The following is a 72,089-nucleotide window of genomic DNA, read 5'->3' on the forward strand; positions in this document are numbered from 1 at the left end:
CTGAGGAAGGCTTTCTTATCTCTTCTTGCTATTCTTTGGAACTCTGCATTCAGATGCTTATATCTTTCCTTTTCTCCTTTGCTTTTCGCTTCTCTTCTTTTCACAGCTATTTGTAAGGCCTCCCCAGACACCCATTTTGCTTTTTTGCATTTCTTTTCCATGGGGATGGTCTTGATCCCTGTCTCCTCTACAATGTCATGAACCTCATTCCATAGTTCATCAGGTACTCTAACTATCAGATCTAGGCCCTTAAATCTATTTCTCACTTCCACTGTATAATCATAAGGAATTTGATTTAGGTCATACCTGAATGATCTAGTGGTTTTCCATACTTTCTTCAATTTAAGTCTGAATTTGGCAATAAGGAGTTCATGATTGGAGCCACAGTCAGCTCCTGGTCTTGTTTTTGTTGACTGTATAGAGCTTCTCCATCTTTGGTTGCAAAGAATACAATCAATCTGATTTCGGTGTTGACCATCTGGTGATGTCCATGTGTAGAGTCGTCTCTTGTGTTGTTGGAAGACGGTGTTTGCTATGACCAGTGCATTTTCTTGGCAAAACTCTATTAGTCTTTGCCCTGCTTCATTCCATATTCCAAGGCCAAATTTGCCTGTTACCCCAGGTGTTTCTTGATTCCTACTTTTGCATTCCAGTCCCCTATAATGAAAAGGACATCTTTTTTGGGTGTTAGTTCTAAAAGGTCTTGTAGGTCTTCATAGAACCATTCAACTTCAGCTTCTTCAGCATTACTGGTTGGGGCATAGACTTGGATTACTGTGATATTGAATGGTTTGCCTTGGAAATGAAGAGAGATCATTCTGTCATTTTTGAGACTGCATCCAAGTACTGCATTTCAGACTCTTTCATTGACCATGATGGCTACTCCATTTCTTCTGAGAGATTCCTGCCCGCAGTAGTAGATATAATGGTCTGCTGCTACTGCTAAGTCACTTCAGTCATGTATGACTCTGTGCGACCCCATAGATGGCAGCCCACTAGGCTCCCCTGTCCCTGGGATTCTCCAGGTAAGAATACTGGAGTGGGTTGCCATTTCCTTCTCCAATGCATGAAAGTTAAAGTGAAAATGAAGTCTCTCAGTCATCCCCGACTCTTAGTGACACCAAGGACTGCAGCCTACCAGGCTCCTCCATCCATGGGATTTTCCAGGCAAGAGTACTGGAGTGGCGTGCCATTGCCTTCTCCAATATAATGGTCATCTGAGTTAAATTCACCCATTCCAGTCCATTTGAGTTTGCTGATTCCTCGAATGTCGGCATTCACTCTTGCCATCTCTTGTTTGACCACTTCCAATTTGCCTTGATTCATGGACCTGACATTCCAGGTTCCTATGCAATATTGCTCTTTACAGCATCAGAACTTGCTTCTATCACCAGTCACATCCACAGCTGAGTATTGTTTTTGCTTTGGCTCCATCCCTTCATTCTTTCTGGAGTTATTTCTCCACTGATCTCCAGTAGCATATTGGGCACCTACTGACCTGGGAGGCTTACATAGTGTCAAAGAAACATGTCATAGTGTCATAGATCCTCAGGGATGGGAGCGATCACAGTGTCATCTGTCCATGAAGTATCTGCGCACATGGGCATCACCTGTCCATGATGCCCTGATTCCAGAGTCCATGATCTCTGACATGATGCCATCCTATCTCCCCATTCAGTGGTCCAGCCTGGTATTTCTTAACCTTCATTCTTATCTGTGAAGCACCCTTTAGGTCCACTGGCTTTCTCTGTTTACTTTGTTTTCACCCTTGAATGCAAAGGAAACTTTCTGGGGATCCTAAGCCAGCCCAGAGGGAAGAAATGATCCCCACTGCCTGAGCATACTATTTATTTTTTCTGTAGGGCTTTGGTGCCTCCCTAGAACTAGGCTCTGACTATCTTTTGGATCAATCTTTCAGTTTTAAAGGAGAGATAGAGGTATACTTCACAACTTTCTGTCCCAATATTTTGTTTATGCCATAAGTGCTTTGAATTTTCCTAAAGACATAAATATTTGAAATTCAAAATCCAGGCAGAATTTTCTTTCTGTTGTCCTATGCTTTCCCTGAAACCTAGATAACACATTGACCTAGATGAAAGGGGGAAAATGAAATATTAGAGAGAAAAACAAAGCAAAACATTGGTTACTATTTCAAGAAAGTTACCTTGCTACATGTGTATTCACTCAATAGACCCTTACTTTCTTATTGAACCTCTATTTTATGCCAGGCAATAGGCTGGACTCCAGACTGTCATGATAAATGAGCTGCAGTCCTCAGCACACAAGAAAGAAGCAATTTCAAGATTTCTGGTTAAAATACGGCAGAGTAAACACATGTTTTCTCTGTCCCCAAATTACATAAAATTAATGGTAAAGAACTTTTTCTTTATTAATAAAAGCCATGAACTTATGAAGGCAAAAAATGAAATAGTTGTAAACAGAGGATATGACAGCAATGGAATGTTGGAAACTAAAGTAGGTGGACTAGTGGGAAAACTGACTTAACAATTGAACCAAAGCTGGCAGTAAGGAAAGCTAACAAGGCTGATTTGAACTACAGAATCCCCGAAATACTTAGAACTATTAGAATAAGGGTGCAGGACGTGATGACAATAGGAGGATTAGTTGCAGGCAGGTCTGTAAAAGAAATTAATTAGCAGCCAAACTTTCACTTTCTTGGTGACAGTGTGGTTGAGTCCCCTGTGGGAAGCCAGATGAAAATAAAAGCAAAGAAACAGTGAAAAGGTGGGAGGTGGGAAGGAGGTTCAAGAGGGAAGGGAAATATATATACACCTATGACTGATTCATGTTGTTGTATGTCAGAAACCAACACAACACTGTAAGGAAATTATCCTGCAATTAATCATAAATAAATTTTTTAAAAATTAAAAAATAAATAAAAGAAACAATGAAAAACCAAATCAGATTGCCATACAGGTATGGATAGTCTATTCCAGGCAGTTTTTAAAAATTGTTTTATTTTTAAATATGAGAGACGGCAGTGTTGCTCAAAATTCTCCAAGCCAGGCTTCAATAGTACATGAACCGTGAACTTCTAGCTGTTCAAGCTGGTTTTAGAAAAGGCAGAGGAACCAGAGATCAAATTGCTAACACCTTCTAAATTATTGAAAAAGCAAGAGAGTTCCAGAAAAACTTCTACTTCTACTTTACTGACTATGCCAAAGCCTTTGACGGTGTGGATCACAACAAACTGTGGAAAATTCCTAAAGAGATGCGAATACCAGACCACCTGACCTGCCTCTTGAGAAACATGTATGCAGGTCAGGAAGCAACAGTTAGAACTGGACATGGAACAACAGACTGGTTCCAAATAGGAAAAGGAGTACGTCAAGGCTGTATATTGTCACCCTGCTTATTTAACTTATATGCAGAGTACACCATGAGAAACGCTGGGCTAGATGAAGCACAAGCTGGGATCAAGATTGCCGGGAGAAATATCAATAACCTCAGATATGCAGATGATACCACCCTTATGGCAGAAAGTGAAGAACTCAAGAGCCTCTTGATGAAAGTGAAAGAAGAGAGTAAAAAAGTTGGCTTAAAGCTCAATATTCAGAAAACTAAGATTGTGGCATCTGGTCCCATCATTTAATGGCAAATATATGGGAAAACAGTGTCAGACTTTATTTTGGGGGGCTCCAAAATCACTGCAGATGGTGAATGCAGCCATGAAATTAAAAGACGATTGCTCCTTAGAAGAAAAGCTATGACCAACCTAGACAGCATATTAAAAAGCAGAGACATTACTTTGCCAACAAAGGTCCGTCTAGTCAAGCCTATGGTTTTTCCTGTGGTCATGTATGGATGTGAGAGTTGGACTGTGAAGAAAGCTGAGTGCCAAAGAATTGATGCTTTTGAACTGTGGTGTTGGAGAAGACTCTTGAGGTCCCTTGGACTGCAAGGAGATCCAACCAGTCCATCGTAAAGGAGATCAGTCCTGGGTGCTCATTGAAAGGACTGATGTTGAAGCTGAAACTCCAATACTTTGGCCACCTAATGAGAAGAGCTGACTCACTGGAAAAGATCCTGATGCTGGGAAGGATTAAAGGTGGGAGGAGAAGGGGACAACAAAGCATGAGATAGTTGGATGGCATCACCAACTTGATGGACATGAGTTTGAGTAAGCTCCAGGAGTTGGTGATGAACAGGGAGGCCTGGCATGCTGCAGTCCATGGGGTTGCAAAGAGTTGGACATGACTGAGTGACTGAACTGAACTGAAGCAAGTTAGGGACATTTGTAGTATATGTGAAGGCTTCCCAGGTGGCGCTAATGGCAAAGAATCTGCCTACCAATGCAGGAGACATAAGAGATACCAGTTTAATCCATGGGTGGGGAAGATCTCCTGGGAAGGCATGGCAACCCACTCCAGTATTCTTGCCTGGAAAATCTCATGGACAGAGGAGCCTGGTGGATTACAGTTCTTGGGGTTGCAAGAGTCCAGACAGACTTAGGGAGAAAACCACCACCACGACCATCACCAGATTCTTTACAAAGGGGTTTTCCCATAACATGGTCCTTTTCTTCCTTGGCAAGCTTCCTGTTTTTGACTTTTCCTGCCTTCCAGCACAGAGCAGAGCGAGGTGCCCTTGTTCCTAATTGCTCCCCTGGAGGCCCAGCTCTCCCTAGTCTGGACTCAGCGTCCAGTGCTCAGTTCCTCTTCCATAGCCATCCCACCTGTCTCTCAGGCAGCCCCAGTCCGCAACTGTGAAGCCCTTGTCAATATATTTTCCTTCTTCGTCTCTTTTCTCTGCCCAAAGCCCTCCTCCTCCATCCTTGTGGGATTCCTGCATGCTGAGTCACACATGGCACCCTGCCCTCTACCCTAACTACTTTGCTCTGCCTCCAGTTTTTTTTCTGGGGTTTTCTGCTGCGTGGAGCATCCCTGTCTTGCAGAGTGCTATTAATATTTGGACAGAGCCTGTCCAAAGTGAAGAGAGTTGAATGCTGATTTCCCCACCCAACTCAGCTGAGAACCAGTGGGTATTTATCGTGGCTCAGGGGCTGGGGTTTCCTTTTCTCAAAGGTAGTATTTGGGAAAATATTTGGAAATATTTACTTTGTTCCACTTGCGTGATGTGAAAGCTCTTCGTATTTGCTTTCTGAATTCCCAGTTTTCTCCTTCTGAAAGAGAGGTTATCCTTTCAAAAGGGAAACATGATTTTGTTTTGGTGTTATGCACTATTTTTTTAACATCTATTTAAGATTGAGCTAAAAATGACATAGAGTACAATGAACATAAGTAAATTGTGATTTTTGATAAGTATTTGCACCCATGTAATTATAATCAAATCAAGATACAGCCACTATGGAGAACAGTGTGGAGATTCCTTAAAAAACTGGAAATAGAACTGCCTTATGACCCAGCAATCCCACTGCTGGGCATACACTGAGGAAACCAGAATTGAAAGAGACACGTGTACCCCACTGTTCATCACAGCACTGCTTATAATAGCCAGGACATGGAAGCAACCTAGATGTCCATCAGCAGATGAATGGATAAGAAAGCTGTGGTACATATACACAATGGACTATTACTCAGCCATTAAAAAGAATACATTTGAATCAGTTCTAATGAGGTGGATGAAACTGTAGCCTATTATACAGAGTGAAGTAAGCCAGAAAGAAAAAGACCAATACAGTATACTAATGCATATATATATGGAATTTAGAAAGATGGTAACAATAACCCTGTATACGAGACAGCAAAAGAGACACTGATGTATAGAACAGTCTTTTGGACTCGGTGGGAGAGGGAGAGGGTGGGATGATTTGGGAGTATGGCATTGAAACATGTATAATATCATGTATGAAACGAGTTGCCAGTCCAGGTTCGATGCACGATACTGGATGCTTGGGGCTGGTGTGCTGGGACGACCCAGAGGGATGGTATGGGGAGGGAGGAGGGAGGAGGGTTCAGGATGGGGAACACATGTATACCTGTGGCAGATTCACTGTGATATATGGCAAAACCAATACAATATTGTAAAGTTAAAAAATGAAATAAAATTTAAAAAAATTAATTAAAAAAAAAAAGATACAGAACCTTTCGGTCCTTTCCAGATTTTTTTTTTCCTCTTTCAGTTGTTAATAGCTTCAATCCTACAGAAAACTACTCTTGATTTCTATCACCTTAGCTTAGTTTTCATGTTCTCAAACTTCATATAAGTGGGATCAGATAGAATCTTTCTTTTGTTCTGCCTCTTTTTCTTTTGTTCAACACATATTTGAGACTATTCCCTGTTGTTGTGTTATTTTTTTACTGCTGAATACCATCCCATTATATGAATATACCACAGTTTATTTATCTATTCTCATTTTGATGATCATTTCAGTTGTTCCTACACACCAATTTTTAAAATGCAAACTAATTGTATAGAAAGAGTGTTACAGTGGAGTGTGTTCTTCATGAAATCAAAGTTACATCCCTAACTCAGAACAGACTGGTGGTGACCAATGACCAGAGGAAGTGGGAAAGGGCGAGCAGGGAGGGAATTAGAGATGCAAGCTATTGTGTGTAAAATAAGGGTGTATTATATAACATGTGGAATATAACCAATATATTATAGTAATTATACATGGAATATAACCCTTAAAAATGATGAATCACTATATTGTACACCAATATTGTATGCCAGTATTATACTGTACAGCACCTATATATCAATTTTTTAAAATTACATCCCTAGCTGATTATCTAAAATACGGGAATTAGATTCTTTGTATCCTATAGAATCTGATTACTGAAAACAATAGATGCTTGAATGTCAAACAAGAATGTCCTGGGAATTCCCTGCTGGTGTACAGGTTAGAACACTGCACTCTCACAGCCAACAGCCCGGGGTTCAATCCCTGGTGGAAGAACTAAGATCCTGCAAGCCAAGTGGTGTGGCCAAAAAAAAAAAGAAAAACAAAATATATTAATGTTCTCTTAATTTCCATCCTGAGTCTTTAAGGCCATATTAAATAATAATAATAGAATTCTGAGCTCTTACTTTGCATATTACTGATGAGCATTAAGTAGTTAATCCACTACTAACCCATAATTAGTTTTACTATGTTTCAAAAAGAAATTGGAGAAATAAGAGGCAGTTGGTTGGTATTGTTTAAAGACCCCTGAGGACTGAGTTAGGAAGACCGAGCCCCTGCACTTGAAACTTGGGTCTAGAATTTCATTCATGTCGACCTCTGCAAGTAAACTGTTCCAGTTGGTTTTCTATTGCTCTGTCACAAATTATCCCGAAACAACCTTGCTGGCTTGCAGCAGTAAATGCTTTTTATTTCCTCATTTCTGTTGGTCAGGGATTCAGGAGCAGCTTAGCCAGGCGAGGCTCAGTGTCTGTTGTGAGGTCCCCGTCAAGGTGTTGGGACACAGGGCCAGAGAAGTCTTTTATTTGTTTGTGGCTATACTGGGTCTTCGTCGCTGTGCTCGGGCTTTCTCTAGCTGTGGCCCGTTGAGGTGCGCTCTAGTCGTGGTGCACAGGCTTCTCACCGCGGTGGCTGCTCGTGCTGCCCAGCACAGACTCCAAGTGCACAGGTTTCAGTGGCTGTAGTGCGTGGGCTCAGCAGCTTCAGTTCCCGGCTCTGCAGCACAGGCTCAGTAGTTGTGGTCCACAGGCTTAGTTGGGCTTCCCTGATAGCTCAGTTGATAAAGAATCCACCGCAATGCAGGAGATCTTGGTTTGATTCCTGGGTTGGGAAGATCTGCTTGAGAAGGGATAGGCTACCCACTCTAGTATTTTGGAGCTTCCCTTGTGGCTCAGCTGGTAAAGAATCCGTCCACAATGCGGGAGACCTGGGTTCGATCCCTGGATTGGGAAGATCCCCTGGAGAAGAGAAAGACTACCCATTCCAGTATTCTGGCCTGGAGAATTCTATGGACTGTATAGTCCATGGGTTTACAAAGAGTCAGACTCAACTTTCACTTTCACAGACTTAGTTGCTCCGTGAAGTGTGGGGTCTTCCCTGATCAGAGATAGAACCCATCTCTCCTGATTGACAGGTGAATTCTTTACCACTGAGCCACCAGGGAAGCCCCTAAGAAGAGTCTTAGGAGAAAAAATTGAGAAGATGCTTAACAGTGGGCCCTGAGGAGGAACAGGAACTCACCAGGAGAGCTATGAGAATGTAAGGGAGTGTGTTTGAAGCAGGCAGAGGAGGTAAATGCAAAAGATGGAGTTTTAAGTAGTTCATTAGCAAAAAAAAAAAAAAAAAAAAAAAAAATAGAGAGTGTCAGTAAAGTTGGAGAAAAATTTCTGGAAGGCTTTTGTACTTCTTGCTAGAGAATTCGGAATATTTCCTACAAGGAATTTGGGTTTGCAAAGAATCTATTGATTTTAGGCCTGGAGTAACACAATCAGATTTGCATTTAGAAGACAAATTAGAGAGAAGAGAAACTAAGAGGTCAGTAGAAAATGACTGCTGTAGCAAATGAGTAGAAGTTAGCCAGGACGAGACAGGAAGGGCATTATTAGAATCTACCACCTTAAATGTGGTGGTGGCAGGGCTGGTAAGGGAAAGTGAAGAACCCAGAAGCATTGCCTGGATTCATCATGAGTGACTGGTTAACAGGGATTCTTTAACCAGAACAGGGAATATGAAAAAATCTGGTCTTGAAAAAAAAATGATGAATTTGGTTTGGATATGTTGGTTTTATCTATGGCCCATCCTGGCTGAAACATGAGAAGCAAGCAAGTAGCTATGTGAGCCTAGAGCACAGGAGAGAGGTCTGAGCTGCAGATGAAGATGTGGAAGTGTACTTTGGTATGGCTAGTATTCCTGACAGAGGAGCCTGGCGGGCTACAATCCATGGGATAGCAGAGTTGCCACTGAGCAGGCTCACACACACACACACACACACACACACACACGGAGCAAGTAAAGAGAACACCGGAAGATCTCTCCAAAGCAGCGAAGCAGTGTTTCCTTGAACAGCAAGATTTTAAGCTAAGGTTACATTCATAGTCATGAACGGGCTTGAGCAGAGGAGAATTCAGCATAGAATTGGGGCATAGGTCAACAGAGGCCAAGCTTTAGTAGATTGAAGTCAGCAAAGGAAGTCAGGAGCCTCCTTCTATCCTCCTCTTGGGTGGGGCTTTATTTCCTGCAGATCTCAAAGATATGTAGCAGATTGTTGTGTGTTCCTTGAGGAGGAGCTAGGGCTCTGTTTAATGCTGAACTATTATTTCTTGTAGCCATATTTTGCCACAAGAACAAAGCTGGTCTCTGAGACAGGAAAATGAAACAAAGAGAGCTAAGAATGTGTGATCAGTCATACTTTCCCTTTACTGATGTTTCTTCTTCATCTTTCTTTTTTTTTTCTGTTTTAACTTCTATGAAATTGATGTGGGAAGGAAGGAAGGATACTGATTCCATAAAGTTGAAACTTGCACTCACTTCCCAAAACCTTGAAGTATGACTGATGACAAATTCTTAGCTCTCTGCCTTTTTACCTAAACTAGCTTGAGTTGGACCCCACTCCAGTACTGTTGCCCGGAAAATCCCATGGATGGAGGAGCCTGGTAGGCTGCAGTCCATGCAGTCGCTAAGAGTCGGACACGACTGAGCGACTTCATTTTCACTTTCCACTTTCATGCATTGGAGAAGGAAATGGCAACCCACTCCAGTGTTCTTGCCTGGAGAATCCCATGGACGGAGAAGCCTGGTGGGCTGCTGTCTATGGGGTTGCACAGAGTCGGACACGACTGAGGCGACTTAGTAGTAATAGTAGTAGTGGCTTGACTTGGATTTCTGTCAATTGCAACTAAGAGAGTCCTGATTTAAACAGCTTTGTTAATTTAGCCTGAGAAGAAGCTAGTGAAAGGAAAAGATTTAAATATAGGTGGGAATAAGATCACAGTCCTGGAGAATGAACTTTAAATCTTAGAACAAATAGGAAGAGGGTCCTCTCACCCTCTGAATGAGGAGGTAAGAATGGCTATGGGCCAAGATGCGTTTGTAGGTGTAGGGTGAGAATTCAGGGCAAGTAGACTTGCAGAGTAGGAATTAAGATCATCTGCTGGGAGAAAGGGTGAGGGCGAGGGTATAAAGGAGAGCAGTGAAGATCAAATATGATTCGGGATGGTAAGAGAGAGGCCCAAGCGGGGACATGTTAAAGCTGAGGGCCCAGTTGAGACTGATGCCTCCAAACTGGTTTTTTCGTTGATCTATTGTGTGATTTTGTTGTGTCTAACTATGCTCAGCAGCATGCATATAGTGATACCCTGTGGGGCTCCTGGGCGGGGCCTTCGTGTCTCCCATTTCTTTGATTATAGGAAACAGCCTTCATGCAGTCTTCATGACCTTCCCTGAGTTCCAATGGGCAGATTCAAGCAGTTGTTCATTAGGGAAGGGAGAGAATGGGAGGGCAAGGAGAAACAGTCAAGAGCAACGGGGGCAAGGTCCTGTTTCCCCATCAGTGGAGACACACAGTATCTCTGAGCTATTTCGCAGATATTTAAACCCTCTCCAGGTAGGAGAAGTTAATGATTCATGATGCTATTCTGCCACAAGCATGTGAAACCCCAGACTAGTTGGACCTGAAGGTTGACGATGTGGACTCCTACTTACCACCTCATTCTTCTGAAGAATGTTCACATGGGCTTCCGTGGTGCTCTAGTGGTTAAGAATCTGCCTGCCAACTCACGGGACATGGGTTCCATCCCTGATCCTGGAAGACCGCACATACCACAGAGTGGCTAAGCCCCTACTCCACAACTACTGAGCCCACGCACCTAGAGCCTATGTCCCGCAACGGGAGGGGCAGCCATAATGGGAAGACTGCCCTCTGCAACTAGATGGTAGTCCCTGCTCACCGCAACTAGAGAAGACCCACAGGGAGCACTGAAGACCGAGCATAGCCATATATCAATACATTAAAAAAATTCCCATGAGCTGATCACTCTCTCTTTGAACAATTACTATAAAAGTTGGCACTATTTTCCCCAAACATATGGTTTTGAAGGCAGGAGTCTGCTATGTCCCCCTTTGCCTCGGGAGGCAATAGATCTATCTTTTTGTACTTCACCCAAAGGTCTGTCTAGTCAAAGCTATGGTTTTACCAGTAGTCATGTATGGATGTGAGAGTTGGACCATAAAGAAGGCTGAGTACCAAAGAATTGATGCTTTTGAACGGCGGTGTTGGAGAGGACTCTTGAGAGTCCCTTGGAAGAAGATCCAACCAGTCCATTCTAAAGGAAATCAGTCCTGAATATTCATAGGAAGGACTGATCCTGAAGCTGAAACTCCAATACTTTGGCCACCTGATGCAAAGAACTGACTCAGTGGAAAAGACCCTGATGCTGGGAAAGATTAAAGGTGGGAGGAGAAGGGGACAACAAAGGATGAGATGGTTGGATGGCATTACCGACTCGATGGACTTGGGTTTGGGTGGACTCCGGGACCTGGTGATGGACAGGGAGGCCTGGTGTGCTACAGTCTTTGGGGTTGCAAAGAGTCAGACACAACTGAGCGACTGAACTGAATTGAACTTCACCTAAAACTCTGTCTCTGAGATTTGATTTGGCACTGGTGTACAGAGAAGCTGAGCTTTCAGCGTCGATAGGGGCATATGATGGTGGGATAGTGGTCAGCAGGACGTGTGAAGAGAGTAGGCAGACTGAAGGAAAGTGACAAGATGTAGCGGGGGGCGCAGTCAACAGGCCGTAGGTAGGATGGAGAAGAAACAAAGCAGGAGAAAGGATGGACGGCAGCCTGGGTGGAAAGAGAGGCTAGCGGTGGGTGAAGCCTGAGAACACTAGCAGATTTATGATTGGAATGGTAAGAAAACGTGGAGGACAGGAGGGAGCCGCTGGGGGTGAGAAATAGTAAGTAAGGTATTAGAGGAGGAACCGTGGAGAGGATAGCAGTGTTCTGGGTGTGACACAGTGAGCCCTAATGCCCATCTCATTCAAATAGTCAGACTGCATGAAGGGGAAAGAAGGAACTCTGCTTCCATCCGTCAGTGCCTTGATATCTCTGTTAGGCTGACTTCTGGGAAGGACAACCCCCTCAACCCCCCAGTCACACAAACATACCCACCTTGCAAAGCTTTCCTTGTTTAAAGCCTACTTTCTTCTCTTGCCTCCTACCCTAAAGTTAACAAGATTCTGCTGTGTCATCTCCATTTAATGTTAGACGGAGCACTATAATTAGATTCTTTTTTTTTAATTACTGTATCCTTAGTGTCAATGACAGGATGTAACACACAATAAAGTCATTGAATGAATGAAGATACGGTTCAGATAAAGAAACCAGTGCTGAGAGGACTTAACACTGGCCCTAGAAGTGGGGGTGGGCTGGGTATAGGGGGCCAATGCTGAGAAGCTGTCTGTTGATGGGTAAAGCCTGCCTCAGTGGAGCAGTGGATTCATAGGGATTTAATTTGGGATTCTGAGGGAGACGGGTAGGGGCTGAATCATCAGCATGGAATAGATGAGGGTGGGGTTTAGTGGTAAGAGGTTTTGGAAGGAGGAAGAGTAATCAGAAGTTGAAACCAGCCCTCCTGCTATTTTTATACTTTAAACAAGTTAGCACATGTGATCCTAACCACCACTCCAAATTAGGGAAAATCAAACCATTGTCTGAAGCCACACATGAATAAGATCATGAAACAAAACTTCACCCACCCGGAGATGAGTCCTCTCCAGAATTCAGAATCCCAGTCTGACAATACATTTATTCCACTGGCAAAATTCTCACTTACAAGGTTTCCTTTAACTTTTTTCCTTGTTTTCCTCATCTTTCTGAATATCACCAGCTTGCAGTTAATAACCAACACCACAGTGGATTCATTCAGCCATTCACTCATTTATTCAAAACATTCACTAAACTGTCACTCAGTAGATACTAAGTGCTAAGGGCACTGTGCTAGGTGCTGGGGATTTAGCAATGAGCAAGAGGGACAGGATGCTTGTCCATTTATAAATATGCTGAGTACTTCTGTGGTTCGTTTTACTAATTTCTCTGAAGATTTAACCAGGCTTAATTAAACATTCTGCCTGAAAGATTCCTTTAAGAATCTTTTTTACATAAATATTTACCTAAGACCTACATTCCAGTCTCCTGCTAAGGAAATTGACTTAGCTTTTACTGAATAAACACAAATATTGTTTTGAATAAAAGCAGTGGAAGGACTTCTAAAGCTAAAAATCTCCCGAGGAGTCTCTGCTTTTAGTTTCTGGTGAGCATGTGGATCTCAATAAGGGGGAAATGAAGAAGTCTTCTAATAATTTCACATTGTTGGCTCAGGATGAGTTTCTCTGGACCTGTTTCCCCAGGAGACGTTACAACCACTTCAAATATAAAGAGAAAGGTTGGGGAGCCACTAGAATGCTGGCTATGTTCAGTATCACTTCTGGGAGAGAGAAGTGATGGTGAAAATAGATGGGGTAGAATCTGCAGAACAATGTGCCCTCCCCTCCCCTCTCACCCAGAAAGTTCAGGGATGGACAAGACGAGGCCAGGCAGGGGGCTTGAGTTCAGGTTGAGATGTTGCTTCTGATGCCTTTGGCCCCACACATGGGGACCGCGGGGGCCTGCATATTGAGAGGAGGGTAGAGCGTGGGAGTCTCCTTTAGCTGTATATGATGGAGGCCACTGATGGGAGACTCCAGTGCGAAAGGGTAGGAGGGAACCAGGAAGCATCAGCTTAGTCCTGGAGAGTTGGGGCCTGTCAGGTCTGAGGGATCGTCTGCCGATAGGATGGGTCATGCTGCAGGGGAGCAGTGGGACCATCAGAGATTGATTTGTTATAAATGTGAAGAGGGGCATCTGAATTATCAGGTTAGGGGCTGAGAATTACCCGGTTTTTCAAAGGAGGAACACCAATTCTCTTACCATTGCTAGGCATTTTTACAGATTCAGTTCAGTTCAGTTCAATTCAGTTGCTCAGTCGTGTCCGACTCTTTGCGACCCCATGAACTGCAGCATGCCAGGCCTCCCTGTCCATCACCAACTCCCAGAGCCTACCCAAACCCATGTCCATTGTGTCAGTGATGCCATCCAACCATCTCATCCTCTGTCGTCCCCTTCTCCTCCTGCCCTCAATTTTACCCAGCATCAGAGTCTTTTCAAATGAGTCAGCTCTTCCCATCAGGTGGCCAAAGTATTGCATTTTCAGCTTCAACATCAGTCCCTCCAATGAACACCCAGGACTGATCTCCTTTAGAATGGACTGGTTGGATCTCCTTGCAGTTCAAGGGACTCTCAAGAGTCTTCTCCAACACCACAGTTCAAAAGCATCAATTCTGTGGCACTCAACTTTATAGTTCAACTCTCACATCCATACATGACTACTGGAAAAACATAGGTTTGACTAGACGGACCTTTGTTGGCAAAGTAATGTCTTTGCTTTTTAATATGCTGTCTAGGTTGGTCATAACTTTTCTTCCAAGGAGTGTCTTTTAATTTCATGGCTGCAGTCACTATCTGCAGTGATTTTGGAGCCCCCCAAAAGAAAGTCAGCCACTGTTTCCACTGTTTCCCCATCTATTTGCCATGAAGTGATGGGACCGGATGCCATGATCTTAGTTTGAATGTTGAGCTTTAAGCCAACTTTTTCACTCTCCTCTTTCACTTTCATCAAGAGGCTTTTTTTAGTTCTTCTTCACTTTCTGTCATAAGGGTGGTGTCACCTGCATATCTGAGGTTATTGATATTTCTCCCAGCAATCTTGATTCTAGCTTGTACTTCTTCCAGCCCAGCATTTCTTATGATGTACTCTGCATAGAAGTTAAATAAGCAGGGTGACAATATACAGCCTTGATGTACTCCTTTCCCTGTTTGGAACTAGTCTGTTGTTCCATGTCCAGTTCTAAGTTCTAACTGTTGCTTCCTGACCTACATACAGATTTCTCAAGAGGCAGGTCAGGCGGTCTGGTATTCCCATCTCTTTCAGAATTTTCCACAGTTTGTGGTGATTCACATAGTCAAAGGCTTTGGCATAGTCAATAAAGCAGAAATAGATGTTCTTCTGGAAGTCTCTTGCTTTTTTGATAATAGAGCGGATGTTGGCAATTCGATCTTTGGTTCCTCTGCCTTTTCTAAAACCAGCTTGAACAGCTGGAAGTTCACAGTTCATGTACTGTTGAAGCCTGGTTTGGAGAATTTTGAGCATTACTTTGTTAGCGTGTGAGATGAGTGCAATTGTGCAATAGTTTGAGCTTTTACCACACAGAGTTGGACACGACTGAGTGACTGAACTGAACTTCTGACACCAACTGCATTTTGATTGTGCTTTATGTATCTCTTAAAATTTAGTTTGTTGTCCCATTGTAGTATCTGTATTCATGCTCTGTCTGTAATACTAAGGGCTAGACTCTTGTGTAGACCTTTTCCACAAATGCCTAGTAAATTGTTGTCAAATATAATTAAATGATATAAATCCAGGTTTCTTGTCAAGTCTCTCAGAAACTCCTCAGACCACCTTTGCAAAACAATACTCCCTTCAGCCTGATTCCCCAGCCCCACCTTATTTTCCTTATAGAAAACATCATACTGGACATAAGCATTATTTTATTGTCTGTCTTCTGCACAGAATGTATGACCTGTGAGGGCAGGCACTTTGTTTCATTTATTGCACCATCCTACCCCCAGTGCCTAGAACTATGCCTGATCCAGAGTAGGAGTTGAATAGATCCAAGTGACCGAAAGTGAAAGAAATACCAACTGAGTATATACATATCAAAATACTGTTTAATAATTAATTGACTCTATCATTATTTAGCTGCAGGACACAGAGCAAATTGTTAACCTACAATAGGCATCATTCTCCTATAAAATCAACAACATTGTTAAGAACAGAATCCCTGAGGTCTGGTGGCATTCCATTATTCTCAGAGTAGAAAGTGAGAAAGACCATGAAGAAAAGGACTTTAAATAAGTGAATGTGTGAGGAGAAGAGAATGCTGCAGGCCTCGCTGAAGGAGCTTCTCTTGGTGAAGTTCAGTAAAATGAAAAGCATTGCTGCTTTTCATTACTGCTCAACTTTATAGTCCAACTCTCACATCCACACATGACTACTGGAAAAACATAGGTTTGACTAGACGGACTTTTGTTGGCAAAATAATGTCTTTGCTTTTTAATATGCTATCTAGGTTGGTCATAACTTTTCTTCCAAGGAGTAAGCATCTTTTAATTTCATGGTTGCAGTCACCATCTACAGTGATTTTGGAGCCCCCCAAAAGAAAGTCAGCCATCTAGATGCTGAGCGCAGGGCTGCCTTCACACTCCTGTGCCTGTCTACAGTGCTGGGGGAGAGGTTCAAATTAGGCAGCGTGAGGCCACTGTAGAGACGCTGGGCTGCCTGAGAAGAGGCTTCCAGGGAAGAGGAAAGACAAGCTGAAAGAGGAGAGAGAGAGAGAGAGTGTGTGTGTGTGTGTGTGTGTGTGTGTGTGTGTGTGTGTGTGTGTGTCTTCCTGTGCAGCAAGCTCCACATACTTCGAAATTTTGCCTCCATTTCCAGAAAATAATCACTCTGTTGTGACTGTGTCAGGGCCTGATGAAGCATGTGGCTCATACGTGAATGAAAGAAGTTTTATCCATACAAAGAACCACATAGTTCTACATTTATTAATAATTTATGAGAAAAACCTCTTTATTCCCCAGACTAGCTTCTTACCTATCTTGTATCGCCACAGGACTTTGCTCTTCTGATCCTAGAATACATTACTGAGTCTAGAGTTGCAAGCTCTGTGCTCTTGCCTCCTGGAGCCCACTCCAGTGTCTCCCCTCCCCGAGGCCTGTGAGTCTGAGAAGGGCACGGTCTTTCTGTCTGCCTTCTCTGAATCAGCCTACTACAGTATCCTTTCGTGTCTGTGTCTTTGTCTCTGTCCACCCCCCCCCCCCAACAGATATTCATATATTTTACGTTTAATTAATAATAGGAAATGGCCCAAATTTAAGTTATTTGAAGGTTCTAGGCTGGTTCTCGAAGGCAATGGCACCCCACTCCAGTACTCTTGCCTGGAAAATCCCATGGGCGGAGGAGCCTGGTGGGCTGCAGTCCATAGGGGTCGCTAAGAGTCGGACAGGACTGAGCGACTTCACTTTCACTTTCATGCACTGTAGAAAGAAATGGCAACCCACTCCAGTGTTCTTGCCTGGAGAATCCCAGGGATGACGGAGCCTGGTGGGCTGCCGTCTGTGGGGTCGCACAGAGTCGGACTGAAGCGACTTAGTAGCAGCAGCAGGCTGGTTCTGAGTATAGAAACTGACCCCAGGCGGAGGTTTTGAAATTTCCCAAGTAAGACACCAAATAAAAGACATGGCTATCTAACAAGGAAACGGTGACACTTTTTTTTTTTTTTTAACAAAAATAAACTTAGGAATTTTAGACCGTGGTCAAAGACGCACTCTTCTAGACGGCAGTGACTGGTCTTCCAAAAAGATGCGCATGCACCGTGACGTCCGAGCACTGGGTGAGGCCCACGTTCCTGCGGCCACGGAGCGGAGGAACATCCCCCACGCCAAACTCGGAGTCCCACACTGTTCCCGACGGCCTCCTCGCTGCACGAAGGCCAGACTTTCCCAGGTGCCCTGCAGAGCCGAGCCCCCTCCGGGTTTCAAAGCAGCGGCGGCCGGGCTCCACCCAGGCTGTGAGGACTGGGAGCCCCCGCGCCCCACGCAGGCGCACTGAGGCCTGAGGCGGTCGGGGGCGCGCAGGGGCGGTGCGGGGAGCGCCCGGCAGGGCTGGCCTGGGCCGGGCTGGGCTGGGCCGGGCGGGGCCGGACCGAGCCGCTCTGTTTCCGTTGCCTGGAGCCGCCAGCAAGCAGCTGCCGCGGCGTCCTCCGCTCACCCTCGCCGGCTCTGCGCGCCCCGCAGCTCTCCGCGCAGTTCGGGTCTGGGTGAGTGAGTGCTTGCCGCGCCCGCAGAGGGAGCGGGGGCGCCGGGTGGGCGCGGCCGCTGGGCCGACAGCGGTCTCCGGTTGCGGGGAGGACGGGGCGCCGGGGGGCTGTCTGGGCGTCTCGTGGAGGTGTCTGGCCCACTGAAGCCGCGGTCTTTTTCTTCTGTTGCAGTCCTGTGTCGCTCAGCTTCTCCTGACCTGGGCAGGCGCCATGGCACAGGTAAGGCGGTGCGCCCCCGCGCAGCGTTCGGATTTACCTAACTTTGTAAACTGCTCAGGAGTTCCAGAATTTGTTGGAAAGTCAGAAAAGTTTAGGAGTAAACTGAATCTGCCTGCGGCAAATCTCCTATTCCCGTTTCGTTGCCCCTTTGCTCCCCTGACTGAGAAAAGTCCACCGGAACCTGCTCCCACCCGTCGCTGCAGCCCGCGGGCGCAGCCGCCGGTGACGTGGCCGGATTTTTGTGCGCTTTTTTTTCGGGAGTAAATGTGTGAAAGGGAGCCTTTCAGAAAGCCCAGAGTTGCTGAAGTTAGAACCACAGCAAATGCAGCTCACTGGTCATGTGATGCGAACGCATTTCTTTTTTCTTTTGACTTTATTTTCTGTAACTTTTTTGTACTTCAATACTAGGGGTGGGCGTTGGCTTTTTCTAGTAGAGTTGTAGTAGAGCTTTTTCCTATTGCTCAACCTAGCCTCACCCAAAGGAACTGATTCCACCCGGCCCCATGCCAAAAGATTAAACCAAAGAGCTGCTTTTCCTAAGTAACGAACTCGTGCAACGAGTTCTGAATTGAATCTGCCTTGGGACTGTTTCAGAATTTGATTACCTAATAATATTGCTTTCTTTGCTGTGCATACATTTATCAAAAGTGTAGGGAAGAGAAAGTCGTCTAAAGACTGTGTCATACAGTCTTCAATATACAGTGAATAAAAAAATCGATACTTAAGACAGCTTCACCCCGAAACTAATTTCACAGAGCTCATCGATCTAACTGGCTTGTTAGAGTCCAGAAACTTTTGTTTAAACAAGTGTTTAAACTGCTCAAACAATGCCCTCTTTCATATAGTTCACTTAAAAAAAAATCAGATTGACTTACCAAAATTGAAAAAGGTTTCATAGTCTTCTCCAAGAGAAAATGGGAGGATTAAGAGAAGTTAGTAATTTTATTAAATTTATACAGTACTTCCATTCTTCCTCTTTTGCACTTAAGAATTACAGCAAACCAATTCTCATATTACTTCAAGTGGAAACTTTGGTTTAGATTCTTAACCGTATAAAGGATACTTTTATATGGGATTAACTTCGCTGAGAATTGTTTTTCCTATCTTGATATGCTGGTGTTGATGTAAATGATGATTTCGCAAGCATCAGAGAATAATTCTCTTTATTCTAGCTCATTCGGCTGCTTCTCTTATCTCTTTTATAAGTTTACCCAGTGATTCCTGAAGTTTTCCAATCAATTCTTTAATTATGTAGACTCCTTACCCAAAATAGCATAAATGTTTTCCAAATGTGGATATTAATAATTGCAAAGAATATTATTGTAATTACATTAATTAAAAATAATGTAAAAATAATGTAAAAGCCTTTGTATATGCAAAACCTGGGAGATTGGTGACTTGTATTATAGAATTTTGTATGTGATCTCTATTACAATATAACAGGACTGTTTTCTAGCCAAGTCAGTTTTTAGTTATCATAAAAGTTACAAGTAATGTTAAGAAATACAGTGTTGAATTTTACAGTAACTTTGTTATTATCCTTGGAAACCATGGAAGTGAAATAGTTTGTTAAAATATTTAAGATGGGAATTTTGTTGGCTTTGTACTTAACATTTGATGGTGTGCAGAATGTGCACATTATGGAATTGCACTTTGCTGCTGCTGCTGCTGCTGCTAAGTCGCTTCAGTCGTTTCTGACTCTGTGCAACCCCATAGACGGCAGCCCACCAGGCTCCCCTGTCCCTGGGATTCTCTAGGCAAGAACACTGGAGTGGGTTGCCATTGCCTTCTCTGGGAATTGCACTTTAACTGTCTAAAATTTCCTTTGGGCTCTGACGTAATTGTAGGAAAGCTGAAGCACTTCAGTGTTAGGTTTCAAACAGTTTCCATGGTAGTTCCATTTGTTGATGTGTGGTTTGGGAACCAGAGGCCTCCACTCTGTGGCCATCTGTAGAGTAATGGAATCATGCCTGAGTTGAAGAGGTGCACATTCTGGCAATTTAAAATGTATTGTTAAATGTGAGTGTCTCTTATTTACTGAAAAATGAAAATTCATCCTCCCACAGTAGTAATGCTTCACAATTATGAACTAAATCTTCCATACCAATGGTTTTCTCTTTTTACTTAATATTGAGACCACCCTGCAGATAACAGCAGATACCCAGGAATCAGTTATCACATACATAGATGAATGTCATGACTGTTTTATTAAGAAAAACAGTATTGATAGATCTTTGACAGATAGTATTGATGAGTCTTTGACAGATACCCTGGAGTTTCTTTTTTTATGTAAACAAATACTAGGGATATTTTATACTCTTGTGTATATTTATATTAATAACATTAATATAATTCATATCAATGCCCCCTTTTTAGTTAAATTTTACCCTAATAATGTCAGTGTAGGGGGACAGAGCTGTAGCAAATGTTGGAAACTACTTAAAAAGTGACATGATATATACACAGTGGAATACTACTCAGCCATGAAAAGGAACACATTTGAGTCAGTTCTAATGAGGTGGATGAACCTAGAGCTTTATTATACAGAGTGAAGTAAATCAGAAAGAGAAAGATAAATATTGCATGCTAATACATATATATGGAATCTGGAAAGATGTCTAATGAGTTTATTTGCAGGGCAGCCGTGGAGACGCAGACATAGAGAATAGAGCTGTGGACACGGGGAGGGGAGGGGAGGGGAGGGTAAGATGTGTGGAGAGCGTCATGGAAGCTTACATTACCATGTGTAAAATAGGCAGCCAGTGGGAATTGCTGTATGGCTCTGTATCAACCTAAAGGGTGGGCTGATACAGAGCATATGTATACCTATGGCTGATTCATGCTGAGGTTTGACAGAAAACAACAAAAAGCAATTATCCTTCAATTAAAAAATAAGTAAAATTTTTAAAAAGTGACATGATGTTAGATAAATGCGTGTGGAGTTAGAGGCATTTGTGGGGCAGCTACTACTTGAGCTCTGACCTCTTTCTCATCCTAATCCTCGTCTGTTAGTATTGAAATATGTGAGATTCAGCCATTTAACTGTTACGGGAGAGAAGTGGTCTAACTTGAGGCTTCCCAGTTTTTCTCAAAGAGAGCACACTGGTTAACTGTAAACTTCTCACGACATACAAGACGAATACAAATTACAAATGTGCCTGTGTGTAAACAATACCTGGGTAATATTTACTTTTTTTTTTTATGTTTGAAACTATTCATTTGGATGGTTTTATATTTATAGGGTTTGAAACCACAGCATTCCTGTTATTTTCACATAAAGTGCCAAATGAATAATAAATTATTATGATTAGTGGATCAGTCACATAATCTACTATGTTAACTTTGCGTACAAGCTGGTTGAAGATATTTACTAAGGAATAACCAAAGAGCTGTTAAAATTGCCTGAATTACTATATATAGTAAATATTTTTAAATCTTTTCTCACCTTTTTTCCTCTCAACAATCAACTTCTGATTATAAATGTGAATTTTTCATTATGTTTTAGAGTCATCTCTTTAATCTGATATGCCATATTTTGGGTTGAATTTCTTAAATAGAGAATACCTATTTCTCTCCTCTGGCTTTACTTGCTTACACAGGTTTTTTTAAATCTCGGTATTTAGCTAGAACCAAATTCCTTCACAGATATTCTAATTTATTTAAGTACTTAAAAGTACATTGTGTACTTCTTTGTACTTTGGTTTGGAAAATCAAGAGTTGGCTCTATTTCATAGGCAAATGATCCATATAATACATTTTAATTCAACTTAAGGTTTTTATGTCGTTGAGCTATCTTTTAAGATAATGAAACTTTAAAAAGTTGGATTTTTGACTGTCTAAACTTAGTTTTACTTATAGTGTTGTTTACCAAGAGTTAATATCTTCAGGGCATTAGGAATGTCATGAAGCAAAAGGATACTGTATAATTTTTGGCTAGAAGCTTCATGAACATCATAGTTATCAGCCTGATTCATGTTTAAACACTCCAAGATTTGAAAAAGAAATTGTTTTGGTTGGCTTGACATCTATGCTCAATGATAGTTGACAAAGGCCCTGTGCAGAGCAAGCACTATCAATGGAAATGGAGAAATTTGAAATGACCTTCATTCCAGAGGAGCTGGCTAGATTTTGAGTGCCTTTTTTCATGCCATTTACTTTAAGGTCAAATCTCTCTGTAGTTACTCCCTTGGTGGTTCTTAGGTTAGCTTACCTGTTTACCCATAGCCTCTGCTGCTTTGGGTTAGTCTCTCTCAGTTCTAATTCCTTTGACTCTGGTCTTCATTTTGGATGCTGAGAAAGAACTCGATCCCAAGCTGTTTGACAGCTTTGCAAGCCACTAAGCAATTCATTTTTGTTGTTCAGTTGCTAAGTTATGTCCGACTCTTTGTGACCCTATGGACTGCAGCATACCAGGCCTCCCTGTCCTTCACTGTTTACTGGAGTTTGGTCAAACTCATGTCCATTGAGTTGGTGATGCCATCCAACCATCTCATTCTATGTCACCCCTTCTCCTGCCCTCAGTCTTTCCCAGCATCAAGGTCTTTTCCAGTGAGTCAGCTCTTCGCATCAGGTGGCCCAAGTATTGGAGCTTCAGCTTCTGTATCAGTCCTTCCAGTGTATATTCAGAGTTGATCTCCTTGAGGATTGACTGGTTTGATCTCCTTGCAGTCCAAGGGACTCTCAAGAGTCTTCTGTAGCACCTCAGTTCAAAAGCAGCACTTCTTCAGCACTCAGCCTTTTTTATGGTCCAACTCTCACATCCATACATGACCACTGGAAAAACCATAGCTTGACTATACCGACCTTTGTTGGCAAAGCAATTTGTTGTCTGTTGTTCAGTAAACCTAGTTCTCTTATGTTGAGCTAGTGTCCCTTTGACACAGGTGGCAAGTTAGAGGTCTGGTTCTGAAATAAAATTTATTCACATAACCTATATACTATTCTAAAACTTCACAAATATATCAGTTGATTTTTTTTTTAAACAAAAATTAGTGTTCCTAACACCTTTGCTTTGTGTTTTATGGACACGTCTATTGGTTTGTAGAATATGTAAATCTATAAGCAGTTGATTATTTGAAAGGAGTGCATATTCCAGTTGGTGTTGTTTTCTTTGGACTCCGGTTCCTAACTGTTGTTGTCTTTACTTTGCCATTCATGCATATATTTGTGAACATTTGAAGCTTTGGAGTTCCTCCTCTGTGCCAGTATTCTTAGAGGCGGGATATAAAAAGAATGGAACTGAGATTTATTGATACAAAGCTGCCATTGTCCTTTGTGTTTGGTGCTCACTGTACAGTTTTGGAAATAAGTATTACTGTTTCCGCTTCACAGAAGAGGAAACGGAGGTTCCTTAGCTGGTGTTAGTCATAGGGGACAAAAGAGGAAAGGCATGATACCTTGAGGCAGTAAGAGCAAAAGCACATGCTCAGGGCTGTAGAGGAGTTTGGGAGGCAGGGCCCAGCGCTGCAGGCAGTCTGGTTCTGCTGGATTGAAGGGGCTGGCAGGTGGGGTGATGGCGCCTGCCTTGGGAAAGGGTGCTGGAGAGGCTGTCCAGGAGCCAGAGTTAACACGGGCCATTCTGTAGGGAGTGGGGGCTACCGTAGAGTCAGAGGCTGGGCTGTGCCACGGTCAGGCTTGCATTAACGAAGATGGCCCCAGGGTCAGGCCGGATGGTGGTGTGGGAGTTGAGGAGGGGAGGGGAGGCTGGATGGCTACTTGGGAATCTCTTGCTGTAACCACTGTGAAATTTTAAGATCTTAACCTAGGCAGTAGCTGGGACTTTGGATAGGAGGGGACTGTAGGGGAGAGTGGGCAAATCAGATGCATGAATGAATGGGGATTAGTGAAGGGCCACCACCCTTCAAGATAAGTGGCTTGCTTGATGAAGTGGTAGATTGTGTTTTTCTTTTGAGAAAGGAATGCAGGTTTGAGGTGAGAGAAAAACAGTTCGTAGATTTGTTGACCTTGAGTTCTTTATAAAATATTTAGGTTGTATAGCGGTGATTGTGATTTTACCCTCTTTCATCTCTATAGGTCATCCATTTGTTTATGTATAAGGGCTTCCCTGATAGTTCATCTGATAAAGAATCCACCTGCAGTGCAGGAGACCCTGGTTTGATTCCTAAGTCAGGAAGATCTGCTGGAGAACGGATAGGCTACCCACTGTAGTATTTTTGGGCTTCCCTTGTGGCTCAGCTGGTAGAGAATCCCTCCTGCAATGTGGGAGACCTGGGTTCCGTCCCTGGGTTGGGAAGATCCCCTGGAGAAGAGAAAAACTACCCACTCAGTATTCTAGCCTGGAGAATTCCATGGACTATAATCTTTCATCTCTATAGGTCATCCCTTTGTTTATGTATTATTTATCTCTTCTTGCAACTAAAGATTTGAAGCTTATTTTCTACCTCTGTTTTCTGTCTCTTGTTTCAATGCAAAAGGAAGTTGTGAATCCATGTACACTCTTCTCTAATATGAGAAATCTATAAACTTAATTATTTTCTGAAGCTTTGGTGAGAAAGAATTGGTTAGTAAAATAGGTATTCATGTGCAGTGTGCAAAATGGCCCATTGAACAACTAGATATAATAGCCCCTTCATCAGAGATTAATGAATTTGCCCATTTAACTGATTCAAAAGTATCACCATTATTGATAGACAGTTAAACTTTCCATTTTATTAGTATTTGCCAAGGGAAGGCATTCTTATAATTAGCAAGGTGGTAGCCATAGGTGCATTAAAGAAATACAACAGAAGTCTGACTTATATTGACAAAATCTTTATTAAATTACTAAACCTTTTCTTCTCCTGTGTGTGCATGTGGGCCCAGTTGCTTCAGTCGTGCCTGACTCTTGGCAGTCCCATGGACTGTAGCCCGCCAGTATCCAGGCAAGAATACTGGGGTGGGTTGTCATGCCCGCCTCAGGGGTCTTCCCAACCCAGGTATCAAACCTGCATCTCCTCCATTGCAGGCAGATTCTTTACCGCTGAGTGTAAACTACTTTATAGAGATGCTTTTTTAACTTATACCTAACATTCAAAGGTCAAAGGTAGTTGAATAACTAGACAAAATGGAAGGAACCAAAAAGGAGCATGAAAGGGAAAGGAAGCTACATGAAACTTAACAATAGCGATAATTTGAATTTGAGACTTTGAATTGTAGTTTTTACCTGTTTTGGTGGCATTGCGCAATGGTGAAGATAAGGGCTTGATATCTTGTTTCTGAGCCCTCATGATAGGTGTTTGTCCTGTACCTCTCACTACTCTTGGAGATTCTGCTTTTTTCTGATATTAATTTACTTAGTGTCTCAAATCATGATCATGCTGCCGTGGCTTTTCCCTCTTTTCTTGCTTATCTTATTTCTTTCCCAGTACAGTAATTTTCAGTTTTTTTTTTCTCTGTTGATCTCTGAGTCCCATTATCACAGGAAATATTAATGGGCCTACTCTGTACTTTGTCCGTTAGATGAGACGTAAGCTGCTCTGACTCGAGAGGAAAGGCAGGAGTCTGCCCTTGGCCTTCCACCCTTGCCCCTTTCTTGGTGGCCTCCAGGAGGCTTTTTGCAAAACCTGAGCCTCAGAAGAACCATACTTAAAACCCACTGTACAGATGCTCAGCTACAGGGCTTTGCTTAATGATTTCTGGCTCAATTAATACTATGTGGAATGGTTGGTAGGTGTTTAGGTATTGATTTCATAGAACTAGATGACAGACTTGAAGAGAGTTTAGTTCTCCTCTGTGCCTTCAGTTTAAAGTGTTCCAGACCCAGCTGAATGTTTTCTCATCTTTAAATTTGAAGGGGTATTTCTGTATTATTTTCTTGTGTCTTAAATTCTAGGAAAGCAACCCTCCACTTGGGTTTAGGTTTAATTTTATTCATTTTATTTTGCATACCTACACTTTGAAGGTAAAGAACTTTTTCATTTAGAGCAAACAAACAAAGCCCACAGAATTATAGACCTAGGAGAATGGGTGATTTTGAAGTTGAGAGTGAGCAGAGTGAATTACATGTTTTGGCCACCTATCGTCTAAGCATATATGGTAATTCCCTTGGTTGTGGCACTGGTGGCCGAGAATCAGGGTAAATGAGGTGAACTGAGGACAGGTACAGGGAACAGCGGCTGCTTGCCCTTGGAATTCATCTGGGGAAGGTGTGCGTGTGGAACTTGAGGCTAGCAGCGACGCTAGGAAGCAGGGTAAGCCCTCTGTGAGTCACTCAGAGTCCCGTTGGCCCAACATAGACGGTTTGGTGTGGGCGAGGGTGGGGATGGAGCTGGTCACGACTGTCCAAGCAAGGCTTCTGTCTGTGTGACTCACGTCCTGTGATTCACAGCTGGCCCCTTACTACTGCTGCGTGGCTTTGCGAGCTTTCACGATGACTGATCGACTGGAATGTAGCAAGAGTGTTCCCCAGTTTCTAGAAAACTCTCAGAAATACCACCAGCAGTTATTTCTTCTTCACAGTAGCTAAGATGTGAGGAAACACCCCTGTGTCTTTTTTCCATTCTTCACCTCATTTTCTTCAGGATCAGGGGTCAAATGTCTCTCTTTTTTGAGGCAAACCCCTCCTGTCTCCTGTTCTTAATCTCTTCTGTATTTTTAACTTCTCTTTCTACTGGCAGCTTCTTCAGAGCCTGTAAACTGGATAAAGTACTTTTTAAAGTGTGTTTAAAAAAAAAAAAATATATATATATATATAAAAAAACCCCACCTGTTTGTAGGATGGGAGTTCACAGAGATGCTCTGCCTCTCAATTCAGTCGTCGGTGTCCTTCAGCCAGGCTTTGACCACCACCAGAGACCTCCTGGTTGCTAGACCCAGTGGACCCTTTCCTACCTTCTCTCTCATGTGGCTCACGCCCTGTGTACACACTGCCTTTTCTTCCTTTCCTTGCTTTGGCTTCTGTTCCATCACCTTTGGATTTTATGCCTTTGGGAGGCTGCGTAGCATCCTAGTCAAGAGCCCACAGTCCCGTGGCCTGTGTTCCGTCCCAGCTCTGCTGCTTGTTTGCTTGCTGGTCACTTGAGTGACCTGCCAAACCCTTCTAAGCCAGCATGTTTCTTCATATGTGAAATGGGGTTTCACTGAGAGGACCCCATGAAGCTCTGAGCTCATTGCCGCTCTTGCTGATATTATCTGCTCTTCTGATTGTTGATGACTTGCCCCTGTCCTCTGGCTCTTCTTTCCATTCCATTAGTATTGTCTTTGGTGACAGGCACCATGCACAGCTGCAGTTACTGCTGATGTGCCCCAGCAACTGACAAGCCTGCTGTTGGTTCAGTTTGTGGAGAAAGGCAGAACCAGCCATCCTCTTCCCTTTCCAAAAAGCAAGTCATCCCAAATGGTTTCCTTCTCCTTTTCCCTGGCCCAGCTGCCGTTTCCTTTCCATCTCCCCTGCTCCTGACTTCAATCAGGTCTGTTTAAGCTTCTTCTGTTTAGTCGTTTTTAAGCCAGTCCTTCTGTCTCCACTCTTGGACAGTTCTGTCCTGTTCTCCCGGCTGCTGCCCTGCGGAGTCAACTTTGTTCTTCTGTGGCTGCTGAAATGCCCTCCAGGGGCTTCCCTCCCCAGGGCAGTCTGGCTCAGTGGCTTCCAGCCTTCCTTCCCCCGTGGTGACAACCTTTCCCTTCTCTGTGTTTCTCTCCAGTCTTCCTGCTTGCTCCAGTCTGTTGAAATGCTTAACCCCTTGTCCAAAGTGCCACATTGGTTCCTCTCTCACATCTGTATGCCCCTTGAAATACCTGCCTGCCCTTTGCTGCTTTCCTGAGCCTGCCTGGCAAAATCACAGGCATCTCTTCAGACACTGGGCGGAAGTTTTTCTCTCTTTCTTTTATTTTTGACACATTTCAAACTTTTTATTTTATATTGGGATACAGCCAATTAAGAATGTTGTGATAATTTCAGGTGAACAGTGAAGGGGCTCAGCCATACATATACATGTATCCATTCTCTCCCCAGTTCCCCTCCCATCCAGGCTGCCACATAAAATTGAGCAGAGTTTGCTGTGCTATATAGTAGGTTGATCCGTTTTAAATATAGCAACGTGCACACGTCTATCCCAAACTCCTTAGCTGTCCCTTGCTATGGGGAAGGTTTTCTGATTTCTTTTCTTCCCACTTTTCCCATCTTAGTCCCTCCTTTATGTGCTCACATCACCCTGATGAAACTTCTGTGTGAATATACTCTGTTGCACTTGATTATTTACATGTCTATCATTTTCTCTTAGGGGATCATGACTTTTCCCTAGTGATAAGTACAGTACTTGGCATGAGGAAGCCATTCAGAAAATGGTTTTGAATGAATAAATAAGCAGACAGGTGAACTAAGTCATTCAAGTTCTCACATTGAGAAAATCCATGGTATTTATTCGTTTTTGTGATGATATTGATGGTATCTTTCTCACCGATTTGAAGTGGTCTTACTAAACAGAAATTGCAGTTGGACTTGAGAGAAATAACTTTCCTAACCCATACTAATTTTGAAGGGCCGTTTCCTCAAATCTTACCAGTTTTTCTCCCAACCTAATGCCTAATTTTTTTTTTTAAATTACATTGAACCATTTGAAACTTCCTATATCCAGCCATTTCAGATGCTAGTTGCAAGTCCAGACTGTCACCTGTGTTTCCAACTGACTACCTATAGATTGGAGTTTCCAGTGACTGCATCATTGGCTTATAGAACTCAGAGAAACATTTTACTTACTAGATCACTGGTTTATTATAAAAGGATACAACTCAGGAACAGCCAGATGAAGAGATACATCGGGCAAGGTATCTAGGAAAGAAAGCATCATGTGTCATTTATGGGGTCTGAAGAGCTCGGGTACCGTAGTCCCTTATGTCTTAGTGCAGAAGAGAGTTCAGTGAGAGGTAAAGTGATAGATAAGTGATTTATTAGAATAGGACGCTTGTGAGGCTTACAAGTGGATGGGGGAGAAATGCCATGCCGAGAATTTACTGGGCTGCAGTTTTATAATCAAAGGAAAAGTGGGGAGAGGGAGAAGACTTCTTTGTCTTCCTTGAGTAGACATCATGTTTCTGTCATCAGCTCCTCCTCCAGGGTGGTCAGGGGAGTTTTCTCGTCACTACGTGGTCAAGCTAGGTCCACAAATAATTGTTTTCCACGTGTGAGGAGAGGGTAGGGGTGGGGATGAAAGTTGCTACCAGTCAATAGTCTGGGTTGGGAGATCAAACTGGGAAACATCTCTTCCCTGGGATTATATACTTTTGGCCACATCTTTATAGCACTAAGGTCTTCCTGTAGGTTATCTCAAGGCTAACTCTTTTTAGAGGAAAGAAGAATCTTTCTTCTTTCTTTGAATGAGAGAAAACTACTGTTAAAAAATTATTCTCACAGTTGTTAAAATGTAAGAAATACTTTCAAGACTATGGCAGTAAGGGTCATGACTATTTCAGTAGAAGAGAGAGATGGGGTTCAAGTGCACATATAGCAGAGGTGGCTGGGGATGTATAACCAATGAGCAGACTGAGGGTGCCAGTGGGTGGGAAGTTACTAAGGGGAGACATCAAGGGCAGAGGGATTCTTTTTGAATGGGCCTAATAGGATACTTGCTAAAGGCAGCCCACAGATTCATACATCAAAGATGGAAGAGGAGGAACTCGAACAGTTACTAAGTATGGGGGGGATTCTCTGTAAACTGACTCAGCAAGATTCTTGTGCAGCTGGGCTTGGCAGGCTGATGCCAGCACTTGTCAAAAAGAAGGCTCTGAAGTTTCTGTCTAAAGTTTGGTCAAGGAGAGAATCTGTCTCCTGAATCTCAAGTGCCACTTCAGGAGGCGTAATTCAGTCCACTGAAGAGAGGTCACTGAGCTGACCTCTGGTGCTGTGTCCCATGGAAGTTCTTCCCCAAGGATAGTGCTCTTTTTTTTGTCACCTTTTTTTTGTTTGTTTGGTTGGTTGGTGTTATGATATTGTTGGCAAATGCAGCAATTGGATGTTAAGGTAGAAGAGAAGTTTTTTTCCTTGTAGGAGATTGTGCTTCCATGCCTTCATAATAAAACACAAGTGATTATGAACCAGACAAGTATTCTCAACCTCCATTCCTTGTAACTGTTTATTTCTCAGTTTTAGATCGAACCTTGCCAGGAGTTGTGAGGTACTTCAGGAACATTTATTGGTAAAAATAAATCCTGGGAGCCTCCTTTTATCACAAGATAAAAATTTATGGCTCAGGATTAGTAAAGCCTTTGGATTCTAAAGATCTAATGATATAATAAACATTTTTTAAAATATTAAAATACTTGGAAGATTAAAAGTACTATATATGATAAAATAGGAAATCTTATAAATAGAATATTCTAATAATTCTAATATATCTTTATAAAACTCTAAATTCAGAAATTTGTATTCTTCAGGCACATGAGCAACCGAGTATCTTTTCAGGTTTTGCCGAATCTTCAAATCCCTAAGAGATAGGACTAGATGTATTAAGAGCATCGCTTAGAGTTGAGTGCTTAGGGTAAGCTGAGCATGCATGCAGATCAAAGTGATGAGAGACTGAATGGGAAAGAAGCCTGTAGGGACGCGCCCTCCAGGAACCAGGAGGTGCTGGTGGGGCTTGCTCCCTGGGGCGGTGCCTGCGGGCGGGACACCAGCCTTCCTGCTCCTGGGAGCTCAGGTGGGCCCCGAGCGCCCGTGTGCTGAAGCGGTGCACTGCTGATCCACGTCGTAATGGTGTATTTCCCATTTCAAGTGAAGCTATGTATCTTACCAAGTTAATGTAAAGTCTGAACATGATACAGAGGAAATTTATGCTGTTTGTGGTCTTACTCATGCCTTTAATAATAAAAAATGTTACCGCGCCAGGTTCTCAGAGGCACCGTGACTGACTTCCCTGGATTCGATGAGCGGGCCGATGCAGAAACTCTTCGGAAGGCCATGAAAGGCCTGGGTAAATTCAGCCTTCTTTTTGTTCTAAAAAAAGTGTGACACTTGTTTTTCTGAACAAAAAATCTTGTTTTACAGTAAGACTAATTTTAGAATATTTTGAGCTGAATGTACATAGAAGGAATAGGTAATTAAGAACAAAAATAATGACTAACCATCCCTAGTATTCAGTCTGTAGAACTGGACAGGAGTTAAATCCAGCCTCTTTATTTTTTTAGCTTTTCAGCTTTACCTACACAGTAGCTGATTGAGTAGACAAGCAGACATATCTGAGGGGGATGAGATGTGTAGCCTTTTGCTCTCAGTGTCCTGAGATGGTTCTTTGTCTTACATCCCACTGTCTTCTCTTTTGCTGTTTTTTTTTTTTCTTTTTTTGCCCTTTTGGAAACCTCTCACCATGGGAATTCCCACAGATAACTGCTCCCCTCGTCCTCAGGCTCCTCCTACACTAATGTCCGTGTGAAGGGCTCCATCTTTCTCAGTCTTGATGCTCTGACCCCAGCACTCTGCGTTCTGAACGTCTCGTGAGGTCTCCTGCTGTAGCAGGGCCAGGTGCAGGCCTTCCGGCCTTGCACAGCCTTCCCTGGCGTTGCAGCCCACTTTCTCCGCCAGCTTGCCAGCTCACATCACCGCCTGGTGTGTCCCCTGATCCAGATGCTCTCTGGTGATGAGGAATGACCTGCATCTTCCTACTGCTGAGCTTTCCCTGAATTCTAAAAGCCAGTTTCCCTTCTTTATATCACTGCCTGTCAAAATCTTTTCATCCTTTAAGACTCTTTTGGGTGGGATTTACCTTTTCCAAGAAGCTTTCCCCAAAACTGTCTTCCACTACTTATCAGCTTAGAGAACCTCCTCTGAACCCCCGTCTAACACCTGGACCTCTACTAAGGTCCTTGTCACATTCTACCTTAGCTTGCGATTATTTGTATTTTTGTTTTTTTTTTTTTTCCTTACATTGTTTGTAACTTGAAACCAGAGTCTGTATCTTTTCTCCTTTCTCAATATCCTGTAACTCCCAACACATTGTGCCTTGTGAAGAAGTGTTATTTGAATAACTTTTGTTTCAAGAAAAAATAGGTGCATTAGTTTTTAAAAAGTGAGGAGAATTTTTGCATGTACTTTATCATGTTTAGGGGTAGTATGCTGCTAAGTCACTTCAGTCGTGTCCGACTCTATGCGACCCCATAGACGGGAGCCCACCAGGCTCCCCCGTCCCTGGGTTCTCCAGGCAAGTATGCAGTGTTGGAAATAGTAACATTTTCATATTGTAAATTTTGCATTTTAATAAATGGTTTAATAAAATATATTTTATGAGGCAAGGAATTAAAGTGACTGGGGATCTGGTTACAAAGGTTTTTGAGAGAGGGGGCACAGGAGCCAAGGTGTAATGGTTTGAACGTAATTGCAGGCACGGATGAGGAGAGCATCCTGACTCTGTTGACATCCCGCAGTAATGCTCAGCGCCAGGAGATTGCTGTGGCTTTTAAAACTCTGTTTGGCAGGGTAAGACCGTACTTCCTCCCAAGGTAGAACTGTGAGAGCAGCTTTATCTTTTAAGACTGGTTCGAAAATCTACTGATATTCTTTTGTAAATATCATTCATTTTATGATCCTGACATCCTGTTCCCCCTTTTTTTCTTTTCTAGTTTCTTAGTTATGAGCTGTTAAGATGCTCACCCAGCTTACCTTCATGTGATTGATTTTCTTTGTTTAACACCATAAGTCTCTGAAAGATCTCATGGTGCTAACAGCCCTCTTCCCTTCTGTGTTTCACACTCGGGATTGTTGTATTATCTCCCAGGTGTAAACCTGTATTGCAGCGTGTTTTGTTATGACGCAGTCACAGTCTGGTTCCGTTGGAGTGATGTTTTAATAAATGATTTTTAATTCATTGGTTTAAATGTTCTTACTTGGTTAACAACTCAAAGTAAAAACTAAGTTTGTTACTAAGTGAATTAGTACAGACATGAAAAGCTGAACGTACTTTTGTTATTCTGACAATGTTTGTTCATTATTTCAAGAAACAAATAAAAGGGAAAAAAAAGAAAATGTTTTAAACACAAGTTCTGGTTGCCTGTGTCCTGAAATGGATGCCAAGTACTGCTTTTATCTTTGAAATTACACAGACAAGTTCCCCATAATAGCAACTGTCCTGCAGTAGTCAGGGGCATAGTAATGAACATATCTGTTATGTCCTGGAATACATAATCTGTTATGTTTTAGAATGTATTCTGTATTAGAACACAGCATGTTTTGTATTATAGTATTATTAGATATGGAGAGAAGAGAAAACATTGTTTTGTTTAGATTCGATTAGGCCAAATTTTGTTCCTTGTAAAAATGCATTTATGATTTTTTTGGGGGGTATTTTTTTTGCAATAGACATGGTTCTCAGAACAGTATTTTTAAAATATTTTTAGCTTACCTTAAAAATAGTTTTTAAAATCTCTGAAAGTAAGAAAAACATCTTAAAAACAAATACCTTGACACATGAGTGTCTTTACTTTGCCCAAGTGGTAGGTCAGATGTCAAAAGTACAGCATGCAAAGCTATAGGGTATTGTTTAGCTCATGCATCTTACTTGGAGGTAGGGTTGTCGTTCCTATTTAAGAAGAATCTCCTTAAGTTTCTACCTGGTTCACAACTTTATATTTTCTGTCTACTAGGACCTTCTGGATGACCTGAAATCAGAACTGACTGGAAAATTTGAAAAATTAATCGTGGCTCTCATGAAACCGTCTCGGCTTTATGATGCCTATGAACTGAAGCATGCTCTTAAGGTAAAAAGATGAGTGCAAGGAACATTCTTGTCATGAATAATATTATTTTGTGTTGGTAATTACTTGATGGTGTTTTTTATATTAAAACAAACTGATTTCACTGAGGGTTTCTTGAAGGACAGAATTGTAGGAGGCAATAAGAAAATGAGGGGAAAAAATGACAAGTGTGTTATTTAACCCTTTTGTATAGTTAACTCGATAATAGTGTTTTTTTTAATTTTTAATATATTTTACAGACTTTTATGTTTTATTTCATGCTTGTTTCCTAATTTTGAGATATGTTTGCAAAATGTTACAGATTAGTTATTTAGTCCTTTAGTTTGGAAAGTTACCTGATTAGGAAACAATATTGTCAATAGTTTTAGCTTAAAAGATGAAGTTTTGAAGAGAGCTTTGGGACTTTGAGATAAGAAGGATTTTCTAGTACCTTTTTGTACTTTTCTGTACTTCTGAATACTAAAATGAAGCAGCTGGTAAGCTTGATATAATTTCATTATAGCAAGTAACTTAAATGTATATTCCCTTGCCTGGTGTTTGGAATGTTGTATAAAATATGACTACACTGAATCATTTGTTTAGGTTTACGGGACTGGAAGTAACTCAGCCGTTAGTATCTAGGTTTTGCATGAGCAAACTGAAATTAACAACTAGATCATCATGTAGCTCAGGTGAAGGGAAGAGAGGGCTTGTCAAGTTAGAACTTTTCTATGCTGCTTCATTTTCTTACAGTGATTCTCTGGAATAAAGAAAATCTTTTTTCAGCCTTCTGAAATGTTAGTAGTAGCTAAAATTTTGCCAGAACGTAAACCTAGTTTTTTTTCAGTGTTTCATTTTTGGTACAGAAATATAAAGAAATCAAGTCTCCAGTATGTTACCTTTTAAAATTAAGTTCAGCTGTGTCATTGCTTGTATCTTCTAGTTTAGCAATGTAGATAAGACTTTGATCAGGAAGGAAAACAAACTACAATTACTCTTCAAAACTAAAGTGCCACTTCCTTTATAGTGACCCAATAACTGGTTCCTAATAACTAAGCCATGCTACATTTATTGTTACTTTCATTATAGAGTTTCCCTGTGATCCATAGAGCACTTAATTTGAGGGCAGAGTTGTTTATGTTTCGAGGTACATATGATATAAGTATCAGTGATCGTCTGTGTAAATTTATGTACATTTTTCATTTTAATATTTTACTATTTTTATTATTTCCTGTTTCATTAAAATGTTTCATTTTTAAACTATTTAGAATTAAACTGATAAAATTACAAATTTATGTGATCTGCTATATATTATGTATACACATAACATACAATAAACATTTTTTATTAGACAAAAAAATGATAAAATTGTCTTTAGAAAGAAAATATGAAATATTGTATTTCTATAACTAATAGAACCCATATACAAGAAGTGAATGTTATATTGGATAATATTTCTGTATTTTGCAGTTTTAATAACAGCTATTCTGAAAAAATCCTTTTCTTTTTAATCTTATTAGCATTTTTTTTTCTATAAAAAAATAAATCTTCAAACAGGGAGCTGGGACAGATGAAAAAGTCCTGACAGAAATTATTGCGTCAAGGACACCTGAAGAACTGAGAGCCATAAAACAAGTGTATGAAAAAGGTAAATGTTTCGAATTATGTTTCCCTTCATTTCTACTGTCACTGTTCCATTTCTCTAAAGTGAATGCAGTTCTTTAGCGTTCCAGGAGGTAGACCATGCACAAATGGATGAGTGAGTGAATGAGTAAACAGATAAGCAACAGTTCAAAGTAGTTTCTTTTTCAGGAGAAAAAGACTGCCTTTTTTCTGTACCTGTAACTATTCTAGTATTTGTAAGAACCTTCTGATGAGGATGGAGCTTATTTTCACACAGGATTTACAGTCAGTGTAGGAATATACAGGTTGTCTCTTTTACATTAAATTTAAGATGTAAGTGGTCCTTCTTCCTTAAAAATATTGCTTTATGTTAGTAGAAGTTATGGAGAAGGCAATGGCACCCCACTCCAGTACTCTTGCCTGGAAAATCCCATGGGTGGAGGAGCCTGGTAGGCTGCAGTCCACGCGGTCGCTAAGATTCGGACACGACTTCACTTTCACTTTCTCTTTTCAGTTTCATGCATTGGAGAAGGAAATGGCAACCCACTCCAGTGTTCTTGCCTGGAGAATCCCAGGGACGCAGGAGCCTGGTGGGCTGCCATCTATGGGGTCGCACAGAGTTGGACACGACTAAAGCGACTTAGTAGTAGTAATAGAAGTTAAAAGTTACTGAAAAGGAAACCTCGCCCAAATCAGAGGTGATAATGTCTTGAGTACATGTACGTTGTTTTAGCTAAGCACAGTACTTGACTACTCTGCATTTTGACTTTTCTTTTTGGTGTATTTTTTTTTTTTAAATACATTTTTGAGTGTGTGTTGAAAAAAAAATCTTTGATTTGATCTGAAGCATATCCTGTTAATGGAACCAAAAGAATGTAATGAAAGGTAGAAGTAGAGAGTTCTTTTCTCATCAGATTTTCTGTAGAGGACTCTGCCCTCTGCCTGGCTGAGGAGGATCAGACCATCCAGGCTGTCAGTAGGCCTCCAAGCCTAGTGCCTACAGCTTGGAAAACAGGTCCCTCTCTCGCCATTAGTTTGTTCATCTTAGAAATGACACTGGAACCCAGCTAATTAGAACTGTGAAATCTGTGGCAACTAAATAATGACCTTTTGAAGTCCTGGGTCTTTCTTTGCTGCTCCTGTTTTTATCATTGGATAGGTCCAAGCCACTAAAGCAAAGGGGCTATATGTATCTCAGCTGCAGCTGATCACTGTTGATTCTTACCTGGTATAATATTCAGATATCTCTTTCCGGGGATGTTGACACTGGTGAGTGAGCCTTTGTACTGCTGGATGGCAGATGCGGTGCCCTAAGAGCATAGTAACTGTGTGTGGTCCGTCCATTCCCTGTGTTCGTGTGCACTAGCTCTGTGTCCAGCAGTGTACTGGCTGTCGTGAAGGATGCAAAAGATGCTCCTGTCCTCAAGGAGTTTGCAGTCTGTTTAGGGGTGACGTGACTTAGAAAAACTTCAAGAGTTACAGGCTAGTAAAGTTCAAAATGTGTTTAATGCAGAGAAGAGAAGTCATTGTGGCTTTGGGTGTTAAGGGAGGTTTCACAGTGCAGTCGGACACTGAGCCAGGGTTTGCAGGCGGGATAGGCTTTGTGTGGGTGAAGTGGGCATTTTCGGTCCCATGTACCCCGAGTGCTGTGGTGTGGAGACAGGGTTGGGGACAGAGAGAACCTGACTGGTGGAGGGATATGCACGTCCACTGTGGAGATAGGCTAAACGGAACAGCTGCAGTCAGCCTCTGTTACAGGTGGTCTCGTACAGCTAGAGTAGAAGCTTGGGCATGCTTCAAAGGTGCTGTAAGCTCCTGAATGGATGGTGGGGGGACAAAAGGGACAATTGAGGGAGTGGGGAGACTTAAGAGACTGATTAGGTAGCTGTATTAGGGCAGGTAAGCTGGCCAGTTGTGGCTCAGCCTAGGTTGGTGGGAGGTATGAGGCAAATACATCAGAAAGAGGAGAAATATTTAAAAGCATTTGATGGTTGATTATATATGTATAGGTGTTGGAGTAAAGGAAGGAATAAAAAATTTCCATCAAAGTTTTTGTATTTGAGCAACTGATTGAAATAGATATGTATCTCTTTTGTACTTCTAGAAGTAGAAGTTTCAAGCTTTTAAAGTTTGTCTCCTTTCAAATAACGAAGTATTTAAATGCCTTGGAGTAACACCTTCAGTGGGCTTAGTGGTAAAGCCTCTGCCTGCCAATGCAGGAGATGCAGGTCTGATCCCTGGGTTGGGAAGATCCCCCGGAGAAGGAAATGGCAACCTACTCCAGTATTCTTGCCTGGAGAATTCCATGGACAGAGGAGCCTGGTGTGGTATCGTCCATGAGATCACGGAAGACACCATTAGCGACAGACTTTCACTTCAGTACCTTCAGTAGCCGGTAGAGAGACAGTGAAAGGTGCCTCTAGACTTGTGCAAATCCTGGTTCTCCCCTTTGCTGTGGTTTTATGTTGAACAGCTGGAAATAGAGGGGGGAAAGACATATTTAAAAATATCCCTGCTGTCTCTCAGAAATAACTCTGTTGCAGAGGAGAAATATCTTGTTAGGAAAAGGCCATTCCCCAAAGGAAAAAAACTCAGAATATTAGAGTTTATTAGACCTTAGGAGATGAATCATGTAAAATATTTGAAAGGAAAGCAAAGCAAAAATTTGAAATTAAGATTGATTATATTTTAGAGGCTTTCCAGCACCATCTGGTATCTACAGTTGAATAACTGCATTGGTTGAGAGCATTTCTTAAAAGACTAAGTCATGATTTAGGTTTGAACCAAATGCTTTTGGAAGACTGTTTTCATCCAGCCTCTCACTCAAAGCATTTACCCTTCAGTCTGTAGAACACTCAGAGAAGGATAAACTATTATGCTAATCAAACATTTCTTCTTTCCTGTCTCTTCCATTTGATTCACGTGGCAAAATACCCTTTTGTAGTTGACAGAAGCTGAAAATAAGTGACATTATTCTGTTGCAGAGTATGGCTCGAGCCTGGAAGATGATGTGGTGGGGGATACTTCAGGGTACTACCAGAGGATGTTGGTGGTCCTCCTTCAGGTATTGGCTAGAGACTGTTTGTGGTTTGACTAAAAATCTAAAGCTGGACCAGTCTGAAACTGGTTCAGTAAGGCCACTTAAAATTCTTGTAATTATTTCTGGTACTTGCTTGATTCCGGCTGTGTGGTGCCAGTGTGTGTTTGTGTTTCAGCATATCTGACCTGAATTCTTAATAGCTAACTCATAGTTGCTTCTTTTTTTTTAATACCACTATCCTCTTTTATTCATAGATTTTAAAACCAAAAGGGTTAGGTTGGTTTTGAACAGTGCTTGTATGATAACCTAAAATATTGCAGAATTGGTAAGATCTTAATAAAAGCATATTATTCCTAAGAGAAAAAACTTTATGTGCATAACCCTCTGGTGGAACTGTTGTTTTTTTTCGAATGAAAATGCTCATGTCATCCAATAATGTGACATATCTCTTCTAGGCTAATAGAGACCCTGACACTAGAATTGATGAAGCACAGGTTGAACAAGATGCTCAGGTAAGTGGGACTTAGGTGATGAGTTTATTATGACAGAAATGAAAAGAAAACCATGCTAATGGAAAACCATGACGTCTTATAATAGCATCTAAAAGTAACCTAATGGGTTATTTACAAATCACAAGACACATGTAAGTCAGTGTCGCTCATTTTGATCTGAACAACAAGATATTTTATCCCAAAGCTGAAACAGAAAAAAATAAATTGCATATAAATATTGAATTCCACCTGGATGTGTTACTTTTCTTTAGATTATGGAACACACCCCAAATAGAGAATTTTACAGGAAAACCAGGTGTTATGAATGCTACTGGCAATGTGGCAGTCAGTTTCTTGGCAGGAAAAGACAAAGAAAAAATAAAGTATTTTAGTAATACATGGTGTTTTATTACATAAGAAATGACACGTTATTGTAGTATTTGAAGATTGCATCTCCTTTTCCTTGATAGAATTATAAATAGAATTGTCCTTTCGTCAGTTGCTCTTCAGCAAATCCCTAATGACATTTTTGTACCTAAGTTGCTTTTAAATCCCATTATAGTCTGAATGTGGTTTGTTAAGTAGTCACATGTAGGAAATAAGTGTTGCGAAATTTGAAACATGAGACCTGAAAACTGGAAAATGTTAATAAAGGAATTACTTGGGTTCCCAGAAGCAGATACCCTAGTCCTGTCTCTCCGGTCACGTTTCCCACGTAGGCTAACCTCGGAGATAGTGTGGGTTTGGTTCTGGACCACCACCCGAAAGTGACTATCAGAATAAAGCAAGTTACAGAAATTGTCCTGGTTTCTCAGTGCATATAAAAATTATGTTTATGTGATACTTCAGTAACTGTACAGTAGCATTATATCTAAAAACAGTGTATCTCCCTTAAATGAACAGTGCTCGAGCTCAGTTGCAAAGTTGTGTCCAACTCGTTTCAAACTGATGGACTGTAGCCTGTCAGGTTCCTCTGTCCATGGGATTCTCCAGACAAGAATACTGGAGTGGGTTGCCGTTCCCTTCTCCAGGGGATCTTCTCAACCCAGGGATTGAATCTGTGTTTCCTGCATTGGTAGGCAGATTCTTTACCACTGTGCCACCTGGGAAGCCTTAAATAAAACTACTTCATTGCTAAAAAAATGCCAAAACAACTACATAGTAACATCAAAGATCACTGATCACACATCACCATGACAAACATAATAATAATGAAAAGTTTTGAAATGTGAGAATTATCACAATGTGACCCAGAGAGACAAAAGTGGGCAAACATTGTTGGAAAAATGGTTCTGGTAAACCTGCCTGACTCAGGGTTGTTTACAAACCTTCAGTTTGTGAAAAATGAAATATCTGTAAAGCATGCAATAAAGTGGTATGCCTGTAATAAAATATAAAATTTTGATTGTTAGTTATTCACCATTGAAAGAGAAAAAGCTATATTCACTCCTCCAGTTGACGGTTCGCTGTGAAGCAGCCTTTGGATATGTGATCTGACTTTGTTAATAGAAAAGAGGAGAACGTTATTCTAATCTAAATTGGGTTGATATCGTTATGGTGTTCGGATGCTATCATCTCTGTGTGGCTGGAGAAGGAAAAGGAAATGAATGTGTGCAGGGGGCTGTCTGAAGTATTTGACGTTTTCCTCATTATCCCTTATAAAATGCAAACCTGCTGTGTCCCATCTCTGTTTAAAACCTTAAAAACCTTCAGTGGAGCCAAGTGTCTGCAGGATAAAGTTCAGGCCCCTAAATGTGGTTTTATCATCTCTCGCTTTCTTACGCCTCCAGCTTTCTCCTCCTGCCCTGCCTCCACTCCGTCACCTCTTCCTCCTCAGGGCTCAGCCCTCCTGTTGGCTCCTTGCAGGTTGCCCTGCCCGATGCCCACGTGCACCGGGTGCTCCTTGCAGGGGAGACGGGAGCATCTCAAGCTTCCTGTCACGGCGGTGCCACCTGACCTAGAAGCTGTCTGTTGACCTGAGTGCCCACTCAGGGCATAGGATTAGCACTCAGTAAAGAACTAATGAATGAACCAGTGCATAACTCTTAACATAGAGGGCATCATTTCCATTCTATGAGGAATGAATGAAGGAATGAGGAAGCTGAAGCTCAGGGGTTTGAGAAACAAGCCCGTGGCCCCCACTGAGTTGCACTGGAGCTGGAATTTCCACCTGTGCTTATCTGCCTCTGAAGCCCTTCCTCTCTCACTAGACCACAGTCTTGCTGTTCTTACCTGTTAGTTCCTCTCTCTTATTTCTCCCTCCCCAAAATGTGCTTATTGAAATAGATTGGAAGGAAAGATATAGCTTCGCCTTGGCCTTGAGGGAACAAAGCTGACGCAGCCCACACACTCGTACTCCCCGACCTTAGGGCTTTGAGTGTGGTTGAGATGAGCCTGTGCCTTCCAGGTGGGCGTTGTGTGCACTTCTCTAGGAGCCGTGCTGGTCCTCACACTCTGAGTCTCAGGAGTGGAATCCTGGCTCCTTCTCAGGGGCCGTGGGCACCGTGAGAGGAGCAGCTTCAGCCATCTCTGGTACCCGCAGCGAGGCCTGCGTTAGCGGGCGGGGGACTGCTTTTGTGCTGGGAGCCCTGCTGCAGGGTGAGACCACGGAGTGCGAACGGGGCATTCTCACCTCCATTTCACTGATTCCTCTGCTCAGAGCACGCACTGTAAAGAGGTGCCTCTCAGGCTTGCAATGTGCCTGTAAATCCCTTGAGTGTGAAAGTGTTAGTCACTCAGTCAGTGTCTGACTCTGTGCGACCCCATGGACGGTAGCCCGCCAGGCTCCTCTCTCCAGGGGATTCTCCAGGCAGGAACACTGGAGTGGGTTGCTGTTTCCTTCTCCAGAGGATCTTGCCAACCCAGAGACTGAACCCCGGTCACCTGCATTGCAGGCAGATTCTTTACTATCTGAGCCACAGGGAAACCCCAGTGAGAATTTCAGATTTCATAATTCAGAGTAATCCAAGACAACTAAAGGGCCCTTTCATAAGCTTTTGAATTTTTTTCTCTGCTGATACCTGGCACCAAGAAGATTCTTATTATTTCAGGGATTTGGTAAGCCTCAGTGAGTCATTCACCTGGCAATTGAACATTCTGTAGATAATTCACTTGTTTAAAAAACATTTTTAGTATGTTGATCTGATTTTACTTCTTCCCGCACCAAATCTTTGTTTTATACTTTCTATGGAGAGAAAGTTGAGCTCTTAAAGGAAGGAGGGACAAGGGAATCAATATTGAATTCCTTCTATTGATTGCCTAACACTGTTCCATGAATTCATCATGTGAGCTATAGAATTTCCATCAGTAACTATAGAAACAGTATTCCTGTGTAGATGAAGACACTGAGGCCTAAGAAGCGATTAAGAATTCATCTAAGATAAATAAATACAAACACAGATAAATACAAGGCCCAGGTAAATGGCACCCCACTCCAATACTCTTGCCTGGAAAATCCCATGGATGGAGGAGCCTGGTGGGCTGCAGTCCATGGGGTCGCGAAGAGTCAGACACGACTGAGCGACTTCACTTTCACTTTTCACTTTCATGCATTGGAGAAGGAAATGGCAGCCCACTCCAGTGTTCTTGCCTGGAGAATCCCAGGGATGGGGGAGCCTGGTGGGCTGCCGTCTATGGGGTCGCACAGTGTTGGACACGACTGAAGCGACTTAGCAGCAGCAGCAGCAGATCTTTTTTTGATTCCTAAACCTCTGTATTCTTCATGGGAATCGGAGGTTATCACACTGCTTGGGGGAACTGAAAAGCCCCTTCTTACAGAAGCGGGAGAGTGAGGAAGTGTGACGATCCCTCAGCTAAAACAGCTCCATGGATATTGGGCCATTTTAACCCTTACCTTAAGATAAAATAAAAACTTTTAAATATTGCTCTGACCGTGCCATCATTATTATTGCGTATGATTTATTTAGTATTAGGTTTTTTTCTTAATACTTTGGATGTGCTGCGTAGCTTGTGGGTTCCTAGTTTCCTGATGAGGTATGGACCCCATACCCCCTGCTATGGAAGTGCCAAGTCAACCCCTGGGCCACCAGGTTCCCTAGGAGTAGTTTTAGACTAGATAATGATTCCAAACATAATTCTTACAAGAAAATTAGGGGACTATAGTTAAAAATAGCCATCTTACCAGTTAATTCCATGCAAGCTATAGCTACTAGAGAATAACCCTAGAAATATAAAACAATTGATAAGAAAGGAGAGCTTCAGCAGTGCATGCATTATTGTACAGGGTGAGTAATTCCCCACTTTTAAGTGTTAATGTATGTATATGTCTTACGTCTATGTGAGAACATTCTAGAGGTAGTAGCCAGTATCTTCAGAAAGTTGATAATTCTTGGTAATTTAAATTTTCTTATTTACGTTTTTTCTCTGTTTTATAAAATTTATCAATGAATGTGTTATTTTATAATTAGATTAAAAAAGTTACCTTAAGAGGTCTGTACCATCCTGATATGGTTCTAAAGTTTAGATACTTGCAAGACTCTTGTAATAACTTTTTAGTTTTGAAGAACATGCTCACATGACCAGGATTGATACTGTTTATTTTAATCATTAAAATAAGTTAATTTCGATATGGGGTGTGAATGTGTTTCTCTGGAAGTGTAAAAGAAAATAGATCTAGCAGTAGTATCACCTGTATTCTCAAACATACTGTGACCAAAAATTCTGCATCCAAACACCTGCTTTGGTCACCTCCTGTCATTTGTTTCGCCTCCTGTGGGCATAAGGACAGCTCAGTAGTAGTCTCAGCAATTGCATTTGGCTTGCTGTAATAGTATACTTACCTTGAAATGATTAAAATGGTAGTATAGACATTATAGGAGAAGGTAATGGCACCCCACTCCAGTACTCTAGCTTGGAAAATCCCATGGGCGGAGAAGCCTGGTAGGCTGCAGTCCATGGGGTCGCGAAGAGTCAGACACGACTGAGCGACTTCACTTTCACTTTTGACTTTCCTGCATTGGAGGAGGAAATGGCAACCCACTCCAGTGTTCTTGCCTGGAGAATCCCAGGGATGGGGGAGCCTGGTGGGCTGCCGTGTATGGGGTCGCACAGAGTCAGACACGACTGAAGCGACTTAGCAGCAGTAGCAGCATAGATATTATAAAGATTGATTCTTTGACTTTTAATGAATTACTGACGTCTCAATATGTGGGCTCAGATTTAATGATGATGTTTGTGAATAATTCTTTCAGCAATGATATGAATATTGGAGAGTATATTCTTTTGCATGTAAAAAAAATATATAGACACTCAAACTGTTCAACAAATGTATGTTAAGTGCCTGCTGTATGCCAGGCACTGTGCTATAGTCACAGCCTTTAAAAACGTTCATGTGATCTCTTACAAATGGGAAAACTTTGTAGCTAGCATTGGCTAAATTTCAGTTGTAAAGAGACTATGGAGTTTTATCACATGTTATTGAACAACTACAGAGCAAGCATAACACACGTCACAGACCCCTTCCTGGTCTGTGAATGGGTGGTGTATGAGCAGTGAGGTAATCAGGACTCTCCACCACACATGTCCTTGCTCTTGAATGATTGCAAGTCATGGTAGACACTTTGGAAACATTTAACCGAGCACTGTTGTCCTGCTTTACAGTTTTGACCCTTTAATTTTCTGCGGCAGAGTTCAGTGGTGAGCTTTGAAGTGGCTCCAAACTTAGTGAACTGAGTTTCAGAGTAGGAAATATTAGAATTGAAATATAAATAGGAGTCAGGCAAATTAATATTCAGGGAAAACAGCACATGTGTGATTAAGAACCTGGAAATGAGATGGGAGAACAATTTTGAAGTTGAATTTTTTTTATAGGCTTTGTTCCAGGCTGGAGAACTGAAATGGGGAACAGATGAAGAAAAGTTTATTACCATCTTTGGAACACGAAGTGTATCTCACTTGAGAAGAGGTGAGTGAGAAAAATGCGTATGATACAGGTACTTTGATTAATTTTGAAATTAAAGAGCCAGTATGCCAAAATACCTGATGCATAACAGGCTTTTACTGAATGAATCTGGTTTGTTTTTTTCTTCCTTTGGTGACCTTGGGAAATCGCATAATTCTCTTTGCTGCCATTGTAGGTTTTACAAAACTCGAGACCCTTATTCTGCTCTTTGCTGTCAGGGTAATGAGGGAGGTAGGCCACTGGATAGTTACTCATAGTCACATATCACCGAGCTGTAGGTGGTACTTCAGAGCTCCGCTGTGGATTTTCATCCGTTCTTCTAGCGGGTGGTAGTGAGTTCAGTTGCGAGTAACAGGGAACCCTGCCGAGAGTGGCTTTAGGGTGGGGCTCTCTGTCGGGCGTTACTTGGGTGGTTTGGCAGGACCCAGGCTCTTTCTGCTTGCTGCTCAGCTGTTCTCTGCTCTGGTTCTCTTTCTCATGCTCCGTACCTCATTGTCACAAGACGGCTGATGTTTTCACAGCAAAAAGACAAGGGTAAACTAATGCTATTCGTCCATTCAGTTCAGTTCAGTTCAGTCCCTCAGTCGTGTCCGACTCTTTGCGACCCCGTGAATCGCAGCACACCAGGCCTCCCTGTCCATCACCATCTCCCGGAGTTCACTCAGACTCACATCCATCGAGTCAGTGATGGCATCCAGCCATCTTATCCTCTGTCATCCCCTTCTCCTCCTGCCCCCAATTCGTCCATTACTTTTAGTTAATAAGGAAAGAGAGATTTTTCAGAATCCCCTCCAGCAAATTTACCTTTGGGTCTTATTGGTTATAACTAGCAAGGAGGGGCTGGGAAATGAGTGAACAAAGAACATTTATGATCTGTTGTTTTGAGCTTGGCACATTGAGACTCTGAGCAAAATCAAGGTTTGTCAGCAAGGATAAAGGCAAAATTTGTGTTTGCTCAGACAGTACCTGGTTAGAGTAAATGTCTTCTTTCTGGAAAGAGTGGTTCCTATGTAATTAAGAAATTGTCTTCATGTTTTCTAGTGTTTGACAAATACATGACTATATCCGGGTTTCAAATTGAAGAAACCATTGACCGGGAGACTTCTGGCAATTTGGAACAGCTTCTCCTTGCTGTTGGTAAGTAATTTTATAATGTATATAATATTCATGGTGTTAAGAGCTAAAGAACTTTATTCAGTTGAAGCTATATGTAAAAAATAACCATCAGTTTCTTTATATTAAAAGAGAGCTTAATCATGACATATGGGTGAAGCAAACGCTTAGATTTCCAATTCGGAATCTGCTTAGATGTTGCAAAAAAGTGAACTATCTGGTTATTTCATTTTATCTTATGGGAACACTAAGATAATTTTTTTTAGAAATCACTTTAAAGTGGCATTAAAAATATTACTATTTCATTGTGAACTTGAAGTATGGGCATTGTTATCTCAAGAGGTAAACATTTTTCTTGTAGATGTTATTTCTGATACCCGTGGAGTTTTTTGTTTAGAATACCATTGTCACAGTTTTGAAGCACACTGAGAAGTTGGGATCTGATTTAGAAAAAGTATCTTTGCTATACTGGAAAATGTGATAGTGGTTATTAACCTGAGGAAATAGTTTAGAATTTTATTTTAGCTAAATATTCACAGTAACGTGGAAAATTGGAGGACCGAGTTTGTGCATTTTACTGTAGTATTATTACATACTCTCCAGATCCAGGGAACATCTAGTTTGTGAGTTTGCTGTAGTCCCAGTGTCCATATGGGTTTGGAGTGAACCTCTGTCTGCTGTTTGTTCCAAGTATATGGTGCTGAGCTGAAGTTTTTGTGCTGTCTGTCTTCTGGAAAATAAGCTCAATGTGTGCACGAACCAGCAGTAACAGTAGCCTTTCATTTCGATCTGTAGTTAATGAAATTTAATAGAAATCTTTTAGATGGTCCGTTCAAAATAGAATGCACAGAAAAGTTATGACAGTTTTAGTTACCAGTGGCTGTTTTTCTTAAGCATTGGAAAAGAGAAAATACAGCCTCCAATCAGCGATTTGTTATTTTTGTATATTAAGTGTTCCTTTTCTTTTTTTGGCCATACCATGCAGCTTGTGGGATCTTAGTTCCCCAACCAGGGACTGAACCCAAGCCTTTGGCAGTGAGAGCACGGGGTCTTAACCACTAGACCACTGGGGAATTCCCTGTTTTTGAATATTAAGGAACTTTTATATGATAGTTTCTGAAGCTAGTGGACTTGAGTTCTGAGGAGTCCTAACATAACAGTAGATGTGTACATATTCAGGGAATGTGCTCTTCTGTTTGGGTGTTTCTACCAAAATGGGCAAGTCTCATATGGCTCTGTGTGAATCATGGATATTATAGAATACAGAGGGAATACCTAGATTAAGATTACAGGCAGATAGTCTGAGGTTTGCCAGATTACATAGGGTAATGGTGTACATTGTTTGCTTGAATATATTGAAATGAAAACTCCTAGGAGATTTGTATAATTCGTGGGGATGAAGAAGGTTGTGGCTTAACGGCGCAGGCTGCCAAAACTTCGGCAGAAAGGTGGTCATAGCAGAAAGGGGGTGACAACCGTGCAGCAGCCCCTGTGCCGCGTGCCTTTCTGTGTAGACTTCAGAACTCTGAGGAGGACTCAAGCCACCGTCTGTGGAGATGCTCTGTAGCAAGGAAATCAGAGCAGCTTGTGAATGAGCAGCTCTTTCACCTGCGTTACTTTCATACTTGTGTTTAAGAAGAGCCACAGGCATGAGGCACCTTTGATTTTAAGTACTTAATCCTTTTCACATGAGAATAGCATGTGACCATTATATTTATTTTCTTAGTGAAATCCATTCGCAGTATACCTGCCTACCTTGCAGAAACCCTCTACTATGCTATGAAGGTAAGTGCATGCCTTGAATCTTCTATCTAAATTATCTCTCTAATATATTTTAGAGAACAGACCTTGAGGTTTTTTTTTTTTCCCCCTCCTTAAAACAGGTGGTTGAATTCTACTACTTGTTTTACTTTATTGACTCACCCAACTCAGGAGAGTTTGATGCTATAATTGATATTTTTAAACAATGTGTGTCTCTCTTTTTCTTTTTCAAAGGGAGCTGGAACAGATGATCATACCCTCATCAGAGTTGTGGTTTCCAGAAGTGAGATTGATCTGTATAACATTAGGAAGGAGTTTAGGAAGAATTTTGGCACCTCTCTTTATTCCATGATTAAGGTAGTAAAACCTTTCTTTAAATTATGTTTGGAAATCCTCAGCGGGACAATAAATAGCATGGAAGACATGGATGGGAGAACCCGATTCTTCTGTCAACTTTAAAATTCTAGTGGTGTGATTAGAGCTCTGAGGTACAGAATTTGGCATAGTGTCTCCTGAAGTGCAGATGCTGGCTCCCGGGTGAAGGGTTGGCTCTTGGTGAGGCTGAGGCTCCAGGTGAGCTTAGGGGCGTTATTTAGTAGTGGTGACAGATGACTCACTAAATCCAGTCTTGTCCACAGGAGTGTTTGTTCTTTCTGCCTTTTATCAGTTCCAGCTGTCTTTATCAGTTTCGCCTTTCTTTTATTAATGTATCGGTCTTTTCTTTCTTGTCTGTTATCACCTGGTTTCTAGTATTGGTTCATAGTTCAGCAAAGAACCAAACAGGTCATATTAGGTATAAATAAAGAGCTTAAGTATTGCTATCATTTTTGTTCTTTTAAAAGCAAGGGACACTGGTTTGTGATTAAATTTGGCTTAAAGCCTTCTGTGTTTTTCTTCTCCCTCCCTCCCCCCACCACCGCCACTCCCTCCACACCACCTTCATTCCTTCCCTCCTTCCTTCCTGTCTCTGTCTTTCTGTTTGATAAAGGGGAATGTGGGTTGTGTGCAGAGCAGCGTTTCAGTTGAGCAGGCTTTTTCCTTGTGTGCGTGTGTGAGATGTGGCTCAGCTGATGGGCACTACAGAGTCCTCCCAATGACTCAAAGCTTGAAACATAACCAATCACACATATCTGTGCATGGGACGAGCAGAGGCAAAATGTACCTTGCCCTCCTGTCTGAGGCAAAGCCATACAGCCAGGCAGTCCCAGTGTGGCCCACCCCCCATGGCCAGACATATACTGTGTGACAGAGACTTAAGTTTGTTCAGAAAGCTTGAGTTGAACATGGTTATAAAAGCTTCCCTGTTCGCTGTGTTACTGGAGGGGAGAACACACTTCACTGTCTTTGACAGGACTGAGCTTTTAAGGGGTAAAATTAAAAGGTAAACATCAGTCTCATCAGTAGGATATTCTCTGTAACATCCCTGATGTGAAATCACTCGGAGAAAAGTCATATGAATAAAACATGTTACCAGATCTGTCTTAATGTTTTCTTTTCTGTGGCTTCTGTGAGTCATAAAGGTTAACGGAGTGCATTTGGGTTTCAGGGGGACACGTCTGGGGACTATAAGAAAGCCCTCCTGCTGCTCTGTGGAGGCGAAGATGACTGACGGGAGCCTGGGGAGCTGCCCCGCGCCGTGTCTGCCCGGCACCACTGCCTTCCTGCAGCGCAGCTCACCGCACTCTGCACGCCAGTGCTGAGCACACTGCCTTACTCACGCTAGCATGCTGTGGCCAAAACATAAATGTTGTAGAAGAACGTAGCAGTGCTCCTTTCTGATCTTTAGTTAAGATCTTTCTCTTTAACTGTTGTAGCACTAAAGTGTACTTATGTTACTAGGACTAAAGTCTGGATCATTTATATTTTCCTGTAAGAGGCAGACTGCTTTCAGCCTTTTTAAAAAGCTTCATTTATATTAAATTGATAACCATATTACCTTAATCGGAACCTTAGCCTTGAAATTGTGAACTCCTAGAAGTGTTATTAATCATGTTTGCTACCAAGTTAAACCAAAAAAAGTATAATGGTTGCAGTCAAAAGATTAATGAATAATAAACATATCCGTCTTCCTGAATTTCTCGTGGGTGTATGTCTAGAAAACTTATTTGATTTACATATTGAACAAGAATATATTTTTTTCAGGCTAATCAGTTGACAGTGTTATCAGTTGACAACTGAATTGTCAAAAGTTATTACAAGTTGACTTTTGGTTGAAAAGCATGAAATAGCAACACTGCAGAATGAATTTCCTATGCGTAGGGGATGAGGGAGGAGTTGAAGCTGGGGGGCTTCCCTGGTAACTCAGACGGTAAAGCACCCGCCTGCCGATTCGGGAGACTTAAGAGATGCTGGAGTGGGGAAGATCCCCTGGGAAACGCAGTGGCTACCCACTCCAGTATTCTTGCCTGGAGAATCCCCTGGACTCTTAGAGGAGCCTGGTGGGCTACAGTCCATGGGGTTGCAGAGTCAGACACAAATTACCAACTAAGCACATACATAGCATGTAGTAAGCCATTAAGCGTTCTCATTTATTGGTAGCATGTTTATGTGGGCATCAGTTAAAGCAATGCTAACACTACTTGCTTATTGGAAAAGTTGATTTAAAAACTTAAACTAAAAAATAAAACCCAAACATTCCTGATGTGAAAGTCACTCGGAGAAAAGTCGTATGAATAAAACATGTTACCAGATCTGTCTTAATGTTTTCTTTTCTGTGGCTTCTATGAGTCATGAAGGTTAATGGAGTGCATTTGGGTTTCAGGGGGCACATCTGGGGACAGCCCTCCTGCTGCTCTGTGGAGGCGAAGATGACTCATGTGAGCCTGGGGAGACGCCCCACACCATGTATATCTTTTCCATCTGTTTTATCTTAAGTAGAAAAACGGCAGATCCTCTGCCCATTTTTAAATCAGATTATTTGTTGTTGTTACTATTATTTGAGCTCTTTGTATATTTTGGATATTACCCTCCAATATCTTGGATATTAGCCCCTTATCAGACATAGGATTTGGAAATATTTTCTCCCATTTGTAGGTTGCCTCTTAATTTTTTTGATGGTTTCCTTTGCTGTGCAGAAGCTTTTCGACTGATGTAACCCCACATGTTTATATTTGCTTTTGATGTCCAGAAAATCATCACCAAGATTGATGTCAAGGAGGTGGCCATCCATGTTTTTCTTCTGGGAGTCTTGTGGTTTCAGGTCTTGCATTCACAACTTCAATCCGTTCTGAGTTAGGTCCTATATATGGTGTAGGCCCAGTTCTACTCTTCTACGTGTGGCGTCCAGTTTTCCTAGCACTGTATCCTGGAGTGACTGTTCTTTTCCTATTATATATCCTTGGCTCCTTTGTCTAACAGTAATTTACCATGTATCCCTGGGTTTATCTCCGGGCTTTCTAGTCTGCTGTGTTGATCTGTATAAACTATATGTCTATTTTTATGCCAATAGTTGGTGTTAGTCACTCAGTCGTGTCCAACTCTTTGTGACCCCATGGACTATATATCAGGCTCCTCTGTCCGTGGAATTCTCCAGGCCAGAATACTGGAGTGGGTTGCCATTCCCTTCTCCAGGGGATCTTCCTAACCCAGGGATTGAACCCAGGTCTACTGCATTGCAGGCAGATTCTTTACCATCTGAGCCACTAGGGAAGCCCTTTTAAGCCAATGCCTTACTGTTTTGGTACCATAGCTGTATAATATGGTTGAAAATAAGGAAGCATGTTGTCTCCAACTTTGTTTTTCTTTCTCAAGATTTCTCTAGCCATTTGGAGTCTTGCGGTTACATAAAAATTAGGATTGTTTGTTTTATTTCTGTGAAAAATGCTATTGAGATTTTGATAGGGATTGCATTGAATCTGTAGATTGCTTTGTGTCACATGGACATTTTAACAGTTAATTATTCATAAGTATGGAATATATATCTTTCCATTTTAACAGTATTAATTATTCAATCTATAAGTATGGAATATATATCTTTCCATTTATTTGTGTCTTCTTGAACTTCTTTCATCAGTTTCTTAGAATTTTCACCTCCTTGGTTAAGTTTATCCCTAAATATTTTATTTTATTTTTTTTGACGTGGTAGTAAATGGGATTGTTTTCTTAATTTCTGATAGTTTGTTATAGTGTATAGAAATGCAGGGGCATTTTGTATATATTTTTTTTATCCTGTAACTTTACTGAATTTGTTTAGTAGTTTGGTAGTGTCTTTAGGGTTTTCTTTTTAGTATCATGTCACCTGTAAATAATGACAGTTTTACTTCTTTCAAGCTGCTGTCCCTGAGCACGGGCAACTGGTCAAGGATTGATTGATTGTAACATTCCTGTGGGACATTTGCGTGCAAGCCCCAGTGGCCACCAGAGCCAGGCAACCAGGAGGGGTCTCGTGAGTAGCAGCTTCTGTGACTGCTGCGCCAGACCAAGTGTGCAAGCAGTCCTGGGAGATGCTGGCAGACTGGGGCAAGGCGGAGTGAGTGTGTGTGCAAGCATTCCTGGAGATGCTGGCAGACTGGGGCAAGGCGGAGTGAGTGTGTGTGCAAGCAGTCCTGGGAGATGCTGGCAGACTGGGGCAAGGCGGAGTGAGTGTGTGTGCAAGCAGTCCTGGGAGATCCTGGCAGACTGGGGCTAGGCGGAGTGAGTGTGTGTGCAAGCAGTCCTGGGAGATGCTGGCAGACTGGGGCAAGGCGGAGTGAGTGTGTGTGCAAGCAGTCCTGGGAGATGCTGGCAGACTGGGGCAAGGCGGAGTGAGTGTGTGTGCAAGCAGTCCTGGGAGATGCTGGCAGACTGGGGCAAGGCAGAGTGAGTATGTGTGCAAGCAGTCCTGGGAGATCCTGGCAGACTGGGGCTAGGCGGAGTGAGTGTGTGTGCAAGCAGTCCTGGGAGATGCTGGCAGACTGGGGCTAGGCGGAGTGAATGTGCAAGCAATCCTGGGAGATCCTGGCAGTCTGGGGCAAGGCGGAGTGAGTGTGTGTGCAAGCAGTCCTGGGAGATCCTGGCAGTCTGGGGCAAGGCGGAGTGAGTGTGTGTGCAAGCAGTCCTGGGAGATCCTGGCAGACTGGGGCTAGGCGGAGTGAATGTGCAAGCAATCCTGGGAGATCCTGGCAGTCTGGGGCAAGGCGGAGTGAGTGTGCTGGGGTGAGGTTTATGGTGAGACTGTGTCTCAGTCTCTCCTCCCAGCTTCATTGTAGGTTTTTCCTCATTTGTCTGATGCATAGGAGTTACTTAGCTAGGTGTTTGTTTTTTTTTTTTTCTTTTTCATCTCGCATAGAGGAAAGTTTTCCCTTCTGAGCTGTAGATGTAGTGTCCATTAGAGAAGATAAATTCAAGATCCTTCTATGTCACCATTTTGAACCAGACTCTTGGTTTTTCTTCTTTTTCTGTTGATAAGGTGAATTACATCAACTGATGTTGTTGACTTAAAAAAGATACACAGCATGAGAGATGTGAGTTAAGTTTTATTTGGAGCAAAATGAGGACTGCCACCCTGGAGACGGCACCTCAGATGGTTCTGAGAGACTGCTCCAAAGAGGTGGGGTGCAGGGGAAGGTCAGTTTATGTGATTCTGGTGAAGGGAAAGTTCATGCAGTCAAGCATTTATCGCACAAAATGTTTTCTGCTAGTGGTGAGGAGCTGATGTCACCATGAAGGGATTTAGTACTTTTATTGGATATGAAGAGATGCAAGCATTGGGCTCATAAAATCAATTCCTGAAAATAACTGGTACACCAGTTTTCCTGGAGCACAGAGCGCCTCATTCCTGTTGTCCACCCTGAACTCTTTTCAGGCATGTCAAAGGTCGATAGCTGCAGCGCACGGGACTCAGTCCCCACGGAGGTAGATGGCAAATGCCCTTGGCGAGCGCCAGCTTTTTGTCCACAGTTTTCAAATCTTGAACGATCTTGCATTCCCAGGATGGAACTGAACTTTGTCAGCAATGCTTTATCATTTTTGTGTATTGCTGGGTTTTTTTCTAGTACTTGTTTGAGGATTTTTCTGTGTTTATGCGGGATATGGGACTGTAGTTTTCTTGAAATACTTTTTTGTCTAGTTTTGATATCACAGTAAACCTGTGCTCATAAAATGAATTGAGAAGTATTTCTAATCTATCTTGTGTGGGTTTGTGTAGAGCTGGTATGAAAAATTTCCTGTTTCCTAAATTTTATGTTTGGTGTTTAGTGGGTTTGCCATTGAAGCCTGTCATGAGCTTTCTATTTTGGGGAGAAGGGTAGTTTTAAACTACAAATTAAAATATCTATTGTCAACTTGAAAAAATACACACAAGCTGAAAGTTGAGAGTTACGTTTTCTTTGGCAGGAATTTTTAGGACCTCAGGCCTGGGCGATAGCATCTCAGGGAACCCTGAGAGCACTGTTCCAGGGTGTCAAGGCAGCTGGCGGGGAGCCAGGTTATATAGAAGTCTAGCAACAACGGGCAGGTAGTCTGAATGTCAAAGGATCATTGTTAAAGAAAACCAAATACCTCAAGGAATATAGCGCTATTCTCTGTACAGGAAGATGCAGGAGTCTGGGCTTACTGAGATCACCCCTTGGATATGCACCCTGGCTCTCTGGGGCCAGCGCCCCCTGTTCTCACACCCTGAGCTTCCTTGGCATGCACAGCAGGGAGCAGCTGTGGTCTGCTCCTGCTGGATGGCAGGGCTCCCTCTCCTTCCTGGGTTTCCCTGGGGTCTCAAAGGCTCCCGTTGACAGGCCGCGGTCACTGATGACTACAACATCCTCTGTCTTATATGGCAGAAAATATTCCATTTCTCATCCATCTGATTTTTAATATATAGACATCAGATATCATGATGTTGTTCAGTCAGTTCAGTCGCTCAGTCGTGTCCAACTCCTTGTTACCCCATGAACCACAGCACGCCAGACCTCGCTGTCCATCGCCAACTCCCAGAGTTTACCCAAACTCATGTCCATTGAGTTGGTGATGCCATCCAGCCATCTCATCCTCTGTCATCCCTTCTCTTCCTGCCTTCAGTCTTTCCCAGGATCAGGGTCTTTTCTAATGAATCAGTTGTTCACATCAGGTGGCCAAAGTATTGGAGTTTCAGCTTCAGCATCAGTCCTTCCAATGAATATTCAGGACTGATTTAGGATGGACTGGTTGGATCTCCTTGCAGTCCAAGGGACTCTCAAGAGTCTTCTCCAACACCACAGTTCAAAAGCATCAATTCTTTGGCGCTCAGCTTTCTTTATAATCATGAAGTTAGTGGCTTAACACAAATTACTATCTTAAAGAGTTGGAGAGGTTGGAGTTCAAAATCATTCTCACTGGGCTAAAATCAAGGTGTCAGCAGGACTGTGTCCTTCTGGAGGCTCTGGGGAGAATCCATCCTGCCTGTTCCAGCTTCTAGAGGATACCTGGATTCCTCCACATTGGGGCCTTCCTCTGTCTTCAAAACAGCAATCAGTTCACTCCAGTTTCTGCTTCCTGACCTCTCATCTCCTTCTCTCTCTGTGACTCCCTCCACAGCCCCTTTTTAAGGACCTTGTTTATACTGGGCTCAGCTGGGTAGTCTAGGCCCTCTTCCCATTTCAAAGTCACATCTGCAAATACGTTTTTGCCACATGAGATCATGTATTCACAGATTCCAGGGATTAAGACACTGACTTTTTTTTTTGCTGGGAGTGGAGACATTTTTCTGCTAACCGCTGATGGTTTCCAAAAAATAGTGTGTGGTACACTCAGTATTTTCTCTTTATTAGGGTAGGAATGATTTTCTATATCCCAAGTATAAGTGAAACTTCCATATCATATACATACCCTTAGCTAATTTAGCTGACATAGATGGGGAAAAAATATTTTATTACTGGATTTTGAATATATATTTAAGATCAAAAATCTATGTGGGTATTTTTTCCCCCTCGAATTGTGTGTGTGTGTGTGTGTGTGTGTGTGTGTATGTACACATGCACACTTAGAAGAATCTCATACCAGGTCTGTGACAGTCTATCTTGTGCCCAGTAGGTGGTGCTGTTGGCATAAATTTACAAACTGCACTTCTGCATATGCTGAGCTTGTTCATTTTTCAGCAACAGAAGATATTCCTTTTTTTAATTATTATTATTTTTGTATTGGTTCTGCCATACATCAACATGAATCTGCCACAGGTATACACGTGTTCCCCATCCTGAACCCCCCTCCCTCCACCCTCCCCATACCATCCCTCTGGGTCGTCCCAGTGCACCAGCCCCAAGCAACCAGTATCATGCATCGAACTTGGACTGGCAATTCATTTCATATATGATATTATACATGTTTCAATGACATTCTCCCGAATCATCCCACCCTCTCCCTCTCCCACAGAGAGTCCAAAAGACTGTTCTTTTGGACAAAAATAAACTCAAAATGGATTAAAGATCTCAACGTAAGACCAGAAACTATAAAACTCCTAGAGGAGAACATAGGCAAGACACTCTCCGACATACATCACAGCAGGATCCTCTATGACCCACCTCCCAGAATATTGGAAATAAAAGCAAAAATAAACAAATGGGACCTAATTAAACTTAAAAGCTTCTGCACAACAAAGGAAACTATAAGCAAGGTGAAAAGACAGCCTTCAGAATGGGAGAAAATAATAGCAAACGAAGCAATGGACAAAGAATTAATCTCAAAAATATACAAACAACTCCTGCAGCTCAATTCCAGTAAAATAAGTGAACCAATCAGAAAATGGGCCAAAGAACTAAATATACATTTCTCCAAAGAAGACATACAGATGGCTAACAAACACGTGAAAAGATGCTCAACATCACTCATTATCAGAGAAATGCAAATCAAAACCACTATGAGGTACCATTTCACGCCAGTCAGAATGGTTGCGATCCAAAAGTCTACAAGCAATAAATTCTGGAGAGACTGGAGAAAAAGGAACCCTCTTACACTGTTGGTGAGAATCCAAACTAGTACAGCCATTATGGAGAACAGTGTGGAGATTCCTTGAAAAACTGGAAATAGAATTGCCTTATGACCCAGCAATCCTACTGCTGGGCATACACACCGAGGAAACCAGAATTGAAAGAGACACGTGTAACCCAATGTTCATCGCAGCACTGTTTATAATAGCCAGGACATAGAAGCAACCTAGATGTCCATCAGCAGACAAATGGATAAGAAATCTGTGGTACATATACACAATGGAGTATTACTCAGCTATACATTTGAATCAGTTCTAATGAGGTGGATGAAACTGGAACCGATTATATAGAGTGAAGTAAGCCAGAAAAAAAACCATCAATACAGTATACTAACGCATATATATGGAATTTAGAAAGAGGGTAACAATAACCCTGTATGCGAGACAGCAAGAGACACATGTATAGAACAGTCTTTTGAACAGAAGATATTCCTACACATCTTCCTCACCTCAACCCTCAGTCAAAAAGTGAATTTAAAATTTAATTCCCTTCTAGGTTACTGATCTGTAGCTTGGTGGCTTAGAATCATCTTGCTTTCCCTGGTTTAGGCAAGTCAGTGTTGTTTTCTGAAGCACTGATTTGTTTTTCTTCCAGGATGTTTGGTAGTTAATTTAGTCTCACCTTCTCTCCTGCTCCCAACCCTGCAATGGAGCATGGAGGACTGTCACCTTTTCCTACAGTCTTTGGATATTTTCTATGCACGATATCTATTTCTCTTCATTTTTCAACCTGACAACATTTGAAGATATAGCCAGAGGTACACATAGAGAAAAGGTGCACCTTCTACAGAGTGAATCTGTCTTCTGGGTTTTGATATTTGAAATGGAGAAATATTTTAAAAATTTAAATTCACTTTTTTAAAACGTTGGCTTTTATACACAAATGTCTGAATCTATATTCATCACACATCCCACAGACAATTGCCCTCACAAATTCCCTATTTGTGATAGTGGCTCTAAAATTCTTTTAATTATTCAGTCTCAAAATTTTGGAAATATTTTTAAATCCTCTCTTTCTTTGTGTTTCATGTTAAACTAATTATCAAGTCCAAATAATACTTCCTTCAATATGTTTATCACATCTGCCCCCTCCTTTCCATTCCTGCTACTTCCCTATTTCTGGAACTAACTAGCTTATTACTGCATGAAGTAACTTATTAAATAAAAATTTCTTTGTTTTTTAACAAAGCTATAAATGGAACAATTAAAAAAGTCAAAAAGGATGGAACTAACTATAAGGAAGAAGACCTTATCCTTTCACTTCCCAGCCCATTCCATTCCCTGTTGGGGTGGGTATCAAAAACCTTAAACATTTTTTATCATTTTTCATTAAAATTTTTCCAGGAAACTATCCATATTTCTGATATATATATATATAGACACATTTATATATACATACACACATATAGGAAATGACAACCCACTCCAGTACTCTTGCCTGGAAAATTCCATGGACAAAGTCAGCCACTGTTTCCACTGTTTCCCCATCTATTTCCCATAAAGTGATGGGACCAGATGCCATGATCTTAGTCTTACAAATGTTGAGCTTTAAGCCAACTTTTTCACACTCCTCTTTCACTTTCATCAAGAGGCTCTTTAGTTCTTCACTTTCTGCCATAAGGGTGGTGTCATCTGCATATCTGAGGTTATTGATGTTTCTCCCAGCAATCTTCATTCCAGCTTGTGTTTCATCCAGCCTGGCATTTCTCATGATGTACTCTGCATGCAAGTTGAATAAGCAGGGTAACAATATACAGCCTTGATGTACTCCTTGCCCGATTTGGAACCAGTCTGCTGTTCCATGTCCAGTTCTAACTGTTGCTTCCTGACCTGCATACAGGTTTCTCAAGAGGCAGGTCAGGTGGTCTGGTATTCCCATCTCTTTCAGAATTTTCCACAGTTTATTGTGATCCACACAGTCAAAGGCTTTGGCATAGTCAATAAAGCAGAAATAGATGTTCTTCTGGAACTCTCTTCCTTTTTCGATAATCCAGTAGATACTGGCAATTTAATCTCTGGTTCCTCTGCCTTTTCTAAAACCAGCTTGAATATCTGGAAAAGATATATATATATATGTGTGTATATATATATATATATATACACACACACACATACACATGCATTCTACTTCTGCTTCATTGACTACACTAAAGCCTTTGACTGTGTGTATCACAACAAATGGAAATTCTTAAAGAGATGGTGTTGGCATCCTTTAATGGACCGGAACCTGGTGGTCTGGAGTCGATGATAAGAAAGTGAAAGAGAGAGCCGGAAGGAGGGAGGGAGACAGAGAGAGAGGAAGAAAGAAAGACACGGGGACCCATGCTCTGATGGAGCAAAAGTGCTTTAGAGATCTTTCTGTGAGTATATATAGGCTGTTGTACAAGAGATTTCTTTTGACAGTGATAAAGATCAGAAAAGCAAATGTACAGCAACCATTACCAAGGAAACAAGAGATTAAAAATGGTCACAAGGTCAGGAGACAATCCATATCTCAAGAAAGAGGATCGAGACTAAGCAGTTTTGTTGTAAGGAGAATGTTTACTGAAGGAGATTCAAGCCTGTCTCATCCTATGACCTCAGTCCTGGGAGCAGCGTGCCGCTCCACTGATTTCTGATAACAGAAACTAATAAAGAACAGAGGATTTATGAGAAACAGCAGGTAGGAATCCTCCTGTTAAACATTGCCTGATAATTCCCCCTTATTTATTCATAATATTTGTAAAAAGCATTTTGACCATTTGAGTTTGTTTAGTTTTAACAGTTTTTGCATGAAGGCAACGGTAAATGACAAATATAATTGTCAAGATAATCACCAAAATTACAGTTTTAGACCCGATGCTGTGAGTAATGCTTTGAAACCATCCATGTGGGTCTAGCCCAGATAATTGATCAGCTAGTTGTTCAGCTAAAGTTTTCAAATTAGTGGAAGAGCACAGATTTTTAGAAAAGGTTTCAAAGATTTCTTTTTGTAATAATTGTACATTCAGAGAGGCATTATCATGTATGTTTTGTAAATGAAATTTGATTTGTTCCCAGTTGTAGGCACTATTATTGAATTGAACAGGAATAACACAAAATTGCGGAGAAGGCAATGGCACCCCACTCCAGTACTCTTGCCTGGAAAATCCCATGGATGGAGGAGCCTGGTAGGCTGCAGTCCATGGGGTTGATATGAGTCGGACACGTCTGAGCGAATTCACTTTCACTTTTCACTTTAATGCATTGGAGAAGGCAATGGCAACCCACTCCAGTGTTCTTGCCTGGAGAATCCCAGGGATGGGGGAGCCTGGTGGGCTGCCGTCTATGGGGTCGCACAGAGTTGGACACGACTGAAGCAACTTAGCAGCAGCAACAGCAGCAACACAAAATTGAGTAGAATTCCAATCCCATTTTAGCATCACCTGTTTTTGTACATCTATTAATTGATCTCCAACCCATTTGATGGCTGTTTTTAGTTCTTGTATTTCATCTTGAATATCTTCATCTATCTGAGCCTGAGTGGCCCACATAGTATAAGCATCTTTAGTCCAATTTTGGATAAAATTGTGTGTTTGAATTGAGGTTTGTAAAGCAACACCAGTGACGGCAGCAGTGGTGCAAATAGCTATTAATCCCAACATGCCAAAAGTCAGCCGTCCAATGAATCGTTTAGATCGCCCGAGCAATTTAGTAAGCAACCGGGAAGCAAAATCCTGCCATGGGACCATCTTCCCAGGGCCACTGGAGATTTGTTGGTAACCACAGACTACATCGAGATCGAAAAATCAAAAGGGATTCTTGCTTAAGGAAACAGAAGAGTTAAGTATATAATTTGCAATTTATACAAGTTATAGAACAGAAAGTCTTATTGAATTGTAAATTTCCTGTAGCTAGAACAAAAGGAAGGGGAACACAAGCTTGTATGAAATATGATTGATTATAACAAAAGAAAGAGTTTCTATGACTACGATTGGTCCCTGTGAAATGTCTAGTCCAAGTCCCAAGTTCTTCGGTACTTGCAGGAAGTTTCCAGATGTCCCATTGTTCAGGCCCAATCTGTTTATTGAGAAAGATTCGAGGATGAAGGGGGGCCATTCCACCATCAAGCCACCCAAGAAGTCCTTTGTCATGGAATGCTCCATTGTAGTGTTAGTAACCTTCTATGCTACTTGAGTAGCATAGTCATACAAAGTGCTATTAATACCATCTGAGCAGTTAGATACCCACATACCATGGGGTCCCCAATCAACAATGGTGTAATTGGCCATAAACATTAATTTCCCTGATTTAGCTTGACATTTATCTCAATAAACAGGAGTATATTTAAAGTCTTTATAAGTAAACCCCTTATATTTTAACTTATGTCTTTTTCCTAGAGTTTTGGTAGTATTGTCATGGTTTTTATAAAAGGACAGGGCAGTAAAGAGTCCAAGCAATGTGTGGAAGTTCCTTTTTGGAGGCAGGATGAAAGCCCATGTTTGTTGACACATTAATACATAATTTTGTTTGGCCATGCATAAAGGAAGGATTTCATAGCCTAGAGAAATGTTAATTAGTCTTCCTTCTTCCTCAGGATAAGAGGGCCCCTCCAAGCTCCAAGGAGGGGGCATATGTGTTGAGTCATTTGTGGATATGATTGGTCCTGTATATGTGCATTCTATAACCTACAATAAAAGGGGGGGTTAGGTATATAAACCCAATAAGTGTAATCAATCAAGTCAGCCTGAGCGGGGGGAAGCAAAAGCAAGCAAAGCAAGCATAAGGACAAAAATATTTTTAGGATTCTGAGGCATTCCCTGGTGAGAAATCAGATTTTCAGCTTGATTAGGAAGGGTTTTTATCTGTCTCCAAGTAGGGAAATCATGAGGTCAATGACATCAAGTACGGCGTTTTTTGGAAATTTTTAAAGCTGCCATGGCTTGTATTAGAATTTCTTTCTCTTGGGGTTTTTGTTGTTTTGTCTCTAGTTTGAATGTTGGGGGCCCCCTTAGGTCAAATCTTCCGAAGAGGAAGCCATGTGAGTTCGTTGGATCTATCTGGATAAATAGAAGCACACCCCTTTCCCTGTAAAATTAGTTTTCTAGATTTTCATTGATAGTTAACCCGTCTAGATACCAAATGGGCAAAGGAAGGGAGGTGTATTTCAATGTCTCAAAATGTTTTTTTTGCTTTTGTCAAAATATCTCTTTGCAGTAAGTTTAAAAATTTAAAACAAATAAAACTATATTAACAATAGTTATAGAAAGAAAGGAAAGTGATAATGATGAAAACATTTCTGGGAAATATTTCAGTCCAAAAACAATTATCTAGAGATCTCTTTGGGGACTGGTAGATAATGTCCCCCAAGAGGACACTGAGAAGCTGTTATTTTAAACTGAACTTGACTCTTGACTACCTAAGCCTTTTTTCCTGAATGTTGTTTCCATGAATTTGTTTACTTCTGTGTCTAATGTATGAGCCACCATCTTGCTCAGCCAATGTTATTGTTTTTCTTTTTCACATATATAAATCAAACAGACCCAATTTTGGCTTTAAGTTAACGTCTTGGTCTTTGGGTATCTTGGAACTGACAACACTGATGTTGTTAGAGGCAGGTTTTTCTGGCTGATACAGTTTATGCCTCACGTTTAACAGATGGGACAGTCACTGGCCTAAAACAAGCCTTTGTAGACACATGCACCCATTTAAAAAATATTTTTTCATTAGGCCCAGGTGTCGGTGGCACAGTCTGTCTAAAGTAGAGTTCATCAGCTCCAACCAAGCAAAGTGTCAGTAAGCAAGCCTGTCCTAACTCCCATGAGGCACCACAGTCTTGCTGTCATCGTTGACTAACCATGAAAATTTGGCTGTGGTTTTGAAATAATGGGTTGATTTTCTCCTCATTTAGTGCATACTTTTTTTTTTTTTTAATATAAAAAGAAATGGGATCTGTGTTTTAAGTGGTTTGTGTTATTTGGGGCAAAGGATTAGTAGCAAACACTCAAACATTTTTTTTTTTTAAGTGAAATTACTGAAAAGCTGATGTAAACAACTTGACAAATGAAACATTGCTCACACATTCAAATACCTGACCTTGTCTCTGGAAAAGAAATGCAGCCTGGCAATTGTTGAATCTCTCTGTTCAGTGTGTCAAGGAAGATGATTATACTTTCGAGACAGACCTGAAAAGAAGGTGAATATTTTGCACTTTGGATACTCTTAGGAACAAATAACTTATTTGGCAAATAGTGTCTTTTTTATGTTGTTTTTGTTTTGTATTGTGAAATAGGCACTGAAGCTGATGTTATTTTGTTTTAAGAATCTTACAGACTGGAAACAGGAATAAGGCTATATTAACAATAGTTATAGGCTTAAAGGATATATTGCATTGGAATCTAGTAAAGTGTGTTCTGGATAAGGAAGATAAAAGTATTTCTGTGTATTCCCCCTTATTTAATTTTTTATTTGTAGTTTCAGTGTGTAATATGTTTGTTTCATTATGTCTTGTGTTTGTGGATTATAAAGAATGTCTGTAATCTGTTTAATAGAGAATGAATGTAAAAATTGTTTGAACTGTTTAGAAATATAAGCAGGGCCATTGTCTGTTTTTATAGAATTAGGTGTTTTCATTATTGCAAAGTAAGCTATCAGGTGGGTTATAACATGTCATGTAGTTTCACCTCGGAGAGGTGTGTTCCATATAAGAGAAGAGTTTGTATCGATCGAGACACATAAGTAGGAAGAGGAAGAAAGTTCAGGGAAATGAGTAACATCCATTTAACATAAAATTTTCTTTCATTGTCATAAGCCTTTTTTATATTTTTGTATTCATCATTTTGTCATTTCTTATATCTTTTTATTAAAAGCATACATTTTTTTTTTAACAACTATGAAGTGTCTTGTATATTAGCATTTTATAGATTGGTGAATACATTTATTATATTATAATATATATTTATTTTATATAAATATATATTTATTAATACTCTAAAATCTCTTTAGTTTTTCTGTAAGGAAAACTTTTTGTAAGAGGAAGTTAGTGTTCAGTAACTAATGTTTTAAAATCTTACTTTATTTGGAAATAACCTAGCTATTGAATAAACTTTTATCATTTAATTTAGTACAATTCTAGAAATTTAAGTTACCCCAATCTTAAGAGATTATTTTAGATAGACATTTTTTAAACTATAATTATTTTTAATAGAGTTTATCTAAAAGTTTTCATCTTATTTATATATTTATATATATATATAAAGAGTTAGTTTTTTGTTGACAAATTTAGTTTTACATTAAACCTAGGCATAATAAAAGTATTATACAATGTTGATGATTTAAGACATGTCTTAATTAGATTAGCAAACAATTATATTTAAATTATATATTTATATTTAAATAAACATTATATTTAATATTGAATATTTTTCAGTTCACATGAACTTGAATTTAAATAGACCTCATTAACTTCATATTATCCAAAAACAAAGACATAGATTGAGACATAGATAATTTTAGATAGACAGACAGACATAGTTTTCCGCTTGAAATTTAAAATATCTTTTTGTCCTTTTTTTTTTTTTTTGATTTTCACCAATTTGTTTATGGCTGGAGTCCCAGATAGAGTGGGCTGTGTATCCCAAGGACATGATAATAGTTAACTTTAGGTTTTTTCTTAGGCCTATTTTTATTTTCCAGGCAGAATTGGAGTTCCAAAAAAGTATTTTAACAAGTTAACCTTTTTCTAACTGCATGTGTAAGAAGAATCAGTTTTGTAATTTCAAAAAAGATTTTATTTTAATCAGTTTTCTCTGGAGTCTAAAGAATATCATGGCCATTCAGTGTCAAAAATATCATTTCTCCTTTTTGTAGTTATAGTATCTTATTAATGATATATGCATCAGGGAATTGTTGTCACATTGGATGTAAAGTCTTGGCTACAGAATTTTGACAAATAGTAGAACTGTTAAGCATACCTTGAGGTAATACAGTCTATTGAAATCTTTTATGAGGCCCGATATGATTAGGATAAGGGAGAGAAAGTGAGTATCTCCCAAAGGGTGTAAAAGTATATTAAAAAGGAAATCTTGTAACTCAGTAATAATAATGTGCCAATTTTGAGGAATAGTAGTAGGTGATGGGATCCCTGGTTGTAATGCACCCATAGGTTTCATAGATGCATTAACTTATATACCAGACTACCTTACCTGCCTCCTGAGAAACCTGTACGGATGCAGGTCAAGAAGCAACAGTTAGAACCAGATATGAAACAACAAACTGGTTCCAAATTGGGAAAGGAGTATGTCAAGGCTGTATATTTTCACCCTGCTTATTTAACTTATATGCAGAGTACATCATGCGAATTGCTGGGCTGGAGGAAGCACAAGCTGGAATCAAGATTACCAGGAGAAATATCAATAACCTCAGATATGTAGATGACACCAGCCTTATGGCAGAAAGTGAAAAAGAACTAAAGAGCCTCTTGATGAAAGTGAAAGAGGAGAGTGCAAAAGATGGCTTAAAGCTCAACATTCGTAAAACTAAGATTATGGCATCTGGTCCCATCACTTCATGGCAAGTAGATGGGGAAACAATGGAAACAGTGATAAACTTTCTTTTTTTTTTTTTTTAACTTTTATAAACATGTTTTATTTGTTTGCTTATACCATCAGAAGTGAAACTACTGACTGTCATTTCCCTAAAATAGGGAAATCAATCTAAAACACATACTGGTGCTTTTCAAAAGATAGCAATTTATTTATTTATTTATTATTATTTATTTTTATTTTTATTTTTTATTTTATTTTTAAACTTTACATAATTGTATTAGTTTTGCCAAATATCAAAATGATTCCACCACAGGTATACATGTGTTCCCCATCCTGAACCCTCCTCCCTCCTCCCTCCCCATTCCATCCCTCTGGGTCGTCCCAGTGCACCAGCCCCAAGCATCCAGTATCGTGCATCGAACCTGGACTGGCAACTGGTTACATACATGATATTTTACATGTTTCAATGCCATTCTCCCAAATCTTCCCACCCTTTCCCTCTCTCACAGAGTCCATAAGACTGTTCTATACATCAGTGTCTCTTTTGCTGTCTCGCACACAGGGTTATTGTTACCATCTTTCTAAATTCCATATATATGCGTTAGTATACTGTATTGGTGTTTCTCTTTCTGGCTTACTTCACTCTGTATAATAGGCTCCAGTTTCATCCACCTCATTAGAACTGGTTCAAATGTATTCTTTTTAATGGCTGAGTAATACTCCATTGTGTATATGTACCACAGCTTTCTTATCCATTCATCTGCTGATGGACATCTAGGTTGCTTCCATGTCCTGGCTATTATAAACAGTGCTGCGATGAATATTGGGGTACACATGTCTCTTTCCCTTCTGGTTTCCTCAGTGTGTATGCCCAGCAGTGGGATTGCTGGGTCATAAGGCAGTTCTATTTCCAGTTTTTTAAGGAATCTCCACACTGTTCTCCATAGTGGCTGTACTAGTTTGCATTCCCACCAACAGTGCAAGAGGGTTCCCTTTTCTCCACACCCTCTCCAGCATTTATTGCTTGTAGACTTTTGGATCGCAGCCATTCTGACTGGTGTGAAATGGTACCTCATAGTGGTTTTGATTTGCATTTCTCTGATAATGAGTGATGTTGAGCATCTTTTCATGTGTTTGTTAGCCATCTGTATGTCTTCTTTGGAGAAATGTCTATTTAGTTCTTTGGCCCATTTTTTGATTGGGTCCTTTATTTTTCTGGAGTTGAGCTGTAGGAGTTGCTTGTATATTTTTGAGATTAGTTGTTTGTCAGTTGCTTCATTTGCTATTATCTTCTCCCATTCTGAAGGCTGTCTTTTCACCTTGCTAATAGTTTCCTTTGATATGCAGAAGCTTTTCAGGTTAATTAGGTCCCATTTGTTTATTTTTGCTTTGATTTCCAATATTCTGGGAGGTGGGTCATAGAGGATCCTGCTGTGATGTATGTCAGAGAGTGTTTTGCCTATGTTCTCCTCTAGGAGTTTTATAGTTTCTGGTCTTACGTTTAGATCTTTAATCCATTTTGAGTTTATTTTTGTGTATGGTGTTAGAAAGTGTTCTAGTTTCATTCTTTTACAAGTGGTTGACCAGATTTCCCAGCACCACTTGTTAAAGAGATTGTCTTTAATCCATTGTATATTCTTGCCTCCTTTGTCAAAGATAAGGTGTCCATATGTGCATGGATTTATCTCTGGGCTTTCTATTTTGTTCCATTGATCTATATCCCTGTCTTTGTGCCAGTACCATACTGTCTTGATAACTGTGGCTTTGTAGTAGAGCCTGAAGTCAGGTAGGTTGATTCCTCCAGTTCCATTCTTCTTTCTCAAGATCGCTTTGGCTATTCGAGGTTTTTTTACAAACCCACAGCAAACATTATCCTTAATGGTGAAAAATTGAAAGCATTTCCTCTAAAGTCAGGAACAAGACAAGGGTGCCCACTTTCACCATTACTATTCAACATAGTTTTGGAAGTTTTGGCCACAGCAATCAGAGCAGAAAAAGAAATCAAAGGAATCCAAATTGGAAAAGAAGAAGTAAAGCTCTCACTGTTTGCAGATGACATGATCCTCTACATAGAAAACCCTAAAGACTCCACCAGAAAATTACTAGAACTAATCAATGACTATAGTAAAGTTGCAGGATATAAAATCAACACACAGAAATCACTTGCATTCCTATACACTAATAATGAGAAAACAGAAAGAGAAATTAAGGAAACAATTCCATTCACCATTGCAACGGAAAGAATAAAATACTTAGGAATATATCTACCTAAAGAAACTAAAGACCTATATATAGAAAACTATAAAACACTGGTGAAAGAAATCAAAGAGGACACTAACAGATGGAGAAATATACCACGTTCATGGATTGGAAGAATCAATATAGTGAAAATGAGTATACTACCCAAAGCAATCTATAGATTCAATGCAATCCCTATCAAGCTACCAACAGCACTCTTCACAGAGCTAGAACAAATAATTTCACAATTTGTATGGAAATACAAAAGATAGCAATTTAAAAGGGTGGCAGCTAAACTTTATTTTCTTGGGCTCCAAAATTGCTGCAGATGGCAACTGCAGCCATGGAATTAAAAGACACTTGTCCTTGGAAGAAAATCTGTGACAAAGCTAGACAACATATTAAAAAGCAGAGACATCACTTTGTTGACAAAGGTACATCTAGTCAAAGCTATGGTTTTTCCAGTAGTCGTGTATGAATGTGAGAGTTGGACCATAAAGAAGGCTGAATGCCAAAGAATTGATGCTTTTGGACTGTTAAGAGCATCAAGAGACTGTCAAGAGACTGTGTTGGAGAAGACTCTTGAGAGTCCCTTGGACTGCAAGGAGATGAAACCAGTCAATCCTAGAGGAAATGAGTCCTGAATATTCATTGGAAGGCCTGATGCTGAAGCTGAAGCTCCAATACTTTGGCCACCTGATGTGAAGAGCTGACTCGTTAGAAAAGACCTGGATGCTGGGAAAGATTGAGGGCAAGAGAAGAAGGGGATGGCAGAGGATGAGATGCTTGGATGGCATCACTGACTCAGTCGATGGACATGAGTTTGAGCAAGCTCCGGGAGATGGTGAAGGACAGGGAAGCCTGGAGTGCTGCAGTGCATGGGGTCACAAAAGTTGGATACGACTGAGCAACTGAACAACAACAAAACCTATATATCTATCTATATCTGAGATAGAAATATGTATATTTGTAATACTTATACTACTACTATGTATATATAGACTATTTCTTCATTTATTCATATCAAGACCTGCTCTTGGTTCTGTGATTTAATAGATGGTAATACTTATCCTACTTTCCTCACATCTTCCCTCTCCTCTCAGTGTAGTTATGTTGCTCTTAGTTCTTCTCAGGTTACCAATGTATCATTAAAAGATACAATGGGAAGAATCTCTGGACCCCTTGCTTGGAAGGCAAGGGTACATGCGACTCCTCACAAGTTCTCTCCCCTGTCCATCTGCCATCTCTCATCAACTGTCATTTTACTTTTTAAATGGTCAGGGTTCATCCTATATACACCCTGGTCAATGATCCCAAGTAAGTCTTTTGTCAGTTTATTGATTCTACAATTTGAAATAGAAAAGTTGAAAGTACTGACGAATCTCTAACCTGGCTGTGTTCTGTGATTTTATTTCCGTCCTGGTGTACTTTCATCTCCCATCCTCAGGCTGTCTGCCTTTGTTGTTTCTTAAGTGTTGGTAATATGTTGCAAGTGTATGGCACCTTGCCCATGTTTTTCTCCTGGGATTTCTGTCCTGAAGCTGATTTCTCTCTAGATGTGCTACACAGTGGGCACCTCTAAATACCAGCACGTGTGTGGCTTAACCCCAAGGGTGGCCGTACTCTCTCACTGATCTGGTTCTCCTTAGACATGCCCTGCAATCTTTAGGACTCTCCTCTCCGCTCCATTGTGCTCCGTTCCTTTCCCCTCTCTTCCCGTTCCTCACTGCCCAATCCTCCTTCCCTTATTCCCTTCATTCCTTCCTTTCTTAGGTTTCTTGAGCTTCAGTGTTTTGTGTGTATAGGAGGTTTGTTTCAAAGACAGATTTTCAATTAATTCTTCTGTTTTAGGTCCTACATGCCATTCTCATGTCCATGCTCCTTAATACCTGTGAGTCAAAAGCTTTTCTGCGGTACCACGGGGAGGAGTGTCTGTCACCATCTGCAGCCTCTTTTCTGTGTATTTTCGATTCGTGAGACACCACTTCTCCTTCCCGTCTTCCAGTTCCCAGACATTTGATGACCTTTCCCTCGTGCGGATGACTTCCCTCCCAGTCTCACTTTGGTGAGATTTTTAGCACCTCAATTTTGTTTTTAGAGTCCAGGTTTCATAACTGCTCAGACTTTCACCTAATTAATCTAATGAAATGTAGTAAAAAAAAAAAAAAAAAAAAAGGGCTCTACTTCCTGGAGAAATTAGATGTAAAGAATATATATTCAGTTTTAAGTTGTTGAAAATCCATGCAATGTTCTAAATAATAGCAAATATTAGTTGAGGTAATTTTCATGGTTTGGTTATTCAGCTTAGATTTGAACTATGGCTTATTTTGCACATGTGTTGATGTAAATTATTTCTAGTTTTCTATGGTTTTAAAATGCTGTCTTTAAAAGGAATTCAGAAAATTCACCTGATATATATACTTTGACTTCCTAAGGAATTTATATTTGTATCAGTATTGAATTTTAGCCAGTGCTCCAATATAAGGAGGTTACTGTTTTGAAATAAAGCAAACTTTTATTTTCCTTGGAGGAAAAAAAAACTGTCCTGAAATGCCCTTTAAGCGCCCCTGCTGTTGAGAGCCTCAGCCTGTGCTGCTGAGTTCCCGGGCCCTTGCTGCATTTCCCTCGGCACCACCAGTTGCTCCTTCACTTGACTCCATTTCTGTTACCAAGCCCATCAGTGTTGCATACAGGAAGCAGTACTAAACTGTGTCCCTGCCTGCCTCACGGAGAGTGGTCTCAGGGTGCCCTGCTGCTGACCTCTGGGCTCCAGCTCTGTCCTCCAGACACGGCTTCTGCCCCAGGCCCCCAGCACGTCACTGGCGCCTCCTTGCTCCTCCCGGCACCCTTGTCTCGCGTCAGTTTCTTTCCTGCTGGTGGTCTCGTAAGTCGGCCGCCGCGCAGCACACGTTGCAGGGTCGTCATGGCTGGCGGGCCCCGTCGCCCTCTCGGATGCCCTGGTGCCATGCTCCTCTGCCTCCCTCTGCTCCTGGCAATCCAGCTGCAAGCTGCTGCCTCATCGCCCCGAAGTGGCCACCTTCTGAACACCTTGTCCTCCTGGCTGCACGTACTGCCCTAGGCTCAGTCTGCCACCAAACTGTGCTCTGACCCAACACGTGTTCTTTCGTTAGGCCCCAGCCTCTCCCCCTCCTCGCTTGCTTGGGTTGTTGCAAGGAATACAGAAATCCTTTGTATTCCCAGCTGTTGATAAATCACCCTCCAGTTCTATACATCTTACAATCTGTTTATTTTCAATGGGAGCAATATCACCCCTAAGAGGGTGAAAGTTGATTCTTGGGGGCTGAAAAGAATTTACTCTTTTTGTGTATAAAGCATAGATACATATACATAGGTACATAAGCAAATAAGCAGAATACCCGTGGTATTAAAAATTCATGTGGAGTGGTGATTAGCAAAAAAATAAAACAATTGTATGAAAGCTGCTTGTGTGTGTGTGTTAGGGGACGTTGATGAAAAAAAAAAAAAAGAAAACATTGATTTACTTTTGAGGTCTCATATTCATCCTGTTTCTAGTTGCCCAGAAGCCTTCAGTAGCTTCCTGCAGGCAACTCTGTAAAACCCTAATCATGTTCTGTAGTTCAAATCTCTTCCTCTTTACCCCCAACCATCTTTGCAGTCCTGGCCCCCACTCTCTGCCTGCATAGATAGACTGCTGCCCACAGCCCCATAACCACAGCTTCTGCTCTCCTGCTTTGCTCTAAACCAGTGTGTCTGGTTGGCCTTCGGCTGGCATCTGGGAACTTAGGTTTTGAGAGGATTCCCATCGTGGCTCCAACTGTTAAGAGAGGCTCACTGGGTCTGTGCTGTGCAAACAGTATGGTTCATGCCGAACTCCTGCTTTCCTTCTGGGAGTCTGGAACTTGGGTACATGCCAGGCAGAGTACCGATGTGACTAGCCCCGAGGGAAAACTTTGGGCAGGGAATCACTAATGAGCGTCCCCGGCACACAACTTTTCATATGTGTTGTTAAAACTCACTGCTAGGATGATTAAGAGTATCCTGTGGGGCCCCATGGGGAGAGGACTCTTGGGAGCTTGTGCCTGGTGTTTTTCAGACTTTTCTGCATATGGGTTTTCCGTTGCTGAGTTTGCTTTGAATTCTTTCACTGTAATAACTCTTAGCTGTGAATATGATTATATGCTGAGACCCGAGAGTCCTCCTGGAGAATGACTGAGCCTAGGGTGGTTTTGGGAACCCCCGAGATAATGTGACTAGTGGTCTCTGTTGTCCCTTGGTTCTCAGCCATTCCTTCAGGAAACAAGAATGATAGGAGGCTCTTTGCCCAGAGATGGACAGCGAGGATTAACAGCTTTGGAAGGAAGTTGATATGCAGACCATATGTCCACGGCCCGTGGTGGGTTATATTAGGTTCATTTAGCTAAGATGAAATTGTGTTTTCCAGGATTTCCTTTGCTGTGTAATTCCAGGTTAGCCTGGGTCACGAGAGAGATTTTGCATAGGACTTGGAAGGCAGAAGTGGAACACCAGTGATCTTGCTTTTTAATGCTCTAAAGCTTGGTGAAGCACTGTTGCAGCTCATGTTATGCTGTCATTTATCCACAGGCTCATCTGGTTGGCATGGGACAGCAGCTGGACTCGCGTCAACTGCAGCTCCTGACTTGTCCTCCTTCAGTGCCCTCCTCCCCAACTCCTGGTTTAGATGTGTGTTTAGCTTTATGGTGAAGGGCAGCTATGTCTCCTGCAAAGTTGG

The 72,089-nt window shown here is 41.4% G+C and overlaps 1 protein-coding gene across 2 annotated transcripts; it reads left to right on the forward strand.

The window, feature by feature from the left end:
- Nucleotides 1–17,390: 17,390 nt before the first annotated feature.
- ANXA5 (annexin A5) lies at nucleotides 17,391–50,373 on the forward strand. 2 transcript variants are annotated; one of them, XM_055587583.1, is made up of 13 exons: nucleotides 17,391–17,549; nucleotides 18,034–18,081; nucleotides 30,899–30,983; nucleotides 32,388–32,482; nucleotides 33,646–33,759; nucleotides 35,293–35,383; nucleotides 38,343–38,422; nucleotides 38,854–38,910; nucleotides 44,719–44,812; nucleotides 45,851–45,946; nucleotides 47,649–47,707; nucleotides 47,918–48,040; nucleotides 49,230–50,373. In XM_055587583.1, the coding sequence occupies exons 1-13, from the start codon at nucleotides 17,406–17,408 to the stop codon at nucleotides 49,290–49,292; spliced, it is 1,149 nt and encodes a 382-aa protein (XP_055443558.1). In that variant the 5' UTR covers nucleotides 17,391–17,405; the 3' UTR covers nucleotides 49,293–50,373. The 2 variants fall into 2 exon arrangements, with proteins under 2 accessions (XP_055443558.1, XP_055443560.1); XM_055587585.1 differs by lacking the exon at nucleotides 17,391–17,549 and adding an exon at nucleotides 17,671–17,862.
- The last annotated feature ends 21,716 nt before the right edge of the window (nucleotides 50,374–72,089 follow it).

The sequence above is a fragment of the Bubalus kerabau genome, chromosome 7 (genome assembly GCF_029407905.1).
Source record: "Bubalus kerabau isolate K-KA32 ecotype Philippines breed swamp buffalo chromosome 7, PCC_UOA_SB_1v2, whole genome shotgun sequence".
In the NCBI taxonomy this organism is placed as follows: domain Eukaryota; kingdom Metazoa; phylum Chordata; class Mammalia; order Artiodactyla; family Bovidae; genus Bubalus; species Bubalus kerabau.

Coding starts and splice junctions, on each gene's coding strand:
- ANXA5 (XM_055587583.1), top strand. CDS start 17,406: ATGCGCATGCACCGTGACGTCCGAGCACTGGGTGAGGCCCACGTTCCT. Junction 32,483..33,645: donor TTAAAACTCTGTTTGGCAGG/GTAAGACCGTAC, acceptor TCTGTCTACTAG/GACCTTCTGGATGACCTGAA. Junction 33,760..35,292: donor AACTGAAGCATGCTCTTAAG/GTAAAAAGATGA, acceptor ATCTTCAAACAG/GGAGCTGGGACAGATGAAAA.